Genomic DNA, 72,089 nt, shown 5'->3' on the forward strand with positions numbered 1-72,089 from the left:
TAGAATCCCTGTTCTTCTGCCTTTTTTTTTCTGCCTCTGAGGACAGTCAAGCTGTCAGAAGAGCTGCAGAGGAGGGTAGGTGTCTGGGCATTTGCCTCCCTCAGGAGTGATCGTGGTTGTGTGCTTGGTCAGTGCTGCGTTTGTGTGCCCTCGCTGCAGAATGGTCTCAGCCCCAGCTAACTGAACCCCTTCCTGCCTTCTGCTTGCTGTCTGCCATCTACTTCCACCCACGTGTTTGGTGTACCAGCTACTCTGGATGAAGTAGTCCCTTTTTGCAGAAACCTGTTGTATCCTTTATTGTGTGAACTCTGCACCCTGTGTTTTAATGTCAAGTTGGCTCTGTCCCCTGCCATTTCACTTGCCATTTGTGCTCAGCTCCTGACTGCTTGAAAAAACCTTAATGCTGACCTGTATTTACTGATGATTGAGCTTTTCATGGCTTTGTGAAGAAGTGCTTGCTGCTTTTGATCATGGAGGGAATTAACGGAGAAAACTGGCACAAGCTGCCTACCTTTTTGAAATCTTAAGCATGAATCTTTCTTTTCATTTAACGTCTCATTGGGGGTGATTTTCAAAAGTTATAGAAAAGCTCTTATCGTACAGCATACATCTTGAAAAGGCTTTTTAAGAATCAGTGTAATTCTTAGGAGTTGTGGTGTGTGTGTGTGTTTTTTTTTTTTTTCTTTCAGAAAAACTTTATCCAATGCTGTTTTTAAACTTATGGTAAGCTGTGATGAAGTACAGAAAATCACAGAGAATGAATTACCATCTTCCAGTCATCAGAAGCTCACAGGTTTTTCCTCTGACCATACCTGTTTTTTACACGTACAGGAGATCAGACCAGAGGGAAAGAATGAACAGAAATAGCTTGTGTACTTAGGAAGGAAGGATGGCATGAACCTCGTTGAAAATGATGAGCTACCGTATGTTGTTAAAGGCAATCACAACGTGAAGCACAAAACCATCATCGCCCCCAAATGTCTCTGTTTGGAGGGCCCGGGGAACTTTGTACTCAAGGTGTGAAATGAAAATTTGAAGGACTTGGCTGGCAATGTAACTCAGCTTGCTAGTTCTGTGGGTAGCTCTTGGAACTGATGAGGGTTGTCTGGATCGCTACTGCAGGCTGCCCAGGCTCTGAGTGGGAGCAGTGAGTGCAGCTCTTAGTGGGTTCCCTGATCCTTAGTGCTGTGTTCTTAGTCCTCAACTGCACGTAACAAGCAGTCTGGGCAATATGGTGTAAAGCACTTTTCTTATGTTCTTATTCTGAGAAGGCAGTTTAGTAACTTACCAATAAGAGGCCGTAGTGGCTTCCTGGGGGAATCTAGGCAACAATAATTGAGCATATCTGCATGCTGAGTCTCTTGGGGATATGCTTTTGAAACCTTGAAGTTTTCACAAAAATCACACTCGTATTTAGGAAGCATTTGACTAATATTTTCTTAATATTAGTTAGCTCAGACAAAGGAAGTCAGGAAACTGAAATTAAAGAAAACTCTGAGCATAAAATGTTGCATATTGCCACGCAATTTCTTGCAACAGAGGATGTGTAGCTCAGATTTTAAAATATTGCAGCCTCCAGGTTATTTTGAAAAGTGAAAATAAGAATAAATGTCAGATTCTGGGTGAAGTATTGCCAATCCACGTAAGCAGCTATCTGAATCTTAAATTTCCTAGTCCTCAGGACGTGAATTTAAAAGACACAAGGTGTCGTGTGGGGTTAGAGACTCTTGGGACTGCTCACAGAAGCCGTAGCATGGCCAAATCCTTAATGCAGCTTATTCATTGCCCAGGTCCAGCTCGGCCTTTGGGGCTGTGCTGCCCTAGAGCCTTGTTCCTGGCACCCTTCCTGAGGGCAGGCAGCTGGTGGTGGTCCCTGTCTGCCTCTGCTTCTCTTAGGCACCCCGCTGATTTGCCAGGTGTGCGGCACTTCTTACTCTAGAGGTCAGTATAATGTTAGGAATGGAACTGGTGCACGCTCAACTCATTTTCCCTGATGAGATGTTCCAGAGTGAACTCTAAATTATACTGCTTCCAATATAAGATGGAAGAGAAATTTCATACTGGGGAAATGTACTTGTAAAAGCACAACAGCCAATATGGGAAGCTCAGAGGGCGTTAAAGAAAACAATCATTGAGCCTCTTTGTTGAATGGAAGTTATGAATGCACTAGTAGTAATTTTCTGAAGCCATAGACAATAACATAATGTGAGTGGGTGATGGAAGAAATTACATAGGGTGAAATTTAGAGAGCTGACAGCAGCCTATGCATCACTTAAGACCTATTTCTGAGGGCTTAATTGCGGCTTAAATAGCACACAGGCCTCGTGCTCATCTTCTGCATAGAAACAAATTCCGTCTCGAATGAGCACCGTGAGCAGAACATGGAAAATGTAATCTGATCAGCTGTAAAACTCCGGCTTTGGGGAAAGGGTGCTCTGAACTGAGAACAGATGTGGGCAATGCAGATCTGTGCTGTAGCACACACACTATAAAGGTCTAATGCTGTGTTTCGCCATCGGATGCACTGATGTTAGTCCAAAGGGATACCATGAGAATATCAATCTTTAAACAAATGGGAAAACTGAGTAACGAGCACACCCCAGGAAACTGGGGTAATTACTCCATTTGTGAGCTATGTGGCTGATAACACTAAAAGCAATCCCGCTTATGAGTGCTTCAGAGGCATTTATATTATTTTGGGCTGGCTGTCTACAAATATTCAGACTTAGAGGTAGGAAGGCTTATAAAAATAAATTTTCAGCTTGGTTGTTTTGCTGTGTAAGAGTAATCAGGACTGGACAGTCGTGTGTTTGCTACAAAATGGTTGCGTGCTAGTTCAGTAAGAGAGGAGCCAGAGCTCTGCGCACACTCCCTGAGAGAGATCAAGTTGGAAAGCCACTCTGCATAGTGCCTATTGAACACTTCTCAGGCAGTTCCCAGAATGTTTAAAAAAAGGTATGGTGGGCAGAATTAAAGCTGAACCCACTGAACTCTTCCTTATCTTTACATGCTTGGATTTCTTGTAATATTTAACTTTTTCTTTGCGTTTCCTGGACTTAGGATTCTTAGTTCTGAGACGATCAATATTCCCTTGTAATGTATTTTGACATATGTTCCCGATAAGCGTTTTCAACTTAAAGTCCTAACAAAGGTTATTTTTGTCAGGAAAGAAAAAGTAAATCAGAGTAGTCTCCTTATGGCCATTTTGAAAGCAGAAATGAAGACAAAATATTGGGACTACACTAACAGTGCTTCTCAAAACACAAAGCTCGATGAATTTAACTATTTTCTTCTTAATTGAGAGGCAACCTGCAAAGCATTGCTGTGCTCTGGAAAGAGATGTGTTATTCGGCTGCCTGTTAAATAGTCTGCGTGAATTCTGTTCCGGTTCAGGGTTTGTTCACAAACCATTCACAAATTGTCTGCTTGTATTATTCACACTGTGTGATTAGGCATGTGGTATATTTTCTGCTCTCCGACTTAATGACTGAAACATTTTGACAGGGAATAGCAAATGGTGAATGACAACCAGTAAACAACATACAACTTGGGGCGCTTGCAAACACTTTCAAGAGTATTAACAATCAGAAGAACAATGATTCACGTCTCCATCACTCAGCTACAGGTGTATTTAAGTTCAGATGTATTTGTCCAGCTCTGGGAAGCTTGCAAGTAAAATTTGCAATGAATGATGTCTCTTTGACTCGATCCAAGCCTTACATTACTTGTAAGTAGTCTAATTCTGAAAGTTGCCCACAAAGGAGCAAATTCTGATTTCCATATCAGAATGATTAACTAAAGGAACACGTCTGTCCTCCAGCAGGACTGTTGACATGGATAGGTGCCATACTCTTGTTTGAGATATAGGCATGGTGCTAAAGTCAATTTAACAGTCTACGTTAATGGTAGAAATGCTACATCTCCAAGAGATAAGACCAAGTTACGTTTTTTTAAGGATATCCAAATACTTTTCTTCCAGTATAAAAATTAGTCTAGCTTTAGTTGATAAACTTCACTCTTGGTTTCCGTGCAAAACCTATTGCATTTCTTCACTTTTTCAGGTTGGCAATCGAAAAACAACCTTATTCCAACACAGAAGGCTTTGAAATGGTGGATTGTGTGTTTCTCACACAGAATGTGTAAATTATTTTTTTTTTAATGCCACAGCCTGAGGTCCTTGAACTGTATAAATGATTAAGATTTCATAACACTACAGGCAAAATTCTTTCCCTTGATCCATGCTGTAGACATCTTTTGCATTTTCTGCACACATGGTACTTTCATTTCCATCAATGGGAATTCCACATGCTGAATAAGGAAGAAATATTTGCATTCTGGATAACTGCCTTATTTGGGCACTTCTTAATACTTTCTCGGGCAAAGCTCCTGCTGACTTTGATCTTGTTGGCAAGCTGCCCCCTGGATGAGAGTCCCCGGTTTGAAGAGCTGGTAAATGGCATTTTAACGGCAAGGGTCAGCAACAATTGCCGTGCCATTTTTCTTGCTTTCCCCACCACAAAGCTATCATCTGAAGTAAGGCACTGCAGTTCTTTTTTGGAAGATTAATAGTTCCCTGCTAGTAACAGATTTTCCACTAGCCAGAAAGCAGCACCCCCCACTGATGAGTTTATCATTTGAACTTTGAATCCAGTCGGGAAGTTGAGACGTAAACTTTCCATGATGGTGATTTGTGGTATATTTCCAGTTTTCAGGGTCAGGTTATTAACCGGCGTAACAGTGATATAAGCACATGCCGTTGAGAACATGAATCAGATGAAGCATCTGACAAAGACCTCACTGTGCAGGCAGCTTTCCTAGGAGGCTGTGGAAGTCTGATGTGTGCCATGAAGCTCCAGGTGTCACGTTTGAAAATACCACAAGTATTAACAACCTGTGAGTGTATATAAAACTTGGCAACGTTTTTGGTACTTAGGGTTTTATGCAGTGGCCTAAGGAAGGATTTTCATTTTGTTCAAAGATACGCACTTCTTAGTTTTTCTGTGCTTTTCCCTATCAGTTTGAGGGAGAAAAATATTGATAATAAACCAACCCAACTGACTGAATTGGGTAGTTTATAACTCCCTACGTAGGAGGAACATTTATCACTTTGTATTTGGTAATAGTGTTCTGTGTTCCTGTTAAAAAGAAGATAATGAAAGGGTGTAATTGTGTACAAATTGCGAATGCTTGTCCTGTAAGTCTTAAAACGTGGCACTTGAAAATATATGTAATCTGGAAAAAGCTAGTGATGTAAAAATAAGTATTTATTGTTGAGCTTTGAAATGCTGGAAATCACTACCCAGAGAAAATTCTGATGTGTTTCTGTCCTGGACTGGAAGAAAAATTGAAAATCTTCATGAGTGCTGTTCTGAAGAGCAATGTAGTGTAGAAATACTTAACCTTTTGTTTAAGACCAGTCTAATGTTACTGCTGGGCACATGTTATGGAAATTGTATCTCGGGTGTCTCTTGCCTCCATTCAGCTGCAGGGATTAGATATTTTTGCCTCATGGCGTATCCCATGGTACGCCCTGTTTTATGGCTTCCACAAAATACTAAATGCAGAGAAGAAACAGGAAAGTACATCCTGTGGCAAGCTTTCAGTCTTGCAAAATCTGGTTTTGGTGTATCATTTTTCCCCATTACAAATCACTTTGAGAGAAAACTCCTAGCCCTGTGAATAATATGAAATTCAGCTTCTTATTTAACAGACACACTCAGCTGTGGTGTGGCAAGCTCTCTGCGTCTGTGCTGTAACGATCTGTTCAGACCTCCTGTCTCAGGAAAGAGACTGTCCTTTGTCTGCACTCAAAATAATGCTGCGGCCCACTTCTGTAGAGACTCCTACTCAAAAAAACTTGATGTAAACTGCAGATTCAAGTGTGATTCATATGCAGTGAAGTCACACAAGCTTTTGTGGTGTAGGTAAATAGCATGTGAGATTTAGTAGTATGTGGGGTTTGACTTGAGAGAAGACATTTCTGTTTAGATTCTAGTGACTTAAGCCATGCCTGGGGATCAAGAAGGGAAGTCTTTTAATTGCAGCTCTGCCAGTGATTTGATGAAGGTAGTTCCTGTTTGGATCTGGTGTCATATATTTACATGCCACCCACTTTTAAGCACTAGTTCTCTAAATAAGAATAAAAATGTTGCATATTTTAAAATAAGACACTTAATTCTGCATGATGAAAATGTGGAAGACTGAAGGGCTGGGAGAAGCAGCCCATCCTTGCTCCCCTGAACACTTGGCTTTAGCCGCTAGGTGATGCAGCGACTTCTGTTTGTGTTGCATGAAGTCATGGGTGGCCGTGTGGAGACAGGAGCTCGGAGTCTGGCATATAAATTAAGAATGAGTAACTGGAGAAGACCCCCACTTCTCTAGAAGCAGTATGCAGACTAGATAATAGGCCTTGGAAAACCAACAAGATGATAGGGTTTCCAACTTTATATTTTGTAATTGCGTCAAATGAAACCCCATTAGAAGCAGCTGGTCTGATTCTCAGCTGATATAAATTGTCATACATGTTCAGATTTAAATAGCAGTTGGCTGGCGTACCCCAGATGTAAACTCTGGCCTATGTTATGTGATAGCTATCAGCTTGGAATGGAAACTTTGGTGCTACTTTTACAGGCAAATTCATTTTAATGTATTATCAGGAAAATCCAGCGTATTTCCAGGTATCACGTATCTGAAAAAGCAATCACCAATACAAGACTGCTATGAAGGCAGTTAAAGCAATACATGCATGCACATCATCACTGCTCAGGGCAGCTAGATGAAGCTTCAATCCAAGCCACGAGTTGGTAACTGGTGATGTAGGGCTAGGTGCGCTGAGCCAAGGATGTCTTCAGCTTCCTGACTCCAAAGAGAGGGGCGTTATACTTCTTCAGTGGGTGCTCACACCATTATGGAATGGAAATACATTAAGATGAGTTTCATTTTACTCTTACTAAAGAGCTTTTTAAATCTGACTTAAACGATTTATTCAATGGGATATTGTGATTCTCATTTAAAAGAAAATCAACAAATCATTTGTCTTTTTTTTTTCAGTTTAGGATAGATTCTTATCTTCCTTAAATCCAGAAAAAAAATCACAACTCTGACCCGTCATATTGTCTGTTAAGTGGGGTTTAAATGAGTGTTGTGCAATCCATTGCTATAGTCCTTTCCAGCAGTGCTGTTCTATAGATTTTTGACCTATGTTGAAAGAATTCCTACTTGTGGATTCCTACGAGGGAGCTGGGTTGTAGTATCTGAAGCTGGCAGCAATGCAAAATTACAAGGAGGTGGGGGGAGTTCACTTATCTCCTGTTTCTACTTCTCCACAGTGTGTTTATTTCATAAAGTGTGTGTGTGTGTGGGGGGAACAAAGAAGTAGAGCAGAGTTAAAGTGGGATGGAGAACTATTTTCCAATAACATGAGCAAACCACTTATCTATAAAAGATACAATTTTTATAGGCAATAGGTCTACTTGTGACCTAATTTAAACTAATTTCAGAGCAGTCGATGCCAATATACATTGCTTTAAAAGAAAGATTCCAAATGAGCTCACTCTGGGAATGAAACATCACTGGAGTTTGTAGATATTTGCAGCTGTGGGACTCATTTTAGAGAATAAATTGTCTGAAAGAATTGGATTCCAGATTACTTTCCAAATTAATGACAACTTTCCTGTATGTTTGCAGTTTTACGGAATTCCATAATCAAGCAATGTAGAACCACGTGAGTAATTAAGGGTTATAAACCTAAAGCCCTGTAGTACAGACATCAATATAAATATACTCAGCAATAAAGGATTATTATGTTAATCTGTATATATTGATCCTTACAAAAATATGAAAAGGGCCCTCTTCAAAATCACAAGATTGATAATGGGACATTAATCAATTAAAATCGTCACATCACAGAGGACGTATCTGTTCTCTGATGAAACTGCAAGTCAACAAAACAAAGGAGAACACTGCAATGGATTTGTCTTGTTACTTGCTCGCACTTCTTTCAATGTAGATTGTGTACATTACTATTCACCTTATTGCTATTTGCATATTATTTCCAATCATCCATTTCATGTTAGCCTTGCCACAGTTCAGTGTTTGAATTACATCCGTGGCTAGGGACTATTTTGTCCCAGCTGTTTCTGTTTGGAGTTAAAAACATATTAGGTATTTTAAAAATTGATCTTAGATCTTTTTAAAGGACTCGTTCGACCAGAATTTCAATTTGGGAATGCATTTTATTTGGCAAAGCCCTTCTGAAAAAATGAAGGCAGTATATTGGGAATCAAGCCTGGGTGGAAAAATACAAAATGGATGACTGGTTTGAAGGTTGTGTAAAGTAAAAGCCCCCTGTGAAATGTTACTTCACATTTCAATATCTTGGAATTCATGTTCTTGTGCTTTTCTGTCTAGTCTTAATGACCAAAATTTACTTTCTTCAAGTATGAAGACCAAGGATTTCACATAAAACATCCTTCCAAGAGGAGTTTTGAGAAGTCTTTAATACCATAAAACCTGTTGTAAAACTGGGTTTGTGGCCAGGTGGTGGGATAACATACTTGCATTGGTAAAATCCAACTCCAGGAAGGGAAGTAATCCAAAACTGACATCACCTGTCCATCTGTCCCAGTAAGGACATTCCAGGCTAAGTGAATCTGGAGGGGACTATCCCCCTTTCTGGACATACCTAGTGAGACTTTTTCACCTGCAGCTTATGTTATTTTATTGATGGCCACATTTCTGAACGCAGGGATGTTTAAATATCCAGAAATAACTGGTCTTGTTTGCCCTTTTTTCCCCTGCCCGAGCCCGGATATGTACCTGTCATGGATGAGAAAGACAAGTACCAAAATGTGGTAGTAAATCACCTGCGTGCTTATATGGTTGCTTCTCTCTTTCTGGATACATGTTCAGAGTAGTTGCCGAAGACGTTTATCAGGTCTGAGGAGGGAGCATTTGAATGAGGCCTCTGCTTAGAGGCAAAGATGGAGCCTTTAAATTACACACCTTGTGCTGCTCTTTAGTTTAGGACCTAAACTGGAACACACATCTCAGTATTTACTGCTTTTTATTAGGAGGAGCTGTTTGCGGTTGCTTATGGCTTTTACTCATTTTAATCACGCAAGATTTTAATCATCTAGGCTGAAATTAGGAAATGCACTCAAGATTTCAGGCGGTAAAGATCTTAGGGCTGTCCTCTCAGGTGCTATAACCAGGAAGGAAAGGATGGGATTTGCTTCTTAGTAAGCTGTAAACATCAAGCTAACGAAGACTTGCATAAATAAGCAATCCAAATGATAATGCAGAGACAACATGGCTTTACTTGTCCTCCCAGTGAGGAAAAGGGCGTTCCTCACTTGGGGAACACCAAATGGCTGCTCATTCAATCTTTCATTCATCTATCTGTTTCCTTCCTTCATGCTGAGTGAAGACCCCAGGGCACCTCCTGGGGGTGTCTTCCCCCTGTGCCTGGCACCCAACCTGAGAATACGCCAGGACCTCTGTGTACACCTCAGTCCCCACGGAGGCTGGTCCTTCGTGCATCTGATATCCAGCCTCACTGTGGTGTCAGAGGTTTTGGCAGGTCTCAAGCTGCTGAGGTCAAAGGCCGGTAAGATGCTGGGCCTTCTGCTACTAAATATCAAAAGCTCAGTTTTCAAGGCCATGTCACAACTTTGTGTGGAAAGTAATTATCTTAAAAATGTGTAGGAACAAAGGGATTTTTTTTCCCCCTTTTAATCCTCTTGCATCTCAGTTTTGCGTCTGTAAGAAGAGAACAATATACTGCTGCTCATAAAAGTGAAGCTGCATGTTGTGTTCCTCATGAATCATGCAAATGCCATGTGATGCCCCATATTCTAGTAAAGCCTACAAGGAAGCAAACAATGCTATTGTCAGAGCACAGCCACAACCAAGGCGGGAGGGAAAAGGCTGGGAGATTTTTCCAAGTGAGGAAATGCAAGTAAAGCACTGAGTAGTTGTTCTTCATGCAAATGTGCTTCCCCCCCTCCCCTGCTTTCAGTGAATGAAGCAGGGGATCCTGAGGAAATATGGTTTATGAGAAGTACAAGACTTAAATTCCCATGCATAGCAGGATGGAATTAAAGCAGCGATAATCACGGTGTTTCTGCACTTGGAGTACTAATTAAAACAAGATCTGCAGGTATCTTTCCTGCTGACTTCAAGCCTCAGGGTAGGCCTGGATAAAATGGCATGGTGAGATAGGTATTAGTGGTATCTGGGCATCCTCTTGGTAATACAGGTGACTTATAAATTCCCTTTTTTTTGACAGCCCACTCATGGCTGAGTCTGTGCTCGCAGCCTGTTTCTCAGGTCCCTGGTGCTGGCAGAGGCCGAATGGCCCTTCAAATCCTGCTGGGATTTGGGGGCATCAGAGGGAAGAGATGCACAGCAGAAGGGAGAGCTCCAACGTGACTCTTTTAGCCTCCCAATGAGCTCAAGTACAGGGTTTCAGGGTAGGAAGGGCTCCTCTGGTTTGTCCATTTTGGTCCTGTCCTCTCCCAGATTTCCCCATCACGTAACCAGTTCCATAAATGCTCATAAACTTGGGATGCTCGGCAGTTGAGTTCCCAGGCACATTGCTTGTTTGATGCTGAAATATTTTAATTTGATCTCCCTCTCGAATATTCTGCTCGCACAATGGAAAGTTTTGACAGTCGTTATCCTTGAGGCTGCTCAAGTGAGGATGTTGCCATTGTGCTGCCGTGAAGGCTGCCGATGAGAAGAGGTGGGATGACTCAGGCTTATTAGAAGGTATTAAACCACTTCATCTTCTATGCCTACAAGCAAAACCTGGGGAAGGCTGTGGGTGGCTGTAATGTTGGTGTCTTTTTTTTTTTTTTTTCTTTGTATTTCTGTTGCTCAATCAACATTAATGCACCATAGGACAGTTGGAGATTTTTTTTTTTATCTGGAGCTGTAAAAGTGTTAGTTCCCCTCAAATCTCATCTTTTTTTTTTTTTCTTTTTTCTTTTTTTTTTTTTTTCTCCTTTGTACCACCACTGACTGGCATCATCTGCTCAGCTCTTGGAGGGTTTTGAACCCAATTATGACAACTGTCTCTTGCTGCCTTTGTTTTCTGTGCACAATTCTGATATTCCCACTGGTTTAGATTAAATTAGCCTAAATCCAATATCTAGCCTTAGCAAATCTAAGCCTCGATATGGGTAAAAACATTCCTACTTTTTAATATGGGAATTGTCTTGCTGACTTAGGAACTTTGTGGGCTTTTGCAAGCAGTCATCTTGTTTTCTGTATGACCTCTGAAGATGTTCTTGCACTTTCTGCTCTTCTCTCACGTTCTTCTTTGCCCAAGATGTGTAGTTCACGGTTTAGCACCTTGGTTTCACGGTTCATTAAAAAATTGGCTCGTCCTTACTGTTTTTACTTGAGCAACTTTTTTTTTTTTTTTTACACTTAACCTAAATTAGGACCAGGCCCTAAAACATCAGGGTCTTATGACTGCAGAACAGAACTGCTTTTCTCCTTTCCACCCAAACCCTCCAAAATTAATACTGCGTGAAATTAAACTTTGGTCCAAAATGCAGAAGGGAAAGATTTCTTTTTATGAAGATTTTCTGTTAGAATATCTTCTCATGCCAAGTGCAAAAGAAATATTTTTGAAACAACTTAGGGAGATCAGACTTGTTGTTTCAAACCAGGAGATTTAAATACGTACATAATATTTTTAAGCTTGTCTTCCTTCTTTTATTAATCCTCCGAGGCAATTCTGTGATTTGATCTGGATTTACAAATAACTTCAGTTGAGAAAAGAAGTTGTTTTTCAGAGAAATATTTTATTCATAAAAAGGCTCACTTGGCTCTCACAAGGTAGCATATGGGCCTGTGTAATTCCTTTCCGTGGGATGCGTTTAACCCTGGGTGATGAGCACGCTGTCAACGCTTAATAATTCAGTGGAGAATGTGTCTGGAATGATGTTGTTGGGATCTCAGTGTATTTTGTACTTATCTGCAACAGACCCTTCCCTGAGGAAGCTGGGCTGCCTTGGGAGCTGGCTCCCTGCTGCAGGTTTCTCTTGTTGCCCAAAGTCCCTTTTTGTGCTCTCCGGTTGACAGCCCACAAAAAACACCTGCCAAGGAGCCCTGTATAGCAGAAACAATCTTCAAACCTCAGGCTACCATAAACTGAGCAATAAGCGTGCTCTTCGTTGCTGAACCAGGCTTCCTTTAAAATTCCTTACTGCCTCCTTATTGCTTATTACCCTCCCATAGAGATCAGGAGGTGGGGGAATGATATAATTTTTGGTAGTAAACTGGAGAAATGATGACCACGGGGTTCCCCATCCCTTAAGAACGTCTTGCTGTGCTGTGTTGGAAGCTACGCTAACCCATAGGCCTGGCCAGCTGTACTTCAGAGCATGCAATTATATTAATTTTAATGACTGAAGAAATGAAGGATACTTGGACAGCTGAAGTTCTAATACAATACGTAAGACTGAATGAAAAAAAATTAATTTTAAATGGTTTGCAGACATACAAAAGGTTCATTCGTTGCGTATAACATGCTCAGTAAAATAATATCCTTTAATGTGCTGAACTGTTCATGCTTTTCATGAGGCTGCATCTAATTGTGCTGCTCAGAGTTGACTAATTCTGCACTGCTTTCCTTTGAGAGAAATAGCATTTCCAGACATGACTAACACTCTAAGTAGACATTAATTCTTAATTAATTCCGAATGAAAATTAAACTTCTGTACCGTATATATCAAGCTGAATAGCATAGAGAATATATACACTCAGGTCATTTATTTTGAAATTAATGTTAAACGTTAGGGGGAAAAAAAAAAACACCTTAAAACGATAGCAGCAGCCAAACCATTTACTAATATAAATATTGGGTTTCTGGTCATCTACGTGTTAATGTTTTATAATAAGACTTTGTTTTTATTTATACTGCATGATAAAACCCAGCTTTTAGGAACATTTTGCATCTGAACATTAAGAATGAGCTCACAATCGTACCAATGTGAATGATCTTCTGCTATTTATGTTTGCCAAGAATATGTAACCTAACAGCCTTTGGTTTTGGTTCACCTTAATTAAAGGAGGTCGGGAACTTGTTCTCCACATAGGCGTTTCCAGGGGAGCTGAATTAGAGCTTTCTGGGGTGAAGCTGACCTTTTGCTCAAGCAGCAAGAAATCTTATTTTATGGGTTTTGTGGGCTCCTAGAGGTAACCCATCAGGCAGACTGTAGCCTGTCCTACAGCCGTGTTTTGTTGCGGTTGTGGTTACAGAATAGGCCGTAATAACCTGGGTTAGCAGACCTACATTTAGAGTGGGTCAGCTCGATACCGTATCTTCTTGTCCAAGCTGGATCTAGCTCTGTCAGCACTTGGGGCCCCAGGGACGTGGTGCATGAGAGCATCCTCCTTAGCATCAGAAGGACAGGTTTGGCAACCAGTATTTGACTGGGAGTCCTGGTCCCACTTGCCTGCTGAAAGCATTTGGTCAGCTTTAGGCCCATGCAATCTTTCAGCAGTAATTATGTGCTTATGGTCACTAAGAGGCAGTTAAACACTGTACAAGTATATTGGTACCTTTCTGAAGATAAAATTTCAAGTCAATAAATTCACTCTGTTTTCATTCAGAACAATGACTATAAAGAGCAGAAATACCAAGAACACTTGGTGAATATTAATAGGAAAATATATGTGTGTCTCATTAGGATATACCCCACAATGCGTGTGCCAAAACAATTGGTGGGACATCTTGATGTCTACTTCTGAGGAAAATCCAGCTTTATCAGCCCTGCGTGCCTTTGATCCTTGCATCAGAAGTGATAAGTAATGAATGCTGGAAGAGGCTCTGTGGGCATTTTACATACAGCAGAATATGAAAGGAAGCAGTGTCTTTGAAGGAAGGCACGGGTTCAATACAAATTGTTTGTTAACATAAGAAGGGGGTAAATTAGTTTAATTCAATATGTAATATAGTGAGAAATGCCGTGAAAACCAAATGAAAATTGCTGTGACAAATTATGCGTATTGATGGTGTGGAAAGTGCCAGAAAAGGTGGAGCATGGGATCTTCAGGAAGGGGCTATCTTCTCTAGAAGGTGAGAATAAAGAAACCATTCAGAGAATAGGCTAATAAGACGTTCAAAGACCCTGCAAAGACATTCTCAGAAATATTCCTTTTGAAGATCTGGAACTGAACGCAAATCCTACTGGGACGTTTTAGTGTGCAGGAGATTGAATTCATCATAAAGTTCATCCGTTTGCAGCTTTTGAGCATCAGACTGAGCAGCTGTTTTTCTCTTTAGTCTTTCTTTCTTTTTTATTATTTTTTCTTTTATTGGAGGCTGGGACCTGGCATTATGTATCTCCTGGGCAGCAGTCACTGGACGTAGGTTTACCTGATCCCATGTGGTAACTAGAGATGAGTGATGTCCTCAAATGAAACCTAATGAAGAGCTCAGGAGGGGAACCTGGCCTGCTCAAAGGCCTTCCCACCTATTCCTTAAACACGGAACTACACAGAATTCAGCAGCTGTCTGCCTGCCAGCCTGGAGACAATACAATTCTTTCCAAGCCCCTGACCAATTTCTTGTTCGTCTCTGGAATTGGTTGTTCCTGCCTCTCGCATTCAGTCTGTTAGAATAAAGACAGATGAATTTAAAACTATAATTTCGATGCAGCTCTAGCTTCTCGGCTGGTAATCAGGACACAATGTACTGCTGAGGATGCACGCTGCATTATGCAACTCGTTCAGCCTGTAATTATCCCCGACTCCCCCCTCTCGTAGCAGAAGAGCTACAGACACTGACGTGGCCGTTCCAGGTTGTGCAGCTCCTGCTGCTTGCTAACGGCCGAGGTAACAAACTGTATTGGTGGTGGCGAGCTGGGGTTCAGGGATACAAAGGTTGTTAAAATCCAAGTTAGTTTATTTTCAGGGTTCTTGTGAACATGTCAAAAATCTAATGTTTACAGCTCAGGAGCAGGATTCGTGCAGTCAGGCTCTTATAATGTTCCTGGGAGTGAGTGCTAAAATGCTTTAAACCTTCCCTTTCCTCCTGGCTCTTTGGCCAAAGTTGACCTAAGAGGTTGCTTGAAACATTAAATGGTTCCAATACCCATTTGATACAGGGTTGTTCAAGGTCAGCTGAGTGATGGATTAAAGGAAAGAGGGGAAGAAAGTTTTATGGGCTGCTAGTGGCAGTATGGAAAAGTGAGTGTATTTAGCAGGTATAGCCAGAAGAAAGTATTTGACTTCCAGGAGGAGATCCCAACCCCCAGCCACTGGGGCTGTTCCTGTAGCTGGGGGCAAACCATCAGAGCTGCCATAGTGCGACCTGCTTTGTCCTCCTGCCCATACCTGCTGCAGTTATCCTATCCATTGCTGTCCTGCTGGATTTCATGCTGTCAATGTGCTAAGTTCATCAGCCTGCTGCTTGGGAAAAAATTCCTCCTTTCAACCCCAAACATGGGTGCTGATGTTGGTGGAAGACGTATATAACATGTCCTAGGGACCAGGAGGTAACTTACTGTCCTTGAGAAGTTTTTGGATCAGGTAGTGATGATGGGTGTGGGGCTTCCTGCAACTTCTTAAATAAGCAAAATTAGTGCAGCCTTCCCCTGCACATAGTACTAATATGGGTAATCACATTTCTGTGTAATTTAGGCTCCACTAAATTCAGTTTGTTTTTCAAGACTCTGAAATATTCAACATTATTGATTTCCATTTTCTCCTACTGTATTTCCAAACTGTAAACCAGGAGCTGTTGCCAAATTCTGTTCCTTCAGTCAGTACTGCTACGAGGACTCACTCTTGTTTCCTTAGCGCACGATGTCCGAGAATGCTGTTCACCGGGCGGGAGGATCCTAGGAGCCAGGAGGTCACTGCTTTATGGCAAAAGGCATTTTCCCATTGCCATCAGGTGGCAATTTTTATTTTAAAAGTGGATGGTCTGTGTGTGTTTGGATCTAGGCTTCCCCCCCACCCCATGGATTAAACAAAATATATGACAACTCTAGCATGTGATGCAAGGTTTCTTCTCATGGATTGTGAGCCCTGTAACCTTGGGTTAGGTTCTGCTTTCATTTACATTTATTTAGATTTTGCATAATGACAATAGCTACCAGCTAATTCTCTGCTGAATGCAATCGAAGTTGCACGAGTCAGGATGTTCTCAATGAGCCTTTTACCTTTCTGATACTGAATCAATTTGGCATTGTGAATGTCAAAAGCATTGATTAGCATGGCATTAGCTATGGTATTATAAGTAAATGAAACATGAAATTTTTACCTTAATTTGTGTTTAAAAAAAAATAAAAATACCCGAAGCACAGTACTATTAGACAATTAAGCTTAGTGAGAGACTTAAAACTTAAAGTGTGGACTTTTACTCTGTTTTTATAACTAAAATGTGTCAAGGCTAGAAGGGAAAAAAGCAGTGTAACAGGATTTTTTTTTAATGCAGTGAAGGTTCATTGAAACATAAACGTTATTAGCAGTGGTTATTAACCAGAACATACCTGCTTTGATGGAGAAATAATTATTTTCAGGTAACCAAATATTAAGCAAATGATCACTCCATTAAATTATGATAAACATCAATAAAATATCACTTTGAAATTGTTAAGTGACAGGAGGAAACAAAGCATTGCAACCTCCTGAAAGAGGTACGCTTCTCTGTTCTAAAAATAACTGCACTTTGGGATCAGGCTTTGGGTAGGTCTTGTGAGATAAGTGTACCTGCTTTTGGGTCTCAGATGCAACCAATGCCTTTGGCACTATGGGGCTGAACTTTACACACAAACGCAGACTGATCCAAAATTTCAGAAATTCAATGGAACTGTTTCATTGATTTCCAGCAATGTCTTCACCTGAATTTAATTTGCATGTAGTTGTTGAATTGTAGCCAAGGGTACTTGAGTGGCTATAGGAAAGGTGAGTTTCTCCCTTCATCTGCATGAGGTTGCTATCTGTACACTGCCAAGAGAATTTCTAAAGTAAGTGAGACAAAAGAAGACAACTTAGAAACCTAGGCTTGGCTGTCTTGCTTTGAATATTTACAATGGCAAAAAGATAAAAGTGACTCTTAACACCCCTCCGTGGCAGGGGGGCTGGCATTAAATGATCTTTAAGGTCCCTTCCAACCCATTCCATGAATGACAGAAGCGTTGCTGTGCTGCCTTTAAAAAAATAAAATAAAAAATTACCATATAGAAACCAAACCTGCAAGGACTGTTTACCTATGAACCCTGTATGGGCTCCCCTCCATAAACTCCTCCTCTGGGTATAATTATGGTATTTGACTTTTAAATCTCTACATGTGCCAGCACGGTGATGACTGGAGTAATAATTGAAAAGTCTGATGTTACCTAGCAATGATGCAGTTTGTGCTTTACCGCTGTGTTCTGATGTTATGCTTAATAAAAGATGACAAGACTTGCTTTAAGTCTTAATCCATCAGCAGCACTATAATCTACTCAGGTGAGCTGTATTTTCCTTCTTGCACAGATAAATGGCATAAAAATTGGTTCATTTGGAGAAACTTGTTCTGGGAACAAGTATACTGGTTTGTTTTTGTCCTCTGTATCTGGCCTAGTTTCAAAAAAAAACCTTATTCAGTGAGCAATTTCAGGTTGCCATAATTAGGAAGGGTTGCTCTTTGAAGAGAGAGGGAGGTCACCTTTCTTCTTGCTGAGAGGCAAGTGCATGTCAGGGCCTAGGGGACCAGCCGCGGTTTCCATGGACAGGTTTGATCTCTGCATGGACCCATCTCCTGGGATGAGGTGCAGGGCACTTGTGGTTTTTCATCCCCATTCCTTGCTATTTTGGTGGTAAACCCTCCAGGGCAATGACTGCCCTTCCCATGTGCATGCGAGGCAAACAAGTACCAGCAGCCAGAGGTTTGTAAATGATGGTCACTTATTTCTGGCTGGTGGTGCCAAGGTACTGAGTGGAGAGCAAAGCCCATTGCTACCTGAAAAGCTGACTGCCTTCCAGCAGAGATGGCTTAAGGCTTCGTGGCAGCCCTGAACTTTGCTGCCCGAAAGCAGGTAAAGGGGAGGGAAGGGGAAAAGGGACAACATGGCAAGTAAGGGCCGATCATGGTGCTCCCTGAGGAACCCCTGCTCCTCCTCCAGCATAAGTGATGGGTTGAGATGCTCTGGTCTTGATCCACCAATGCAGCAGTAGTATGAAACTTGGTTTTGTGCACAGAAACATACCCATAGCTTGTAAATCTGATGCAGGGCATAACACCTGTCTTCCTTTCCTCCAAAAACTGTTGTGCTGGTTGGAAAACCACAAACACCTGGGGAAACCAGACAGCCTGTTACATCGGAGCTTAGCCATGGGTGGCATCACCTCTTAAAGCTATGGAGAGTAACTTCGTGTTACCAACACGGCCTAGTCATTGTCCAGCTACAGCTCCTGCTGTCGGCTTCCTGAACAAAAGATGGAATTTTAGAGATGTATATGAAAAGTGAATTATTTTTCCAAACGTTAAGCTTTTAGTATCTGTTTGTTTGACCTTCAGCTCAGTCAGAACTGGCGTGAAGTCAACCTCCTGCTAAATGAATACAGCCTATTGATTTCAGGCAGACTTACACCAGTTTGAATATGTTTAAAAGGCATTCCTTCAGCTTTCTGAAGCTTATAAATCAAAGAATTGTAAGGCTGTTGGGTGTGGGTTACCTGGACAAGATATTGCAAATAAAAGTCCTTTGTGTGGATGTTTCTTAGCAGATAATATTTTTCATGTGGTAAGGTCAGATCCTGGGTTAGAAGCCTAATCCACATGGCTGTCTGGGCTGTCAGTTAATATTTTTATTTCAGTTTTCACTTTTGTGTTTTTTTTTTTTTTTTTTTTTAGAGTAGAACCAGTCAAGACTTGTTGACTAAAAAGCAAAAATACAAAAGTTTCAAGTGCGCTTCAGTCAGTTGGATTAAAAAATAAATAAATAAAAAATCACATCTAAAAAATATAATTGAAGATTTTATTCTTGTAATTTCCTTATGGAAAAAATATTGGTTTTCTGACCTACTCTTTTGAGCATAGGATCTTTGCGTGGCATTCCACTTTCCTAGAAGTGACTGAGTTTCAGTGGCAAAAGGATATATTAAGCATTCAGGATACTCTTGAGTTGTGCCCGGTCTCATATATAGTTACCGGGGCTGGCAGGTTAGAGTAAGCTGAGTGGTATTAAGGTCAGTATGTGGTAACTGAGAACATGATCCAACAGCTGTCAAACACATCTTTTTCGTTTGGTGGGGGGAAGGGGGCTCCTGCTGAATTCAGTGAGGTTTCCAACTATGATGTGATAGCGGTAGTTACATACTTAGCCTATTTAATCTTCTTGTATTTTTAGTATAATACTTCCCCTCTTGAACGCACCCATAAAATCTACTTGTTCTCTCTACATTTCAATACATGGCTTTAATTTTTAATCTTTTCTCCAATGACTCCCTTTTAAACTGAAACCAGACATTATTGTGTGTATTTATTTCATGCCTTTGGTGATCTTTGAAGCCTCAGTAAGAATTACATTCTGTGCTTCTCTTTTCTTCTTACTTTTAATCTATCACTCTATGGTCAGTCATTCTTCACAACCATCACTACAACCCTTTCTTGTCAATTTGTCCTGAACATGAGGTGACTTATTCAATTATCCCTCTTCCGATTGAAGTTTTCTCATCCACGTAATCAAGACAAGCTGACCAGCAGATAGGAATTAGCTACCTCCACGACTTCAACACAGGCTTTTCTCTTTGTTCCTTCACTACCTGGAAGGCTGTAACTAAATGAGTGTGAAATCCTCAAAAAATTGTCCAAAAAACTGTCTGTAACTGATAACAGCTTTGTTTCCTCTTTGTCGTTTGCAAGTATTTATGTTCTCCCATGGCAACACAGATCTGCTGGTCATGAAACACCTACAGATGTCATTCTGAAACTGCCCAGCCTTTAAGATGGCTGTAAACTCCACGTTGGACAATTTTCAGCACCGTTTCCAGAATGTTCAAGTAAGTCTGCTTGATTTTTTTCTTCTTTTAATGATTCTGGTGTCTTCTAATCATTTACTCTATTTGATTTTTTCATGTCTTATAATAAAATGTGTGCTCACCATTAGAATTTAAGAACTCAAAGAAATGCTTAAATTGTGTTTAATAAGGTATTCATTGAACGGCATGTTTTCCAAATGGTACAAGATCATTTTAAAAGCTTAATGATGTTTGTTGGCCAAGTAATTAGTACATTATGCTGTGGGAGCTCAATAAAATTCGTAGCCAATGTTATTTAATATATGGCAGCCAACCACTATTTTAGTTGTATCGAACTGCTGGGATTGTGCTGCTTAGAGGCCAGCAATGGCTGCGAGGCTGGAAATGTGGCATTCATGGTTCGGTTCATTTAATGAGGCATTGAAAACATTCAGAGATGACACTGAACACCTTTCTGAAATGCAGCCGTTGGCTGGTCGGCTTGGAGAAGTGTGAATTTGTTCCAGAGTGGGACTTAAAAGTGCAAAAGATACTGTGAAAATAGTACCTCTTTATTTTGGCTGAAGAGCTCCAGTGTGGAAAAAGTAACTCTGGTCTTGATCTTCTTGGAAGAGCCTTGTAATAGTGAGGATCTGCTGGGAGCTGTGTGTCAGCTGTCTCGTTTGGAAGAAACATGATTTTGGGACACAAGTGGAAGATTAGATCACTTAATTAAACACTCTGCTGATAAGAGTAGAAATGCATTGCTCCAGTGTGTTGTAAGCTTCGAAAGCTAAGCTCTGAGCATTAATATAGAACATGTTTAAATATGAACCGTGGCCTGGCAGGATGAACAGGAGGATGTGAGTGGCATGGCTTCGGTATGGTGTTGTGTTTGGGCACAAAATGGTATTTTCCAAAACGCTACTTGGAATCCATAGCCTCTCTGTAAAAGATAATTTAAGCACATGATCTCTAAGTGTATTGACTCTTAAATGAAGCCTGACCTCTGAGTGCTTGAAGGGCAGCTTTGCAAAGGAATTCAAATGTTGATTTTTAACTTTGGGAATATGTAACTGGACAGAATGCCTACTTCTGTTGATTTCATATTATTTCCCTCTAAATTGCATTTGCTGTTCTCCTTAGATTAATATGTAGTAGACAACTTTACTATTTTGGTCAAACTTATTCTTCCCAATGTAAGGGCATGCACTTAACACAGTTGTACCCCAAAAAAGATGTGACATTTTGCTTTTCTTTCTAGAAAAGAAAGGGGTGGGGGAATCAACCACCCTTAGATTGCCTGTTTTGTACTCTTTAATCTCTGCATTTTAAGACACACAGAGAGTATCAGATTCTTAAAAGTCCTCATTACTCTGTGTTTGTCAGCTTGAACAGTCTCTGCCATTAGCTTCTAAATGATTCCAGTCTTTCTATAACTGACTGGAGTGTTCCTCATTTACTGTTCCCTAGGCTTTAACACCATCAACTTATAAGCACTTCTTAATTTGCTTCCTGTTCTAATGTTTTTGTGTTCTGGACTAGTTTTCTCCCTCTGTTCTGCTTCTTGCAATTTTGCAGGTATTTACTATTGACCTTGAATTAGTTTTTTATTTAAAACAAACAGTGTAATTCTCAATTAAAAGAACCTGGGCAGTCTTCGTGATATCATTGTACAATTAAGCGATATGTGACTGTTGCAGACATAGCACTTTCTGCCATCCTCTGCTTCCAAACTTCTGACGTGTGAGGCACAAATAAAGTAACATCGTTCCAGCACCAGCCACCCCACTCCTTGCAGCCACTGCGCTGCTGGCTTGTTTCTAGTGTTTTCACAGAATAGCCATTTAATACTGTCTACAGTAGTCCAGGCTTTCAAGAGATCAGTTATCAGCAGTCATTTGACAAGGATTTTAGGCTGATACTTAAGTTCCTGCTGGCACTGTCAGCAGTACAACAGCAAGCATAGGGATGCTGTTGAAGACCGCTTACCAAAACTAGCCTGGTGCCCCTGGTATCAAGCTGCCAAGCAGCTGCCATCGCTCCTGGACCAGGCTCATCTCGTGGTATAACAGACGCTGTTATCAAGATGGTTGATGTGGCTGCCTGTTTGTATCCCTCCTTGGGTCTTTCATAATCTCTGGGAAGGAAAGCTCTCCGTAGGTCAGCAAATCTCTACTAAACCCTGATGAGCAATATCTTCCTACACTCATGGCTGGATCCTGTTGCTGGCAGATAAGATCTTGCCAGTGCTAGAAAGATAAACGTGAGCTTCAGAAAGTGCCTCACTGAAGGATCAGTGGTTTTTATCCACCGTAAAAATGGGTGTTGAGTTTGGAATGGGGTGTATCGGGGTTAAAGAGGAAAGGACGCTGGGGACTAGAACTGCTGCTCGCCTGCATCTGGTGGGAACAGCAGAGGAGGGTGGAAATCTGCCTATGGAGGCAAGAGTTAACCTTTGACTGCTGGGTGACAGAAAGGGCTCTTCTAGCTTAAACTCCCCTAAATCTCAGCAGGCTGCAAACATGACAATGAGTTTGTTTAGCTAGTAAGCTGGGCTGGTTTTGTGTTGCTATGGTGGTACCATTAATTGCATTAGAAATAGGAGATGTTACAGAAGCTAAACAGAGAGACAAGCCCTTGTTCCACAGAGGGATGAAGGTAACAAGGGATCATGGCAGGAGAGAGGGTGGGAACTGCTGAGGACAGTACAACTGAACGGCAGAACTGTCAGCTCTTCAGCTGCATTTAGCTGCTTAATTAACCAGGTGCTGGTGATTATATCTGTTACAGCAGAAGATGTTTCCATAGTTTTCCTCTTTTCACTTGGCATAACTTTTTGGAACAGCAAACTCTGAGCCTCCCAAAACAGGGCACGTTGCATTATTTCTAATGATCATGCAACAATCAATATTATGTTGTACCAGTTTAAGGTTTTTACTTCTTGTAAAACTACACAGAAAAAAAAATACAACCAAAGAAGTCCAACAAACTTTTTCCAAACCAAAGTAAAAAAAAAAAAAAAAGTGGTGAGGATTTTTTTTTCCAAATAAGCCCTGGAACCATTTATCTGCAGGGAAGATATATAGCACACCAAGCTGCGAGTAGTGGCACTGTCCACTAATTCTTAAGTGAGCACAGTTTGTTGACAACCTTCTGATTAAACTTTCCTTCTTCCTTCCTTTCAGACCAATTTAAATCATAATATCGACAGAAACAATTTCTGTGAGGAAAGTGGAAAAGTTCATAGGGTGGTTGAAGTTGCATAGCCTTTCCCATTAATGTGCCTGGGTGTTCATTCAATTTATGTATTATTTATCTTGCCCCTGAGGTGTAACATGAATAACGTAAGGCACTCCTACTAGGCTTCTTGCATGTTGTGAAGAAGCAATATTCAAAATAGAACCAAGTTGCACACAGCAATTTACTGTGACAAGTTCACTGTTATAATTGTACACAAAATGCTGTCAAAATAAGCTTGCGCTTCTTTTATGGAAAAGCTGCTCAGAGGACAGAGTTGTGTTTCCAGCTCTAGCAAAGAGCTTTTCTTTGCCCTTAGGCTAATCACTTCAGCTATCTCTGCCTCCATTTTCACTCTCGTCTTTCTCTCCTTTAATATTTTGGCCAAACACAGCGGTGCTGGGACTCTTTGCTTGTGCTTATACCCACACCATGACCCTACTGCCTTCAGCCTTTGCTGTGACCCCTTGGCACAGCAAATGGGAACAGCCAGCACTCACACCTCTCCTTGCAGTGAGGCTGCAGGACTGCTAACAACCTGTATCCGTTGAGGTGTCAGCCTCTCTGTGACACAGAAATCAGCATCTCTGCAGGGTGAAGCGGTGCCCCCACATGTTATCACCTCCAGGCCAGGGTGTGTAAAGCAGGTACGCAGCGACACTGTGGGAATTAACTGCCCACTGGAAAAGGGCCATGAAGGGATGTGCCTTCATGCTCTCGTGGAGCCAGCTGATGGGAGCAGGGCTGCATAAGATGAATTGAAAGCTGGCAGTGCCATGAGCAAAGCAATAAACATCACTGCTGATTTTGGTGGGCCTGCTTCCCTCGCTCTGACCAGTGACCCGTGCAGGAGCAGGTCCCTTTGCTGGCTCGTCCTCCGGAGGGCTCCTTGTGAGCCAGTGCCAGAGGAAAGTATTGCACAGCACTGACATCACAGCTGGAAAAGGGAAAATGCTGCTTTTTGTGAACAAGCCAAGGATTTGAAAGAGACAGGGCAAGGACATGCAGTAAGCTGAACACTGCAATTTCTCCTTGCTGGTAACCAGAGGTATGACACAATCCCTGGGCTGAGTAGTGCTCCCGGTCATGCACAAGTTTCTCTACCAGAAGAAACGAGGTTACTGCAGATTTATGCCAGTGTTCCCAGGAGATTACTGTGTTTTGAAAAAAATCTTTGGAAACCATCACTGCAATGCCAGTGAGCTCATAAAAAGGATAAAATGTAAATATTATTGAGGACTAACGTAGCACAGACATCAGGATGATATTAAAGGAGTTTTTATCAGTAGCCTATCCAAAGATTTATATCCGTTGATCAATGTCTTTGCTAAATTAAATACATAAAATCTTTACTTGAGACATAACAAAAAGTCACGAACAATATCAGCATTCAGGCAGCCTCCGTGGCATTCAGCATGACAAACTGCGTAGGAAGCTCGTTGTCAGAGCCCTGTGATAGTGGAGATGGCTCCCTTCACAGCACAGAGATATTACTTATCTTTCTTAAAGGCTGAAAGGCTGCTAAAAAGAACAATCCCGTATATATTTTGTATTTGCATTAGAGGCACCAGCACGGCAGTTAAGTGCCTGAGGTTTTGTGTCTATTGCTCCTCCTAGGCTACGTGGGAGCGCTGCAACCTCCCCCCTCCAAGACACGAACAGAAACCTGAGCGAGTGTCACTGTTTAACGTGATGCCATGCACAAAAGGCTAGGGAACATTTTCTAAACCAGCTAAGTTCAGGATCTGTCCTAGGTTTACTACAAATGGCTAAATTTAACCCATGGAAGCATGCTTTGTCCAGAAGCCCAGACCTGAATGTGTGCCTCTCTTCTATCCCACACCAGCTGATGAAAAGGGGAAACCTGGTCACTTTGGGATGATGTATCAGAGAAGCAACAGACCCCCAAATGTTTATTGTGTTTATTTTGTTTACTTTGTATGCTTGGAGATTAGAAAGCTTCTAAAAGCACAGGGATCAATGTAATAATTTATGAAAATAATTGAGATGTTTGTTCTACTGATTTTACTGGGAAACCAATACCTTTGTGTCTATATGCATAGGGACGGGTGCTGCAAGATGTGCGCCTCGCTAAGCAAGTGCTGTGGCTGTGTGGGGCAGGCATGTACCTGAGAGTGCTTGGAGAAGCCAGGTACGTGACCAGCAGCGTTTGGCACATCCTTGGCAGGCCCTGCACTCAGCGTGGGCCTGGACTCTTCTGAAGAGCCTTGGTGTATCGGTGACTGGACACCCGAGACCAGTGGGGTTAAGTCTGAGCATAACAAGCTGAGGGGCCTGTTCGCCATATGAACCTGGAGGCTATCTCCACACCAGAGTTAGTGCAGGAGAAGATATCAGTACGAGCATTATTCTGAGTTGTGATTCAGGAGCATTACTCAAAGCTGCAACGTGGAACGTGCCTGGAACCAGACTCCTGCAGTCCCTCCGGGTTGTCAGCATCATCAGGGCTGTTACTTCATATTTATCCAGTGTCGTTGCTCAAGGTCTGTGGAGTGTACCCATTGGATCAGAAAGATAGTGGCAGAAGAGAATAACAGGGGAAAGAGCACCGTGTGCTCTGCCAACCTGCAGCTGTGACCTTCCTGCTTACTATATATATATATATTTTTACATTTGTTAGAGGAATGAAGTAGCAAATCACCAACAATAACAGAAAAATCAATACCCGCCTCTGCTTCTTTTGTGAGATCTGGAACACGGCCTCAATCTGTCAGACTGAATTACAGGGGCTGTGGGTGTCAGCGAGGGCTCAAGCAAGCTGGCGTGCCGCGCTGCTCATTGATAAAAGGCTGAGGTCTGTACGAGTGCCACCAGCACCGCCGCCTCCAGGAGGTGTGGAGGGACCACTGACCTTTCAGATGAAAGGCGGGTCGTGCAGCAATGGATGTGCTTGCTTGCATTTTGCATGTAAGATTGCACTAATCTCTGGAATAAAAAGGGTAAACAGTTTGACAAATACAAGGCTCTGGGGCATTACCTTGCTAATGGATATTAAATCAGATGGCTGTATTTGAATGGAAGGTGATATATCAACACAGGAATGTCATCCTAAAATAGGCCATTGATCCACTAGCTGAGAATCCAGTCTTTGACAAAGGTCAGTGCATCAGAGAGAGGAGCAACCTCTTCCAAACTCATCATTTTCCAAGGCAACAATAAAAGGCTGTATCAGTATAAAGAAGAAAGCTTCTTCTTGACTCCAGATGGTAATTAGTTTATACCCTGGAGCATGAAGATTAACATCCCTTATCGCTTTTAATTTTGCCAGTGGACCATAGGCTACTGCAATGAGCTTTTGAATCTTGGAGTAATATACCCTGTGATTTTTTTGGCTTACAGAAAGGAGCTGGTGCAGAAGTCCAGCATGGTCTTTGTGTTGTGCCACTGCTATTTCTGCAAAGAGACCAGGCAGGACAGCAGCTTATGCCAGTGGAGGAAGAGGGTTGTGACCAGCAGTGTTGTCAAGGGAGCAGAGTGGAGCTTGGGCTCTGTGCCTAGCAAACATTGGCCCTGCTTCCAGAGCCACCTGGCTGTGTCCTGGCAGGCAGGGGCTCAGCACCCAGCTTCCCTGTCCCCTTTGCCCAGGCTGGGGCAGGCAGTGCCAGCTCAGTGCCTCTTGGGCTGTTGTTGCTGATGTGCCCCTGCTCAGCAAGGCACTGCTGACTCGCCCCAGATATCATTCCTGTTGTGGGATAGAGCTGCCCATCCTATTCCAGAAATCCCCTCAGACTTCTGAAGGTCTTCAGCTGCTTGACTGTGCAACTCACTCCTCCTTCTTTGGCCTCTCCCTCTTTGTCAGTAGCTTTCTTGTTTCCATCTACTTCTCAAGGATCCTTTTCTAAGCCTCCTTTTATGAGCGTTGTTAAGCCTAATCCGGACAGAAAACAACCAACAGCTCCCATAAGAGCCATGTATAGACCAATACCTCCTGTTTCATCTTCTGCTTTCAACTAAAATGTTCCCTTACTACTTTATTTCAAAATGTGCTTTGAGGGCATGAATGCGGCAGGATTCCACACTTTTACAAAAAAAAAAAAAAAAAAAGTCATTCTTCCTGAGCTCTGAGTAGGCACCAGTTAATTTCACAGGCTGGTTATAAACTATGTTCAATAGGAAAAGTCCTTCCTTTAATCCGTATCAGACTTTGCAGCCTTTCTAATTTCACGAAATGTCTCCTTATTCTTGTCCTGTTCTGTAGGTAGAATAGGAAAATCCAAGGGACTTTCATTGCCTTGTTCATTATTTCGTATGCCTTTGTCATTCTACATCTATGCAGCAATGAAATATCATTAATAAGGGAGCAGAAGCCTTTTGTTGAGAAGTGGAGCCGATCGCAATAGACACGTAACTAATAATATGTGGTTAAGATGGATAGTGATTTGGACCAGCGCTAGCTCCTGAGCAAGCAGCGAGGAGCATACTGTTTTTCCTGATGAAAAGAGCCAATGCCATAAAGGGAGTGAAATAAAGATGAACATCCATCCACCAAGAGGAAAAATGTCCCCCTTTTTGAGATTGTATTCACTTCTATGCCCAGTATGCCCAGTACACTCCTTTATTTTTTTTTTTCCTTTCTTGTTTCAATTCTCAGTGTAGCTGCGAATGTCGTGTGAAGGCTTATTCTTGCAGTATCCTCATTTTCAAGACTCTTACAGTGGCAAAGTGCAAAAGCCTTGATGATTTCACATAGTCAATGGATCTAGACACGTCTCTGAACTTTTCTGTCTGAACCAGACCTAAATTTGCAACCTTCATTACTGACCTCATTCAGCTTCCCATGAAGTCAGCTGGAATCCTGCCATTTAAGTCAGCGTGACCACGCAGAGGCTCATAGACCTGTCATAGACCTGCGTAGGTTTGTACTGACTTGCTTTTTGGGTAGCATCATTAGAAAGGTTTCCTCACAGCCCCAGAGAGGCAATGACAAGCAATAGGTATTTACAGTAATACTTTACAAAAGAGATCATACATCCTGTGAGTGTTTGGATTTTCACAGAGGGCTATGGTTAAAAGCCAAGAGCTGTACTTCAGGAAATATGAATTTATAGTTTCTACCCCAAGATCTCAAAATCATGGCACAGCTGGGGCTGAAGTTGGAAGTTAGACTACACTGCTGTCTGAAACCCAATATGAGAAGTCTTCAGTCAGAGGGAGATACAGGTGTCTACAGATGTTATCCCATGGATATATGGGCATCTACAGCAAACAAGGAACTCTCAAATCTAGATAGAACTGAAATTCCTATTTGAAACCTGCATTTCTGGGGGGAGAGTCAGAAAACTGGCTGCTATGAAGTGTTGGGGAAACTCCTGCATAACCAGAGGCGAGGTAGCACTCAGTGCCTGGGACCTACTGCCTGAGTTGTGGAGAAATGAAGGAAAATGGGATTTGGGAAGGTGGGGCTCCAGACTGGTGGGCAGTCAGCCTGGCAGGTGGGTTGCTAGCACCTTGTACACAAGATATTCAGTACGTTTCCATGATACAGTTTCCTGATTTGGCTTGTTTCTGCAATCAATGTCTTTCTGCAAAATGACTTTGTTCATTGAGCCAGTACTCTTTGTAGGTACAATATTTTTTTCCAGCTCTGTTTCAGAGGTTGCTGCAGCGCAGCTTTTAGGTGGTGAAGTTTTCTGCTAAGGTTACATGAGACGCAACTGGAGGTCTATTTCAGGCACAGCTAAGGATGCTTCATGGAGGCAAAAGCTGTTTTGCTTGATCATTCCCTGCTACTAATTTGCCAATGTCTTATCAGCCATTATAATGTCAGCAGACAGCCAGGCATGTACACGGCCTGTCAACTCAGAAATGTACTAAGGATCAGCTTTGGAAAAGGATTATGCTGAATTTTCTTTTCATCTGTATTTATGAGTTTTTTGGCCTGGTTACGCACTGTGCCAATCTTGTGCTGCCCAGAGGGAATATGAACCACAGCGTTCTTCTTGCCAGCTATTTCCTGAATACCTGTGGTAACAGTTTCCAAAGGGCTGTGCAACTTATTTTTTCATCTAAATGGAAAAGTATTGCAGCAGCAGTGCTCACAGAAAACTGTAGGGAATTGAAGAAGAGTGAAGTTGCTGCAAATCGAAGAAGTAGGAAAAAATGACTTACCCCTGCCTGGAAAATAAGCCACAGCAGACTCTTTTAAATGAAGCATACAAATATGCAAATGCCAGTGTGGCTGCATGCCTTTTGCAATTGTTTGTGAGCATGGTTTCCTTTGGCAAAGACATTCACATGGCATGAGCCACAACCAGTCAGTTTTATAAGAGTGTGCAGCTTTGCACAGTGATGGTGAGGCACACTTGTGCAGCAGGCATATCTGCTGGACGTATCTATTGCTGTTTCCTACACAGCATCCATGTAGCATCTCAGTAGCTCAAGAATAGTGACTACAATTCACATTCACCATGTACTGCATGCTGAATAATTCACAATCCAAACTATTTGTCCTGCACATCAGGTAAGCTGGTAAATACAAATAGAAGCACCCTATGTAGCAGAGAGAACCAGCTGACAGGGATGCATCAGGGGTGTGTGAGTTACACCAGGACTGTCATGCGTAGCAAAAGGAAGGTAAAAAGGGTTGCCTCTCATTCACCCATATGGGCTTTTGAAGTCAAGCTGTGGTTGGCGGCTCCAGGAACAAATCTGTGGCACAGAGCTTGGGAGGGCTGTGGTTTTACTCATGCCTCTACTTCATTTTTAAAGAGGTCACTTTGTCTGTTTATTTCCTTTTCCACCTTTTGTAGTTCAAATAGGAAGCCTCTGTACACTGGATGTCATCCCAGTGACCATAAGGGCTGCAGACACCCAGAGGAGGTGCTGGGTGCCGAAGACGTGCCAGGTGCCTGCAGAGAGGGAAGCAGGGCCATGGGAAGAGCTCGCTCTGATTGAGATGGGCAGGATGCCGTCGCCTCACAGCAGCCTGCTGTGTGGAGTTGTAGGAAGCCACAGGTCGCTGCTGTTGGGCCAGTTTAGGGCAGCAGGCTCTCCTCACTGCATTTTCACTGGCATGGAAGTGGATTGCCTGCGATGCCAAATCTGGAAACCTACAGTTCATGTAGCTATAGGAACATATGTCCGTACTGGCATACTGGTCCCTTTTTTTTTTTTTTTTTTTTTTTTTTTTTTTTTTTTTCTGAAAGCAGGTAGCTAGAGTAAATATAAGACAAGCAGAGAGCAAATGCATGTACAAAAAATAAAATAAAGCAGAAGATATTCCAGCGAGTACTTTGTCATCTCTGGGAGGCGCATGGTGCAGCTGTGAGTGGTTTGAGGTGGAGCAGAGACTGCCATTTCCTTGGGCTGACTCAGACCTCCCTGCACCACAGCTGAAAACCATGGTAGTTCACATTTTCTTTGAAAAAAAGCTTTCTTTATTTTGGTGTCAGAACCCCCTTCAGGAAATGCCATCTGTACTGCACCTAGCAAAGTGAGCCTGTTGTGTGGTGTTGAAGTGGTCTTAACTGCTACGCAATGAAATGTAAATGATGAAGAGTTCACCGATGTATGTTATTGACAAACACAAAGCACGTAAGCTGCTTTGAGAGGAGCCTGTGGTGGAGCTGTGCATAGTGTCCCTGAGAGCAGGCCCAGCTCACGCAACCCGGGCTCTACCCAAATCCTCCAGATGAAAATAGCTGGTGGTTAGAGACAGGGTTTTCAAGTGAATACCATTTACATTTTTCTCCTCTGTTTTGCAAGAAGGTTGGGGTTTCCTATGCCAATTCTAGTAGCGTTTGGGTGAAGCCTTGGGTAGAGCAGCAGGAGCTGAGGACTTCCTACCTGGTTAGCCTTGCCTTTGTGGCACTCGCTTCGTTCCTGGCTTATTTAGGGAACCAAAGTGCAGTACATTTCTCATCTGGCTTTCATGCTGAACTAAGGTTTGTTGATGGTGCTGTTTCTCCTCCTGAGGGGTGTCCTAGGACAGGATGGCAGGAGAGCCTCTGGGTCTTCCTGCGGCCACGTGAGGGGACTTCTGGTGGCTCAAAGCCGCACGAGGGACATAACATGAAAAGGCCTTTGTGATACAGTTCACACTACAGTAGTTCTGTGCGCAGCAACAGGTTGTGGCTGGGAGAAATATTGCTTCTGTCAGCCTTGCATAATGGAAACGGTAATCAGCAGCCATTAGGTCAGGATGCATTGTCAATCCACAGCGAAGCAGAAAGGACTACATCTCGGGAAACCTTTTCATTAAGCAAAGAAAACCGATACCAGAGCTTGGCTCAGCCCAGCACTTTGTTTGTGGAGCGGAGTGAGGATAATGGCTGCGTTTGTTTTCTTTTCATCCATTTCTCCATGCGTGGTTATTTTGATTAGGAAACATCCACCTTTGACTCTAGACGAACAATTCTAAAAACTTTCTTCCAGCACTTATTATCTTATGTACACAATCAATACTTGTGTAAAGAACAAAGCTAGAGCATTAGTCAGGAAAAAATATTTTGTGTGACATGATTTAAAGCCATGGAATCTCAGTTGAAAAATATTATTTTTGTGTCTGCATACTCAGCTACAATCTTTTTTCTTTATGGTTTGTCTCAAAATAGGCACAAGTGATGCTCATGAGTAATACTGAGCTTGTGATTATCTCACTGTATATGTGCATTAACAACGTAATGCTGGATGCATGGGGCCCTGCATGTGGAGGGACTGAAGGCTGAAGGGTGTAGGGCAGTGATTTGACAGAAGGGATAATAAAACCTTTGTAGCAATGTTCTGTGGGGACAACAGAGTAATTAATGCTAAGTCTGGTTCGCTAACTAGAGATCATTACTGTACACTGGCATTGCAAATACCACTACTCCATTACCATGATGGGCTGATGAGGATGAAAACCAGTTGATGGATAAGTGGTCTCCTGCATGCCGTCATCAAATCTAGTAATTGCAGAATAAGTGGGGAATCGCTGCTACTCCTGTTGCTGAAGGATTTTCTCTCTCAATACTTCTGCTGCTGCCATTAAGCTGCTCTTAGCAGAGAGAAGGATCCTTCCCAGTCTTTATAGCCCTTCAGATTCCATGCATTTATCCTGCTTGCCACAAACCTTAGTTTATAGGGATATAATTAGGAGTTGCTCTTTCTTTCATGTTTATTGCATCAATAAACCTTCTCAGCTAAAAATAATTCATTTCAGGAGACAGAAGAGAAAACATTTTACTTGTACTGCTACAGGTGGCTTTGGGAAACTTTGATATTGTGGGTAATGAAACATAAAACATGAGTTCAAAGGGTGTGAACAGCAACCCTGTACGTTAAGTGCAATATCACTTCTTTCTCTTCCCTTGTGTAGTTGAGGTGGCACAGTGGTGGCACTTCCTCTCTGCAGCAGGTCCACCAGCTCTCCCATCTCTGAACTGTCTTCTCCAAGGCTGAAGTGCTCTTTGCGCCAATGTTGCTGGGATCCTTCAGTTTTGGTGCACAGACAACCACAGTCCTGCATTGCTGTGGACGTTGCTGTCGCCTGGATCAGGCTTGATTCAATGCATATGAATACGAGGAGCGAGTATGAACAAGAATGGGCATAGGAAGGATTTGTACTGGTATCAAGTACATGATGTATCCTTAATCCCAAAGTAAGTGATTTTTGTAGCTGGAAAAAGTCATCCCAAAGTTTCCAGTGAGTAAACCCTGGGGGATCCTGATTTTTGGCTTCTTTTTCTTGCACTGCAATCCCCTGTTGTTTGTTACTCTAACTACTTCTCTGTCTCTGGATATAAATAGCTCTTTTCACCACAGTAACTGAACATCATGAATAAAATGAGATTGTAAATTCCTATAGGGGACATCTAGCCCCCATCTGAGTGCTATATAAATAATGCTCCATCTAGAATGAAGGTGCTATAGAAATATGAGGCCGTTATCATGGTTACTTCTGCAGTAGGTACACCTGATATTGGGTGTAGCTGCCACAAAAGTGTTTAACCAGTCCCTCATCGCAGAGCTCTAGAGCAATTCCTCCCCAGACTAGCTTTCTTCTCTCCTCGTGCATTTATCTCCCAGTCTTTTGGACCGCAGCTGTATGTTATGCTGTCAGCTTTATAGTTCTGTTCCACTATCACTCATAAGAAGTGTTATGCTTAGTCATAAAATTGCAGTGAAGAAAAAAAAAATAGCTTATCTAGCATTATTAGGAAGCCTTCATAATGCCAGCACCTATCTGCTCAGCATTTCCTTTGGTTCCTCGTATATGAGCTATCACAAATCTGGGTTGCTGAGGAAAGATTTCTCTGGCAGAGAAGACTTTCATCCTTATCTGATGTATTTATTTTGGGGAAGAGGTCTATTCTCTAGGTTACTTCCTCCTTTTTTACGATAGGTTTGCCCTGGGCTGAGGTGTGGAAAACTAAAGTCAGTGCTAGTAATCCCAAGAATTCCTGTGTGAAGGTAAGAACCTCACTAACACAAAGCACAGCAACAGGCACGGAACAGAGCTGAGGCAGGCGTACAGCTCTGGTGGGCAGACAGAATCAAGAGACAGAAAGTTTTCTTATACATTTAAGCCTTTTTTTCCAAAGAGGACTAATCCAAAATGGGTACAGAGTATTGCTTTGACCTAGCTCAATTTGGGACTTTTTTTTTTTAAGCTTGCAGGTTTCAATGATGTTGAGTCCCCACTTATATTCTCAGAATAATTTTGCCATTAATTTTCTAAGTTTTTTCTTTCTGGAAATGTTTCTTAACTAGATTAAAACTTCTGTCACCTTAGTTTAAATGCAAGATAGGGGGAAAAAATAATAAGTTCATTAGTCTACTTTAATATATATATTTTTTTCAATCTGAAAGTGATCATCTCAAAACCTTATTTCAATTATTTAGGAAAAAAAATAAAGCAGAATGTGAAAAAAAATATTAAAGTTTCATTTAACTGCAATTTTTAAAGTTCCGTTTTCCATTCTGGAATTAAAATAAACTCCCAAATTTATGGAGTTTTAAGCAAATGAAAGAGTTCTACCACCTCTTCAGAGATTCTTCTCTAGAAAAGCAGTTGGTATGGAAACAATATCCAATTTTAGTTAGAGATTCAAAAGGTCTCAAAGAATCTGTAGAAGAGCCAAAAGGAAGGTGAAACCCTGAAGGAGGGATCTGAACCACTGCAAAAAGATTTAGACACTTGTCTAAACTGTGAGTCCTTGCTCAAAGTTCCTTATGGGCTTCTTTTTCCCGTCATCGTGAAGCTATCTGTGCTGGAGGTGATACAATGGTCCATCTAACTTTCCTCACCTGGGGAATACTGGAAAGGGAGACACTGGCCATACAGTGAAATTTCCTTCATAGGTCAAAAAATAAAAAATAAAAATAAATAAAAAATAAGGGGAGGAAAAAAAAAAAGCAGCTTTCATGGCTGATGTTCCAGCTTTGCAATTCTGCTGGAGACAAAGCAGCTTTTTCTAAGACTGGCTTAAAAAGAGGGGGAATAGTAAAAAGAGATGTCAAAATGTATCAAATGTGGTATTTGCTGGCCACCTCAGCCTTGAAGAATATTACTTTCCCTTTGTGTTTTGGCCATTATATCATCAAACTCTGGCATGCTTTCCACTGCCCGCAGGGATAACAAATACTGACAAGCCTGTACCTGGAGGCCTGAACCTTGCTTTAACTATTTAGTGTTGTGCAGTGATTAGACCATGTCTCTAGGCCCATTTACTCCATCAGATTAACACATCAGGCAAGAACACATACTTAGAGAGAAGTATATCCTGACAGATATAATCAAACAGCATTTAAATCAAGGGAGACGACTGTGACATTAATCTACCCTGGTAAAACAGCCCATTTAAATGAGTAGGAGGAGGGAGGTGGTACGAGTGAAGATAGATGGTGTGTTTAAGTAGAGAAATGAAATCTGTAGAATGACTTCAGTGGAGATAGTTTTGATTGAAGTCAAGTAGTAAAATGAACAAGTGAGAGAGATAAATTTCTTTAAGCCAGAGACACTTCAGAGGAAAAAAAATGTGTGTATCAGGGATCTGTAACCTGCTCAGACCCACAGAGATCAATGGACTTGATGCAGATAAATTATCAACATAGAACAAAACAGCTTATATTCCTTGTGGAAGCATAAAAGTTGTTTTCCACCTTTTGCAGAACAAATCATTCAGCGTGAGTTTGAGTTAGCAGATTAAGGCCAACCAGATTATAAATAAGAGGATTTTTTTTTTTTTTCAGGCTAGAGACCAGTGTAAGTTGGCACTTGTGGAAGAAGAAAAATAAGGTAAAGCAAGTTCATAGATGAGAGAAAATTAATTGACAGTGTATTAAGAGGGTGATACCAAAAAAGCACTGCTGCTGATTAACTGGAGCAGCAACACAAAAAAATGTAATCAGTGAATGCAGACCTGCAGTGGTGTTAGCTACTTACTTGTGCAGTCTGCTGTGTTTAAAAGATGGAAGTGATCCTAGCTAGGGAAGGGGAATTTCTGGAGTACCTAACAGAGGTGTGGCTCAGTGTTTGTGCTCTGAAGGCACTGCGGGAGGCTGCAGGGAGCCACCCTCGCTGAGACAGGACTGGCAGAGAGTTGGTACAAATGCTCTCACTGGCAGGTGTATCTGTAGCTATAGTGCCTCAGCCTGGGTTTCTGCAACATCTCATTTCACTCTTCTTATTTTTGGTGTGCAGGTAGTTACTTAATTCATATAAAAAGTGGTTTTGGTTCACTGGATGACGTAAGTGGGAGATTAAGTAGTAAACAAGAGGGCAAATTAACTGTGCTTCTGCCCTTTCCCCAGAGCTAGGGCCCACCAACTTTCCTGAAACCATTATAGTTGTGTTTTTTTTTGTTTGTTTGTGTTTTTTTTTTTTTTTTTTTTTTTTTTTTTTTTATGTCTGACATACAGCTATGAGTTACTAGCTATACTTACTCAAGAGGCTTGAAATGATGTAAGCTCTTCTCCTTCCACAGCTCTGCATCTCAGATTCCAGGTAAATCAGACCTTTAGGAGAGAAATGTCACACGGAGTGTGAGTAAATCTTGAAAACTACGTAGAAAATTGGGAGAGCTCTGGTCTAACTAAATACCAGTTACTACTACAGATTACACAGAAGGAGATTAGGGTTGAAAGGTTCTTGCTGTGTTGTTTTCTAATGGCTAATTAGCTGATTCACATCCCATCCACAGTGATATTGAGGAAATCAGACCAAGAGGGTAGGTAGGGTATGAGTATTGCCTAAGTCTCTCCAGGAACACTAAGACTGGACTATAAACACTAGACAGAAATACTAAGAAGTTTTGTCACATGGAGATCTAAATAATCCTGAAACTACAACCTTCCTATTAAAACCTTTTATTTTGAAACTCAGAAATATGCCATGATGATGTGTCTATAACCAGCTATTGCACCCCCAGAATAAAAATAATTCCTTGGTCACACACAAATCAACCAAGGAAAAGTTTTTTTTAGTAAAGCACCTCCATGTATTGAATTTTGGGGGTCATTTTTTTTTTTTTTCTGCAATGATAGGGTTAACCACCACCTTCCTTTGACCCACAAGGAATCACAGAATGATTTGAGTTGGAAAGAAGTCAGGGTATGAAGAGTACAGAGCCGAGGACAGAGCGTTAATGAGCAGTAGATGAACCACATGTCTAGCCACAGTCCTCCCACCCTGTTCAACAGGATCCCTTAAAGCTGGGCTCAGCTGGGCCTTTTCTTTCTACACAGCACTTTTGTTTCTCTATTTTAGGGCAGGGGGACTGGTTTAGGAGAAAAACATCTCTCTGTAGGTAAACTCTCTTTATCCAGAGTTCTTTTGCTAAGGTTTTCACTTAGATATATGCTATACTTTTTTATTTTTTTCCTAATACAATGACTATTTTGTCATGCTGAATAAGTTTTCCTACTCTTCATCTTCCATTTGGGAATGTGGGCTAAACCTCAGAACAAAAGAGATGATAAAAGACAGGCATAGCACTTTCATTAAGAGGACGGGGAGCTTTTGAAGTACGCTCCTGAAGTCAGCAAACAAAAACTAGGCAGCAAAGTGAACTGCCTATAACAAATGTGCTGCAGAGATGAGACTAAACCCAAATGAAATATTATGCTTTTTAGTCACTGGTCCTGCTTCTGAGTGATGAAAGGGATCCGCTGACTTTCTCCTTAGTCAGAGCTTTCATTGCCCCTGAGAAAGGGAGGCATTGGTTATATAGGCAGCAATTAATTGAAATACCTCCAAGCCTGGGAAACTCCAGAGCAGAGAAACACAAGCCTTTGTAGGTGGCACACAGAAGCTATCAATCAGGAAAAATAGAACTTTTTTTCTTCTAAGCTGCAATTGTTCCTGCTAATATATTTATTTCTGAATCCTACATCCAGGCCCCGGAGGCTCAAAAATGATGTGCAATATCATTACAAAACCAAACTCTCACATTTGAAATGCACAGAACATAATGAGGAAACCCTCATCAAACTAGAGCAACCACTCTTTGCTATTTTGCCTGAAACTGTCTCTGTATCCCAGATGAGAACTCTTTCCCGTGCTCATCTTCTAAAGATGTAAGACCTACTTTAGAGAATGACATTTCCTAGTATGGAGGGCAGAGCTATGAGAAGCCCTCGGGATATTGGAGTGGCTTCAGCTTCCTCTCTGCGCAGTTTGCTCAGCCGTGCTCTATCTGCAGTCTATACGATTAATTAATGTGTGATAAATTAGGAACTCCCAAATAGGAAATCATGTTTTAGCCACAGGCTGTAGCAGAAGTGCATGGGGTCTTACTCTGACATTGCTTGCGCTGATAAAAACCTGAGAGCAATGCTGCTGAGTCTAGCAGGCTGGCAAAGTCAACACGAGGAAGATCAGATAGGGCACAGCAGCCAGCAAAGCCACCCCACCACACTAATATCTGAGTCAGCCCCTGCAGATGTACACATGTGGTATGCTTTTCCTCAATCCTTTTGTTTAATGGGATAAAAAGTAATAAGCTTCCAGGGAAAGGCATAACGAAAGAGGAGTGAACTGTTCTTTCAAGTGATATTCCACAACTGGGGAAAAATACATTCATGTGGTGTCTACCCTTGGTTTTCAGCAGCTCTTGGGAGCTGGAACCATGGCACGGGGCCCCGTGGGACCTCAGCCCTGGATGGAGGGGTGCAGGTGTTACTCGTGAGGACTCAGTTTTAACTTTTCCAAGCAGTGCAATATTCAGCTGTCTTGTTTATGTATTTTCCAATAAAGGGCAGGTAGTAGCACCACCTTTCCTTAGAAAATTTGTCTCTGTTGCTGTTGCCCCAACCTTTGCCATACAAAAGGGCTGGAGGTGCCCCAGCTGGCGGATCTCCTCCGATGGGCAGGGGTAGCCTCGCTCATGCCCTATGCTGCTAGAAACTCCCGATAGCTACCTCTTAAAGCTCTTCTCTCTAGGTTGTTAAATAAGACAAGTTATGATGAGGACCAAAGAAAGCATAATTACTGTAGCGAAAGGAGGAGTTGTGTTCGTTACGCATAAATATTAGTGTTTTGCTAAAAATCTCAGGAAAAAGCAACCCAAATTGCAAATCCGCTCTCAATTAGTGTCCCATAAACGCAAAAGAATTGTGGGTGAGCAATTGCTTAAGATGCATCTGTAAGTGCTGTGCTTAACGCAAGTGCTCCTATCACAGGAGGTCTGTTTGTACCAAATCTGGAAGTTGGAAGGAAACACAGTATGTTTTTCTCAGGTGAGGGTTTTCAATAAAAGGTCATCTCGAACTACACCAGTATTATGCCTGTGCTGCAGACCACAGGCAGCTCTAATTTTGTCTTCCAGAGTAAAAAAAGGTTTGGGTTTCTACACACCCAGTATAGAAGTGACATGTCTACCAGAGGGTGGAAACACCCTGTTTTCAGTGGGGTACCAACAGGCTTGTCTGTACACATGTGGCTTTGTTCTATTCATCTTTGTACAATCCTCAGAATTTACAGCAGCTCTTTATTAGCGAAAGCCCCATGTGTCCATGTGTCATTTTTTCCTCTGTCTAGATCTCACCTCATTAATCTGGTTTGTGAAGATTTCATCTGGTCGCACTAACACAACCCTGCAGAAGTGACAGTGCCTTCAGCAGCATTTTGCTCACAGACCACCCAGCCATGCTCGCTGGCACCCTCCCTGCTCAGAGCTGGTGCCCTGGAGGAAAAGCTCCTCACTAGAGAAGTGGCATAGCCAACCCAACAGCGTGTGCTTACGGTACCTAATGGTGCTGTGTTTCCCTTTGCCTGGATCATGCGTTCTTCTCTTCTGTTTCCTTTTGTCATTTTTTCCTTTATGCTTGTGTGAAGTCAGCTGCAGAGGATCTCTCTCCACCCAGCGCTGTAGCACGCCAGGGCTCCTTGCTGCACGGCGCCTCTTCAACGTTCACTTTCCGTAAATGTTCCTCGGGATTCTTCGGCAACCTGTGCAGTCTACAAACAATTATGCCAGCAAACCTGTTTTGGGAATAGCTGTAGAAATTTGCATTCTGTCCCAGTTTCTGTCACAGGCTTCCTGTCTAGGGATGGAAAATTGCTCAGTTCTTATCTGTCTCAATTCTCCTACTCTAAGGTGGGAATAATAACGTTTCCTTTCCCCAGTGCTTTCTTTGTATATTTAGATTAGAGGCACAAAGGGGACAATGGCTGTTTGATTGTGTCCTAGGATAGCTGCTAACACACAGCATTCCTTACCCTGGTTATTACTAACATATTCAAAAACAGCGCTCTCAAATACGAAGGAAAACTAGTTTAAAATTTGAACCAATATTGATTTTTGGTATTTTCCAAAGTCTATTTAGTACCAAATGAGGAGAGTTGTTCCTCTGCCATGTCTGTATGGCTGCAGTGCCCGGCTGTGCCATGTTAGTGCTGGTGCTGAACCACAGAGCGCGTCCTGCAGGCACCCAGAGGTTCTCTTGGGCTGTGCCCAGCGTGGTGCAATGCTGCTACAGCCCTCCATCCTGCAAATGAACGAGACCTTTCTGGTTTGTCAGCACATCTTTTAAATCTTATGGCTATTTAGAAAGAAGGTCTCGCTGTAGCTTCCAGTTACAGCTGCCGACTAGGCCACGAGGTAGTCTCTTATTCCTCGAGAGTATTTCCATACTGCTCATGTTTCTGTTTTGCTTTGATATTTATGTATTCTGAGTGGTGAGAACAGCTGGTTGGGAGGCTATGTTTCCTCCTGGCAGGAAAAAACAACAACAGCAACAAAAACCCAAATGATAGCTTTAAAAAAATTCTTCATCAGGGTGTTCTCTGAACAACTTTTTAGTCTTTACATTCAGAAAAGGTATTGGTCATCTGGAACTGACCTTTCAACTTAAATGTGCATTTTTGTGGAAAAGGCCTTTCTGCTAAAGAAGTCCTTTTCCTTCAGGAACACGGTGTGAGCAGCTCTGTAACGCTGAACACAGACATAATTGTGTTTGTCACACATCCGTAACGGTGCTAGCGCAGGCAGCAAGCTGGGCTGCTGAGAATTGCTGTGCTGCCAAATCCCGAGTATACGCTGAGTGCAGGCTGTGTGAACATCCAGTTCTCAGGGAGTTTTCAAATACTTTCCTGTCTCAAGCTATATATGAGGTGTTGGTAAGTCTAAAATTGGTCAGTAGGCCTCTTAGCCCAAGATTCATACAGTTAGTTGCTCTATTACTGGGAGAAGTGTTTTGTGTCTGAAGCAGTTCAGAAGAGCACTAAATTCTCTTCTGTTTTTGAAAGTGTGACTAGCGGCCACTTAATCTCCTTTATTCCTGCTAACTGTCTGCAGTATATCTAATTTGCTGGGGTTTCTAAGATACTTGCTTTGTTTTTAACAAGCTTTGAGGTGTAGGTTAACTGATGTCTTTATAGAATATCTGACTACAGTCTCCTGAGCTAAAATTTGTGGTTCAGCTGTCTCTTTTTTCTTCATATCATAAGTAATTCACCATTTTTATGATTTTACCCCTACCCTGACCCTGGGGAAAAAAAGTTCATAGATCACCTTGCAGTCTGAGCCTTCTGCCTCACATGGTACTCTTTGTGCTAATTACCAGAGCTGTTAATTGTGTTGTCAGGTTTGACAGTTGAGAGATAGTGGCTATAAATGTCCGTTTCCTACTGTCAGACCAAAGAGTTAAGAGCAGGATTATGAAAGGATGAAAACCAATTCCAAAAGCATTTCCTGCTCTTCTCACTGCAAGATGACAACAATTCTCCAAGGTTCGTTTCTGAAGGAGGGATTGGCTCCTACGTAGCACAAGTATCCCTGCACAGAAAGCAGCCTGCATGGTGAGGGGCTTGCTGAGGTTTTGACAGGTTACTTACTGAAATATTACCTCTGAAATTCTGCACAATGACTTACAATGTGTGTAACAACCCAGCAACTCCTTGCATGGTTATCTCATGGCAATACTACTACTTTATCTTGGAGTAATGTGACAAATAACTTTAGGCAGCAGCGCAAGTGGTGAATTTAATCCAGGCTACCTTCATGCTAGGCATTCAGTTCCAGGCTTGTCTAAAATATACTTGGCCCCTCAGAATGCTCAGCAGAAATGTGAACGTCATCTTGGTATCCAGATATTCTGCTAGGAGTCAGTGGTGTGAACACAGCCTTCTTCTCCTGCTACACTCCCTTTTGTACTCCGAGCCCCTTACCAAATCTAGCATCAATATTTTACTTTACATGCTATTCACAAGAAGAGGTATGAGCACATCACGTTTAAAGAGTAAGTAGAACTGTGTGTCATATATATCAATTTAATTAAAAATAAAATAAAATAAAATAAAAAAGTTCTCTTAGCTCAGCGCACTGAGATTTTGGAAGAGGTAAAGAAGTTTGTAACCAGAGTTGGGACACTGAAACTGTGTCCCTGGAGTGCTGTAGGAACACTAACAGCAATCTCTACTCTTTTATAAGAAAACAAAATATTAACGTGTACACAAGTATATTTCCTGCAAGCACTCTGTGCTGGGAAGCTGTTGGATTTTTGACTTACTCAGGTCTTGACATTGCTTTGGATGTGCTCTACCAAGTCCGAGGACATCCACTGGTTTCCCATTTGGGCAAGGCACTGCCTGCACTCTTCTGTTCTGTGCACATTATAACTTACAGACGTGGCTGCTGCACTTCAGTTCCCAGGTCAGCACAGGTATACATCAAAGTCTTTCTGATTATGTTTAGATTTTTTAAAAAACAAATTACTTCTTTCACTGCCCCTCAAGCGCACCAGTCTTTGAAGTTAAAAGTCCTCTCAAGCACAGTTAGAGAGCTTACTTCAAGCGTAGCGCTGATCTGGCTCTTGATCATCAAAAAGCCTCTGAAAAGCTTAATTTAGCCTTTCCTAAGGAATCTGGACATCTTCAAATACTTTAAAGTATCTGAAGTATTTATTTGGGGTTTGGTGGTTAAGTTGTTTGGTTTGGATTTATTTTTTTTCCAGGCAGAAAAAGTGGTGATGGTATGAATTTTTGGAAGCTTATGGCTATGGCTTTTAGTGTTTAACTGCAAAGTTTGGAACATTTTGCCGAGGTCTGCTTCCACTTCTTTGGGGCAGATGTTCTCTCCACAGGTTAGTTTCTACTGATAACTTACTGTGCTCTGAATATCTTTGCTTTAACTTTCAGCAGACAGCACACTGTTAACAGAGCAGAGGGATACAAACAAGTTAATCTTGATAATGCTGTCAGTAGGGCTGGAGCCTGATTTTTTTAACTTCAGAATTTTGCAAGTGACTGGAGCTTCCTGTGCACATGGGACAAGTATTTATGGGGAAAAAAAAATTCTCCTCTCATTTGATTATTTTTGTTTGCACAAGGCTAGATGAGGTTATTATGGAAAAGCACAGACTCTGACCTTCAGAATGGGAATTTCACATGGAAATGTTTACTTTTCCTTGTGAAAATGCTTTAAGAAAGAATTTATTTATTTATTTTGATTTTTCAGTTTCCCTTTGCGATCCTCTGCTAACCCCTGCTCTGAAGGGTCTACATGACCACTGCTGACCATGACAGCTCTGCCTCTGCTCATTTCTCACCTTCAGTACCTTGTCTATCACCAGGAGTCACTTTTCTGGGGAGTGGAATGTCACTTGCTCTTCAAAGCAGTCTCTTCTGAGACTTGAAAGAGTTGTTATAACAGAAAATGGTACTATTGTGTGGATTTTCTCAAACCTGTGAGGGATTTTTGCTTTTTCAAGAAAAAAAAAAAAAAAAAAAAGAAGAGAGAATGAAAAAGCTTGATATTTTCCCCCCAGTGATCTTTCCATTTTGAACATGTATTTATCTGAATATTGATTCAAAAGCAGAGTGCAGTATCTCTAAATCAAGTTATTCCAAACAGCTCGGAGTGAAACACTCGGAGCTAAATCCATGGCGTTTCTCTCAACCTTGCCACAGAGGATGAGGAACCCTCTTACACTCCTCACGCTGCCTTTGGACATAGCAGCATTTTGCCTTAGCTGTTGGCTTATCTTTGAGAAACAAAGATTCTGCAGATATTTTTCTTCTCTAAAAATTAAGGGTGTTCATTTATTTAATTCTGTCTCCCTATTGATAACTGGGATAACAAAGCCTGATGATGTTACCTCAATATATATTTTAATACATTTAGCCTCCTTGTCACATTCTTGGCATCACAGCCTATGTGCTTTAAGGAGACTGCTTTGGGAAGGAGCTAATGACACATGCAGGGGATTTGCCTGGATACCAGTGGACTGGTACAAGTGCATGGCACGAGGGCTTTAGGAATGTAGAGGGTAACCCTGTGCTCTATTGCTTTAAATGTACATCGCAGCAGGGCTGGCCCTATTTAAAAATCCCCAGAGGTCTTGCTAGTTAACTTCCCTTTCATGTAACAGAAAAAAAGGTTGAATGAGTCATGTGAAGCCAGCCATGAGATTAATATAGACAAAGATGTCATATCCTCATGCATGCAGCTGTGAATGGCATATCTACTTTGCCATCTGCAGATTAAATGGACATAGTGTCTCAGTGGCTGCTGCAGGGCTTGGTATAACTCAGTTATCATCAGGCAGATTTCCTGTTGCCTAATACCCAAACACAATAGTTGTTTAGTGTCAGACTTTGCTTTCTGGAGTAGTTTCAAAACCCGCCAGCCACAGTATGTAGTTTTATAACAACAGCACCGTTAACTAATTGCACATACTCACAGAATTATGAAACCCAGGAGGATAATTTAGTGCATCATGAGTATATCTTTGTGAATTTTTCATAGGCAGTTTATATTTTAGCTGATACTTAAAATGAGAATGTTTTCCTGCAGATCTGTTTGCTCTGATTTCTTTCCTCCTGGTAATTTGGGGCTTTCTTTTCTAACAATTACAAAAACAGCATTCTGTTTAATTACAATATTTACAGAAACTGCCTTTTTTTTTTTTTTTTCCGTATTGCAAGTTTTAACTCCATGTGTCCCTGAGATGTTAATTAACCTCTATATTTGCAGAGACACATCTGTCTTGACCTTTAAGTACCATTCATTCCATTTGCAAATTGAAGAATTGAATGCGAGAGCTTGATTTATAAAAAGCATTTAAGGACATGCATTTTTTTTAAGCACGCAATTAATCTTGATAGGAAAATACTGTAACTCAAACCATTCCAGTATTCTGGTCATGGCTGATAGCACGGAGTGAGTTTATCTCTATCTGGATTCTTCATCGGAGCTTGCTCATGAGTTCATTCCTGACGGCCGAGGCCAGGAGAAAATCTGTGCTCTTCAGTGCTGAAGTCTTTGATGCAGTCACGTAGTTCCCATTTACTTCAGTGAGTCACCCATGTGCACAGAGATGAGAATTCTCCCTTGTTAGGGCTTTAAATATTTCCATGGGAGTTTGCTTCCTTGAATATTTTATTTTCAGCTTTGTTATGGTAAGATGATTTTTCTGACATTTCGCTGATCACAAAGCAGCTGGCCCCATAAAAAATAAAGCACACACACAAAGAAACAAATGACTGGGTGTCTGGGGGAAAATGTGAGTTCTGTGTCTGAGCTGCAACAGATTGTCATCATTAAAACAAAGCATCAGCAAATGCTGGAATGATGGGCATTAAAGAATTGAAGCATTTTCTCAGGTTGAAAGACAAAAGAAAGGTGGTGCTTTAATTAGACTGTTGTTCATTTTGCATGTATCAGCTGGATCTGATCATTGTTAAAAGTAAAAAATAACGGTGTTAAATACAAAAGAGAAAATAGCGAATAGAAACGCTGTAAGGTACAGTTGGTTTAATTGTAAAAATCACACCCTAACTTACGGGGCAGAGTCCTGCACCTGGGGAGGAACAACCCCAGGCACCACTGCATGCTGGTGGCTACCCAGATGGGAAGCAGCTCTGCAGAAAAGGACTGAGGTGTCCTCGTGAACACCAAGTTGACCATGAGTCAGCAACGTGCCCTTGCTGCTGAAAAGGCTAATGGTATTCTTGGCTGCATTAGGCAAGGCATCACCAGGAGATCAAGGGAGGTGATCCTTCTGCTCACAGAGGTTGTGGAGTATCCCTCCTTGGAGATCTTCAACTGCCACCTAGACGTGGTCCTGGGCACCCTGGGCTTAGTGTCACTGCTTGAGCTGGGGATTGAACCAGGTGTCCTCCAGAGGCCCATGCTATCCTCAACCATTCTGTGATCGCAGATCTAAACATACTGCTGAACAGACCTGTCGAGGTTTGAGCACCATAAAATACAAAAATAGAGATGCCTGTCCATCTCAGGGGCTCTCTAGCAGAGAAGTGAAACTCAAATTGAAACTGCAATTAAAAAAAGAAAACAAAAACAACAACAAAAAAACCTGCACAAACCAAAAAATAAATTAAAAAAAAAACACACACGCAAAAAAAAAAACAAAAACAAAAACAAACAAAACAAACCAACCCCAGAAATAGTTTCTACTATGATCTCTCTTTTATCTCTGAGATATATTAATAGTAGAAGATGCTCTTACTTCTTGTTCTGTAGCCCTGCAGTACCCCTACCAGGGTCTTTACTTCAAAGAGATCAGGCAGGTGGGTGATGGAGTGGGCTGCAGCTGGGTGCTGGAAGGAGACCTGGACCTGGGAAAGGTCCTGGAAAAACTGGGTGTTGGAATGAGACACAAGAAGGGCCTGTGCTCCTTGTTGCCCTATCACTGTCACTGGTGGAAGAGACGGATCTCCACCAGCTCCAAGGAATAAACACCCCAAAGACTTTTCATGTCACGGAAAAGACCTGTAGCAAAGGAAATAGTCCATAAATATCAAAAACCAGCTAGTGGTAATTAGCAGAGTAGTCCATTCCCTCTGCCCTTCTCTGCAAGTTTTTTTTTTTTTTTTTAAATAAATGCTTTCTCTTCTGAGTGTTTTCCATTTGTTTCTGTATCTATTTAATTTCTTGATTTATTTGTTTCTGCTTATCTATATTACATGAGTCATCATCCTGTTAAAGTCCTTTGTTAAGGAAAACGAATACTCCTTAAAGTAACTTACGTGTGTCTCTGTTCCCTTCACTTGTTATTTTCTCCTTGGTTATTGGGAAATAAAGGCCAGAAAAGTGGGTTTGGCATAGAGTTTTCTTAGATTTTTTTTTTTGAGCTTTTCCCTTAAAAGCTTTTTAATCAAAAGCTGGAACTGAAGCCCAAATCACTTCTCCGTTTTCAAAAGGAATAGGTCAGCACTCTGGGTTTATATCAAAAGTTGCATTTTCAGAAACAAAGAATTGTAACCTCAAGTTGAATAAAAATGTTCTTAGGCAGACAGCATCCTGGCTGCTGGCCCAGGCAGCTGTATTGTTTCTCCTGGGGCTGGGTTTCTGGTCAGTCAGAAGTGATGCAGAGTATGGAAACCATGGCTTCAGAGCAGAACAATGATGGAACTGAAAGTGCTGTCGTGCAGTGATGATTTCCCTAGTTCTTTTTCAACAGCTTTCCTGCACTTGCTTTCATTACAAGCCCCTCCTTCCCATTCACTTTTCTTTCACTATACTTCCCTCACCTCTCACCGCTCCGTTCCCTGTCCTCTTCTCACCTTGTTGCCTTCACCATTCTTGTGTCCTTCTCCTTACAGTGATACACGAACGTGGCCCAATACTAGAAACACTTTGAAGGGACACATTTCCTGCAGAAAGTCAAGATGGGTTTCGAGCGAGGCTGAAAACATTATTTCTTCTGCACAACCAGAGTTGGGTCCATACCACAAAATATGCTGCTTCTTTCATCATGTGGTCGGTTAGCTGGTGGCTCACAAAGCCAGTATGAATTTTAAGTCAGCTGTTCTATTGCAGGGGCCTTTCAAAGCTTGCCCCTTCATCTATAGCCTTTTTTTTTTTTTTTCTTTTTTCTTTTAAGGTTTTGGTGACTACTCAATGTTTTCATTATCAGCTGAGGGGAAGAGATGTGAAGTATAAGTCTGATGGAGTACTTAGACTTCTAATACTAGCACCTCACAGAATGCATAAACCATAATTTATATCTGTTTGTTGCACTTCTGCTGGAAGTATCCTGCTAATCTACCTAATATATGTAAGAAAATGCAGACATACTACGATTTTTTTATTATGACTATCAATCTTCACTACAATATTATGAAGCAACAAGGAATGGACTTTCCCAGGAACTAGGTGTCCTATTTATTAGAGGCAATGCTTTGAATTATCTGTCAGAGCCCTGTATGCTGCACTGGGCAACCTTTTGTGAAGAAGCTCAAATGGGTGATGTAGTTCTGCAGGCTTTAGGTTCAAGATTTTGTCACTTTTCTATATGAGGTTATATTAAATCCTATACTTGTGCATTACGGTCCTGTGGCTGATGCCCTGAACAAAAGATTTATAATCCCAAAGTTGATGAATGTTTTTCCTGAATGCTACTCTTGGGTTAAAAAAAGTATCTTCATGCCACATTACTTTTCTCTGGAGGCGTTTCTTCATACTTTTTATCTTTAGGTGGATGTGGTTTAGCCCTGTCTCTTCCTGTAATGCTTTCAGATGTGTTATTACAGTGGCATTAGCAAGACATATTTTCATGTTAGTGGACATGGGTCTTCACAGTAAAAAACTTTAGAAAATGAAGCCTAGCTTATTTTTTTTTCACTCTGAATATTATCCTGTTCACCTCTTTGTGACCAGGGTTCAGTGGAACGAGAATTACATTTGTGTTGAAAAGCTTCTCACCCTTGATCTGCAAGCATTTTTTTTTACAGTGGCAAGGCACATTCTGTTTCTAAACACTTGCTTTTGCCATTGAATATTATCATCAGTTGTAGTGAAGTTTAATGTTCATTATTGTTTGTGGTAAGAGGGAATTCTATCAAAAGCTAAATCCTAAGACCTTCACATGGCTGGGACTTAGTGTTTTACGTGCTGCAATGGAAATGCAGCGTAGGTCAGTGTGCAGTGCACAGAGTGAGTGAGTGAAAAGACTGGTACTGGACTCGAATGCCCCTTTCACCTGAGAGAGAAACAAAAATATCTTAGAGACAGTACAAACTCATTTCTTTGTGTGTAGGATAACCTTTGTGGGGTGTGATCATTGGGTGGCATGGAGGCAGCCCAGCAGTGGGGCTCGCACCCCGCACTTCTAACTGACAGCTGTCCCATGCTCACAGCCATGGCACAAATCGGTGTGCAGGCAGAAATGGAAATGTAAATGGGCCCCAAAGTCAAGGAGATAGTCAATAACCAGTGCTGGACTGGCTGAAGTCTGCTCCATGTTCTTAAGTTAACTGCATGCCTTGCACTTGGCGTCAGTATGCAAGATCAACAAATAAACACTATTAATACTTTAATTGGAATGAGACTTTCACATGTGAGTGGCTGAGAAGCCGTAAGCACCCAGGTTTGCCCAGAATTACCCTTGGCATAAACAATGCAGACAACAAGAATATCAAGTGAGTTCATTTAAATTAATGTTGTTAAAACAAATGGAAAATTGATTTGCGGTAATAGAGGGCTTGATTTTTACCCTAGCTTAACTCCATTGACTTTGGTACGTTTGGTCCTGCTTCACTTTGGTGTCAGTCAGGGGAATACCAAGCCCGGGAAGTGTAAATGCTAAGCCCAAGTGAAACGTTTGCTACTTCATACCTTATTGCACTCAAAGTAGCAGAAAATGGGTTTCTTCTGATTTATTCTACTGTACTGCAGACAGTGGCCAGGAACAACAGAAATAATGATTCGCTGCTTATTGCACTGTGTGGCCTCAGTAACTAATATCACACTAATACAAACATGATCACGGGTTCAAAGGGAGCTTGTATTTTAGATATTCCTCAAGCAGCGAGCAGAACTCAGGCCTCGGTGATCCCCAGCTTGGGTTCAGAGCCCCAAGCCCTGCCGGGTGTGAGGCCATAAAGCTGCCCATGGGCCCAGCTGCAGTCCCTCCTCCCACTTCTTTTAATGTGCCTTCTTACTGCTTCTCAAGTGAAAAATTAATGGACCTTCCTTCGTTTGCTTTTGTGACGAGAAGGAAGCGCTTCCATTAATGACGCTCAGAATAGGATTTACTGTAACTTGGCCTCAGATGGTATTTGCGGTTCCCACACATCCTGTAACAATATGCTTTCTAAACTTCAGCGGATATTGCCACATTGGCTGTTACAAAAAAGCAGAAGGAAGATGATGAAGCAGCTCCTCCAAGCTAATATTACTTTTTTTTCATTATTTTTTTTTTCTGAGGCAAATTTATTGGGCTCATGTTTGTCACCTTGGCAAGGTAAAAATAAAAATAAGTCCCGATATGAAAAGAAGACAGGCTGTGAGTGTGTTTTACCAGCGTGTCTGCAGGGAAGTGATTTCCTGCACTTAATTACTGATCGGAGAGGGAAAGTAGAAAACCAGACTTTTATAGCTGGATTCTCTCTCGCGTGGTTGTATTTTCTGACGAGGGCACAAACACCACATTCAGCCTTTCCCAGCCCCACCTCCCCGCCACCTCTCCTCTCTCCATCCCCCCGACCAAGAGCTCTGCACACACAGCCCCCGGCTGATGAGCCGGCACCGGCTGACGATCAGCTGCTCCACTCCCTGACCTCCTGCCCGAGGCTGCCTGTCGTCCTGTCAATCATGGGAATATTTTTTGTGAAGTCAACTCTTTAAGCAATTAGGGATCTCTGTGTAGGCAGCCAGAGCATCCTGCACAGTGCTAGGGCCAGCTAAACCTTCTCTTATCCATTACCAGCTTCTGAGTAAGCCAGTCCTGCACGGCGTAGATAAATACCAACCATCTATCATCCCCCATATGCCTTAGGAGTGTAATTTCATGAGCTGCCTGTGTGGGAGAGAAGTGTGAGAAGATGCTGCGTCAGTGCGTGGGCTGCACAAGGGACAGAGAGGTGACTTAAAATTTACACTGGAAATAAAGAGTGAGTAATAGCGTGCCCACCGAGGACCTTTCTTCAGAAGAAATATGCAAATGAAAAAATGATTTGAATGATAGGTGTAACGACCAACTGGAGACCAAACTGGGAAGCTGAGGTGTGAGCCAGCCCTCAGGCAAGGTGCAGAGGCAGACGCACGTGCACCATAGCAGTGTGCGCACGTGTGTATGTATACTGGTGTGTTTGGGGGGCAAGTTGTGTGCCTTGGAGCTTGGAAAGAGAAGGCTGTACACAGAAAGACTGTGTACCTGCTAGTTTTTCATTTCTTACTTCTTTCTCTTCTCCATGGTGCTTTCCCATAATTGATGGAATCACCAGGGGACTGAAGCGATGGGATACTCTAGGCCTGAAGTCTGAGTCCTGGGGCTTTGTAAGATGAACCCAGATCAGAATATCGTGTCCATGGGGAAAGGGATCAGCGTGTGCCTGGGACCGTAGAGACAGATGGATATGAAGCAGACCACCAGATCAGACCTCTCAGATTTTGGAATCTGTTGTATATAAGTGTGTATATGTATATAAGGCATTGTCATATCCAATCAGCACCTCATTGCATTTGCTCAAGCAAAAACGGCTTCACGTGCATGCATGAAGTGGACAATAAGCTATTAGTAAAACACACAGACTGTGTTTGGGCTGATGGGAAGATCTGTCCTGATGTGGTATTTGTCAGCTGTGGTCTCCTGAAGTCACCTGTGCAATTCTCAGGCATTCATCTGTCAGGCTGAAACAGGCCTTTTAGCAATAAGGAGACTTCAAAGAAAGGCTCTCTTCATGCAAATAAGCTGGAGAGAGCATTCTTTTATTTTTCTTCTGCCGTTTGTGGTGAATAGGATCTAATCTTTTCTCTCCCAACCATTCTAATGCATCTTCCTGCTTGGATTCTTACAAGTGCAAAGTCAGTTTGGTGAAAAACATCACTCTCCCATCCCTTTCCTTCGTTTCCTAAGAAAACAGATACTTTGAAAGGCATGAAATATAATACCAAGTGCTGCCTTCCTAAAGAATGTCTAAAATTCCTGCGAGACAATGCATTGTTTCAAAACAAAGCTATTTCAGGCAATTCTATCCTTGTATGTGCAAAGCTATTCATCTGAGAGACTTCTTTCCAGCACAAATATTCTTGCTCTGGGGTTTTATCTTTTGAAAGAAAAAAAGAAAGTGTTTTGGAAGATCAGTTTCATATTGTTACAATTTAAAATAAAACAAACAAAACCAGATCCTGCAGCAGTTGAAACCAACTGACATTGCGCTGTCCGTGTCTAGCCGAAGCCAGCACAATCCCTCTGGAACATCTTTTACAAACTTTATTTATTTAACAGTCAGCCTCTGGTGGTTTTTGTCAAATGTTTCCACGAACTGTGTGTCGTACTTAGCTTTTAAAGGAAGAGAATTTGGGTTTATGTGCTGTAGGTCCTATATGGCCTGCGGTGTGGGGGGAACTGCCCCCAAAGCTGCTGAGCACCTTCGTGTCCCTGTCTCCGTGCCAGCCTTCCCGGGGGGTTGAACTGCCTTCATTGCTCCTTGGTGCAGCTGGCAGGAGAGGGAATCAGCGTGCCGGCCTGGTGCAAGCCATTTTCTATCAGCCAGGATGTGGCTGGTAGATTTTTATGAACCTCAGTTCACAGAAATGCAGAGCTGGAAGGCTGTGAGCTCTGTAAAGGGGTTGCTGTTTCCAAAGGAAATGTTTTCTGGAAGGCTGGTGGGTTTTGGCCAAGCAGAGGAGCTCAGTTGTTGTTTTAGGTACTCTCCCCGTGCATGAATTCATCGTGGGCTTGAACCAGGAAATCCTGGTTAATGCAGCTTTGGGACTATGGCCTCAGTAAAAGATAAAATGAGCTCAGAAGTTAGGGCAGAGCAATGATGTCCTCATTTCTTTCACTTATTTTGCAGAAAACATGGCCTCAGACCATTACCTCTGCCTGTTCCTAGCACCAGCCCTGCTCAGTGCAATTAGAGCTAAATACTCTTCCTACAGCCCCTGCATCTTGACTCCACTCCAAGGCACTGGTTTTGTTATTACAGCAGGAGATGGACATTCCCAGAGCAAAGGCAGGACACTACTGCACTGAAACGTGTAGCACAGTCTCTGGGAAGTAAATTGCAGGTGTCCTGCTAGATAAAGATCTCGAGGTGTCTCTTTTCACTTCAGTGCTGCTGGTAATGTGGAGGAAGCTGGGTTTAGCAGCCTTTGGTAAATAGACAATTTGCGGTGTTATCAGCAATGTGTGCCTTTTTTTCAACAACAACAAAACCAGAAACAAACAGCAAAACACCATCCTTTCTTCAGAAATATCTGTTAAACAAAATCAAAAAGCGGAAAAAGAAAATTAGCAGCTGCTCTCGCACTAAACTTTAACGCACAGATCCTGCTTTCTGAGAGCTATCATTAGAGCCAAATTAAAATATAGCCGAGATTTTTCCGAATAAAACTGTCAATGAAGATAAAAAGTTTTTTATGTTGACAGTAAAGCAAATGATTTTTTCCACTCTGCTGAGGTTTTGTAATGGTGCAGTATGTCTGGCTGACTTATGGCACGCTAATGACAGATTAACAGCTGCAGGAGAGACGGCTGCGCTGAGAATCGCTCGAGTGAATGAGCTGAGTGTGGGCAGGGGCTGGGTCTGGAGCCGTAAGCGGGTGGAGGATTTACACCAGGGTGCACGGGGAGCAGGATAAGGAAAACGCTTATGGGTGGGAGAAGCGGGGTTCCTGGGGTGGGGACAGCCCTACACCGGAGCTCACAGCTCGGCCCTGCAGGAGCTGAGAGGTGGCAGCCAAGTGATGGAGCCCAGGGATTTTCTGTAGGTGAGGGCTGAGGAGCACCTGCAGCAGTAACAGCTACTGCTGGGGACAGTAAGTAGGTTAACCAAGAATTAATGATCTAGAGCTGGATAAAGTCTTTTTTCCATATGCTCACTGACAGCAGTTATCGTGTTGGCTGTTTGGATTCTCCAGACCTTGCCAGAGGAAAGAATTTGCTTTTTGGTTTATTTTTTGAAGCAGGTGGAAGGGGGAAAAGCAAGAGTCTGTAGTGGCCAGCTCCCAAGCCGCAGCTGAGTGGTGCCGAGGTGGAAATCGCTGGTTCTCCATCAAAAGCCAGGGGTGAGCAGAGAGGAGGCAGAGCCTGGTGCATCCCTGTGGCAGAAAGGCACAGGGCACAGCTTTTCCACAGCCCCATGCAGAGAGCTGGCCAGGCACAGGCTGCAGCCTGGGCTCACTGGGGTGGACAACCTCCTTACCTCATCTAGGAACACAGTTTAATAAAAGCAGGCCCTAGGTAGCGAGCATCCAGGTCTTGGGGAGCCCCATGCTGTTGAGGGAGCCTGAGATGTGTGTGGCAGGGAGCAGAGCGGCCCCGGGTGCAGCCAGCGCACAGCTCCTGCTCAGGCAGGGTTTGATTTCTCATGTCCACAGGCTGCAGTGCTTTAATGCATTGCGAGCATGTTCAGCCACCGCAAATGTCCCAGGAACCAGCCTGAAACAGTTATTTCTTTGGGTGTTTCCCTGAGAAATTCACATGGGAAGAAAAGGTCACACTGGAGGAATTTCTTTTTCACCACATAAAACTGGGAGACCAGTAAAGGCTGGCCTGCCCTGCTGGGGGTTGCCACATTTCCTGCTGGGGAGATGTGAAACGAAGACAAGGCTTTGGAAAGCTGCTTTCTTGGTGCAAGCACCTGTTGGCTTAAAAACCCACTCTAAAGAGCTCATTAATCTACTGCTGTTTATCTGAAACCGTGCTTGGTAGTTTTAGTTGGCGTTTGTGTTATTTGTGGAAAATAAGGCAACAGGAGGGCTTTGATGATCAGGTCATTCTCAAGCATCCAGACGTGCTGGAGTGGCACCCCTCGCCGTACAGCACCCGGTTACAACCTCGTCCAAGGACAAGGACTGCTGGCGGCAGTGCCAGGTCTCTCAGCCCTCAGTTCCTGGCTCCTTATTCTCAACACTTTTAGCAAGGAACATGCATTTAGCCCTTCAACACTACCGAAACTTGGAGATCTTCAGATGCCTCCAAAACCCCTGGCTGTGATAACCTGAATTCACTCGGAGATACCATCAACATTTAATTAGTTATTTTGGCAGGGAGGAAAAAAAAAAAAAAAAAAGCAGAATGCTAGAAAAGATCTGCTTTTCCCTGGATTGTGACATCTGAATAATTTAAAGAGGTTTTGAGAACTATGCTTTATTTTAATTAGTTTCTGAATCAGTTTCTGCTTTGCCCAGTCTTCCCCCTCCCCCCCATACCGTTTATTTTGATGACATCTGCAATCCTAAAAAAAAAAAAAAAAAAAGGAAAAGGAAGCAAATTAACTTGGTTCAAGCCACATCAGCACATCCCTTGGAAGATCACAGCAGTCAGCTGTAAAAAATGGGCTTATGCTGGAAGAAAATGAGGAGCTCAGAGGGCTGAAAATGTACTTACCTATTTATTAACTACATCTATCTTTATTATTTTTGTATGACACCAAAAAGTGTTCTTGGCAGATCACAGATGTGCACAAAAGATGTGAGGTGGACTGCTGTGACACTATTTTATTAAGACAACTCTCCATGTACATCTGCCAAACCCAGAACAAAGTCCATCTAATGACAAACTCACCATAAAGAGGCACAGTCCGGGAGAACAACAGGGGAAGAACAGAGCCACGAGGCTGTGATTTACTCTGCGCCTGAGGAACATCTCATTAGTCCCAGAAAAGCCTTTTTGCTCCTTGTAGGCTGCTGTTCTGCTCTGTTTTTTGACCAGAGACCTCGTGTCCTGCTCCCAGCAACCAGTGGCTGAAGGGCAACTGAAAGCTCAAGGAAAGAGATCTGATAAATCAGTTGCTCTTGGCCATGGTGTCATTTAGCTATGGTTATACGTCTTTTCAAGTAGGACCAGCTGGCCCCTTCAGACATGAGCGCTGCTTTTTGCAAACCAAGTTGTCCATGCAAAGAGCTACTGTCTTTGGACATGAGGAAAAGAGCTATGGCTCCATTCTTCATGATCTGGGGGCTACAGAAGTTGGCGGAAGGATATACATATTTTTTGCTTATCATTGCCAGTCCACTTTCAACATCCTATGTATGTCCTAGAAAGATAAGATGGCTATGAAGTAAAGGAGCATGAAATACAGTTGTAACTTTTGGAGGATTTTGGATGAAAAATGAAAAATTGCCTTTACAGATATATTTTTGCATATTAATATATTCCTTAGCTAATATTTCAGTAAGAAAGAAAAGCACCAAGCAACCTGTCACAAAAAAAGACAGCATGACTGAAATGTTTCATTTCAATATTTGTCAAACAATAGTTTTGAATTTTTTATTTGAAATTGGGGTTTTGAAACGTACACCCTCCCTCGTTCTTCTTTTCAGAGAGCTCAAAGTGAATCACGCAGCTTTTCATCCCCAAACCGTGTTTATTTTCAACCTTTTCTAAATGCCAACAGGATGGAAAAAAATAATAATATTGTGCAAGCATATGAGAGACGTGGTTTGTGAACAGGCCGTGTTGTGACGAGGCCCTGCACACTGACTCACTGCTTCTGACCTGAGCTCAGTTAGCTGAAGGTGTGAGGTAGGTGACAGAGGTAATTCTGTTACCGTCTCGTTCTGTCTTGCCAAGCCTCCTGGAGCATTATCAACTAATGCACGGCAGTTATAAAGTGGATTATGGGCCAGCCTGTCTGATGTGACTAAGCTGAATCCATCAATCGTATATCACTCGGAATCGCAAATCGGACTTGAGCCTTGGGCTGTGAAGTTGCAGATAAGTAATTTGTCACGTTTTGCTAACACCTTCCTCCTGTTTGGTGTGTCCCTTGTGGTACCGTATTGCAATTCAGCATGCTCACTTCAGCTGTGTTTTCAGGATGTAATATGAAAATTACTAGGCATTAGGAAAAGGTCAGCTCTGTTAGACTGGCGGAGTAAGTAGGAGGAATGCCGTTGCTCTTAAGATATTCATCATCTGTCATTATGTCTTATTAATCATCCCAAACAATCTCCAATGGCAGATCATTAGAGAGCACATGTCCTACAGCTGTCAGCGATAGGTGCCATTTCCACCGTGTCTCCTCTTTCTGACTTTCTCATCGTGTTGCTAATTGAGATTCTTACTGCGGCATTTTGATTACTGCAAGCATGAAAGGCACGCAAACTTCTTGAGGGAAGCCGAGAAGAGGAAAGCTTTGTTGAAGAGCGGGAGCTCTCTGGCAAGATCCAGGAGATCCAAAGCATTGTCAGTAGGAGAGCAATACACCGTGTCACAAATGTTTGACATGCCTGGTCTGAAGGAGGCACTGGACGGCATAATAATAGAAGTATTTAACTCCCAGCACAGCCTGGTATGCTGCTAACAGCGGAGAGCAGCTTTTGTGAGAGCTTTCCCTGAAAGATGTGCAAACGCCAACACGGGCTTCTGAGCAGGCAGGCTGGGTGGCGTGCATCCTTCCAGGCTTTGATCTCAGTCGTGTTCCTTCTTTCGGGGCTTCAGAGGCAAGGCTGAAATAACAATGTGGAGGGGGAAGGAGTATACGCAACTGAAATATTTAGCTGCTCAACTTGCTCCTGTGGAGCTGAAGAGCAAACACGCACTTCAACACTTCAAAACACCCCGTCAGAAGGAACAGAGGCGGCCTAGCACTTCAGGAAGGCATTGGGTCTCAAATAGGCCTGGGGGGTGGATGTGCGCTCTGAAATAGCCGGTGTTCAGGAGTTATCCTCTCACTGATCTGTAGATTAGAAAACATGCGTGGTGCCTTCATATTTGTCTTCACATCCCAGATATGAAGGTTAAATAGTTTTTTGTTGTTGTTTTGTGATTTTTGGTAGGTTGAGTAGAGGGGAATAGAGGTGCAAGCTTCTCTGAGAATGCATTTTCCCTTGCTGCCCCTGTAAGCAGGAGCAATGGACCAAGTTCTCCACTGGTGGAAACAACCACAGTGCTGCTGAATGTAGCTGCTATCACTGGGTGACCCAGGGAAAGTGACTTCTGGAGCTGTGTTATGTTGTTTCTGTGGCAGCAATTGACTGGCTTTGTAGAGAACATGCGAACCTGAATTCCAGTGTTTTTTTACCTGGCCCCTCAGAATGATGAAAAAAAGCAATAAGCTGTTCCAAAGCAGGTGCTGACTGCTTTTTTCAAGCCGTAGGACCAGGCTCCTTCTTGTGCAAACAGGCAGAGAGGTGTGTGAGATACCGGGAGTTGCACAATTCCCAGCTCCACAGACTGATTGCGTGGCTGACTTCTGCTAGGAGAGCGCAGCTGGTGTTGAAATACCAGGAAAGACGAGGAGGCAGACAGGTTGGCCTCCGAGCTGAAGTACAGCTCAGCTTGCACAACACGATGGTCACCTTATGCAAAGTGCTCTGCTGACACCCACCAAGCTTCCTCGTACAGCTTTGCCGTCATGCCGCCCTACTCCAGCTGCCCTCCTGCCCACGTGCTAGGGATTTCCGTGAGGGAAAGCCAAGTGGTGCAAAGAGAAGGGCTCCGCTGCTGCCCATCCACCAGCTCCTCTCTTCCATGTGGCTCTGTAAGGTCACGGGCATGGAGAAATACATCCCAGCTCACAGCACCTCTCCTTGCAGGGGCTGTAAGCGTTACAGCGGGAAGCAATTCGTTCCCTTACACAAAGCAAGAACATTTGTTGGAGCTTTGTTCTTTGGGAAGCTGAATCCAGCTGGTGTAGGCTTTGCAGATCCAGACCATGATCTGACACCACGTCGCCTCTTTGGCCGGGGGGGGCAAAATCTGGGGGCTCTGTGGAGTCAGCTTCACCTGGCGGTTTGCTTCGAGAGAGTGGGGTTTGTTGCATTGGGACTAAGGAACACCAAAGAACAAAGGAATCTTTAGTTTTGTGTAAGTTCTCCCCTTATATTATGTGCAAGAAACAGGAGAAAGGCATCTGGCTGTGCAAAGCGAGGTAGCCTCAGGGTAGGTAGGACAGCTACGCTAGCTGGTCTGCAGCAAGCGGTGTCACAGCCTTCAGCTCGCTGACACGGGCTGGCACACACCTTTTCCTCTGTGTGTGTAGAGCTCCTAGCACAGTGCAGTATGCTTTCTGAAACCCCCACAGTACAAGTGAGAAATGGGTAAAATAGTATTTTGCTTCCTTCTTCTCCTGGAGAGTTTGGTCTATTTTTATAAGGTGAGGCACACAGATACATTTTCAGCTCTCTCTCTGTAACACTGCTGCGAGATTGGTACATGGCAAAAAGTTCATAACTTGGTCTTTTTTTCCCTCATTTCAAGTATTTGTTTACAGAGATCAAACCTGTCACTGCAGATTAGAAGGCTGTGACCAAATGACTTTACGATTACTATGGAGCTCAGTTGTTCTGGGGGTAAAAGGTGGGTGTTGCACTATTGTGTTTGCTTTTGGATAACCTTTAAATAAATGAGTAGTTGTAGAGAGCAGATTTGTTTCACAGGAGCTTCAAGAACAGCATGTTACAAGTTGCTTGGGTATTCGATGTATGTGAAAAATAGGACGCCTTGCAGTGCTGTGGGTGGCAGGAGCAGGAGATGCCCTGGTGTCCTGGCCTGTAAATGGGCAGTCGCTGCTCTCGGCTGGGCTTTATCAGTTCTTTTGGATGGGCACCATCAGTCTCTTTGTCAGCCATCCCTAGAGGGTGACGAATAGCCACAGGGAAGGTTGTTGCCATAACTTTGTCATGAGGCACTCTGTTGTGAGTCTTCATCATCAAACTACATGGCCACGTTGTCACAGGGCTCTTTGGCAGGGCTCTTCTGCACTTCTCTGCAGACTGATGGCAGGGAAACTGTGGAGCTGTATGCAGGAGGTGAACAGCAAAGACTCGTTTGCTGCTTCCCCTAATGCAGAAACTGGAGAGCATCAAATGCAGTCAGAGCAGTCTGTGCAGTTGAAATGCGGAACTCCTTGTACAGGGCTCTTTGATGCTAACGCTTCATGTGTGACCTCCAGAAAGTGCTTGTGTTGCAAGCTTCTGGAAGGGAGGAATATCTCTTGAGGCAAACAAGCTTTCCCCGTACTTTTGTTTTTTCCTGGGCTGTGGCAAGACGCTGGGTTTTGAGCTGGAATGACCTTTGGTCTGACATGGTATGATAATTGTTGTGTTGGGATGCATTGTAATGGCCCCAAACATAACGTTTTGGAAAAAGAAATGTTTTTGTTTGGTATGATTGACACAGACATGAGGGCTTTGCAGCGGCATAACCACATGCAGTGCAGTTCCTTCAGTCACAAAAAGGAGGTGATGTCTGCCAGAATGTACAGAAATGCAACATGAAGCCAACCCCATCACTTAGGTCACCAGCTGACCTTTTAATTAAGCAGAGAACAAAATATAACAGCTTTTTATTTCCCGAGGACAACAACAACAGCTCTAAGCGAAGTACCCTCCTTTGTATTAATACAATTTTAATTAATAGTTGTAGCAAAAGCTTTATGTTGGAAATGAGAAGAGGGTTTCTACCCACCAGACCAGTTAGCACAAACAAGGACAAAATTATCAGGGATGCAGGGAGAGTGATACGATGTGGAGACTTGTGAGAGCAGGGGACAGGACTTGTGCTCATGTACCAGCCATGAAAAACCTGAAAATCCACTGCCACCATAAAATTATTCAAATGCATATTTTAAGGGTTACTATATTAGATAACTAGGATTGAAGGACAACTTCTTTTTATGTGGAAAAGCAAAGGTAGGACCTGGAATTTGAAGTCAGGAATTGCTAAGGAAAATGCCACCCAGACACGGCTGCTTTGTCAGCAACATCGACACATCTATGTTGTTTTTGGGAAGGCTGCAGAGATGTTTACGATACAATTATATGTTATGGAGCTATTGTTGCAGACAGAATGTGAGAGGGGGAGATGTTTGGCAGGAGGCACAGAAATAAAAATAAGAAAAATATAAAAAAGAATTAAAACCATCGGGACAGCCAAGCTGAATAATACCAGCTGAGGACCTGACTCATTCTGTGATGTCTGTGGCACATCAGATGCGTGCACAAGTATTGTGCTTTCAGCCCTGTGGGAGTAGCTGAAAGAAAGAAAAAAAGACATTTCTAGAACAATACTGGCATAAGGCATGTATTTTAATACTAACCCCCCTGATGTGTTAAGGTTTTAGATTAATTGTGTGGGCGTTTGGTGTTTGAAGGAGAAAGGAGAGATACTGCAATGAATCACCTCTTCTTCCCCTCCTGGCATTTGCACCTTGGGCATGGCTCGAGGTACATCAAAGCCTTTTCTCGCTGAGCCACACAGACACACATTAACCTTTTAATGTCTTTTAAGGTCACACGGGACCATTTTGCTTCACTTGGTTTAACCCAGTCCTGCAAATGCTGCCCGGCCGTGGGTGCCCTGACTGCCCATCCCTGTTGGGCTCCTGCAGGATGCCCAAGATGTCCCTCTTCCCCCTGACTCCCCCTCTGCTCCCTGCCCATTGACTCTGATGTTCTTCTTCTCCAGTCTTTTGGGGTTTCTGTCCTGTGCAAGGATAAAAGAGCAGCCCACTTACTGCCAACTGTGCAAGAGTTAAGCTTGCACTGTCTGCATTTCTCTGTTGGGTGGTAGGACACAGGTGCATGTTTTTATTTATTTAATTTTTATTTTTTTGAGTGATGTCTCCTTGGAGGTGTAATCTGGAGCTGAAATTTTGGGCAAGGAGAAAGTCAAGGGAAGGTTTCCATTAAGTCTAATAAGGCGAAAGCCTGAGCTGGTGAGGCAAACACGTAAATGATGTATTCCATTTCTGCTCTACATGATTAATATGGGGAACCAAATGTCTGTATCAAATTCAGCGTCTGTTGCAGTTATGCCAAGTTTCAGGGCTCAGACAGCTGGCAACCGGTGAGGCATTTCTTTGGAAACACAAACCACTTGCAAACGGCCCTAATTCTTTTACTACCTTTTTCCTTTTCTTAGCTATTTTTACCCCTCCTTTTCATTCCTATTATGTTTGCAATGGATTTTTCACGGTCATTTTGAGCCCCGTTGGTTTGTACTGCGGAGAAGATAAAGCCTGGCTCGGCTGAGCCAGCTGGTCCCACCGAGGAGCTGCCGGGGCTCCCGCTGCACCTCGCTGCCTGTGCTCTTCAAAGGGAAGCTCTGATGCAAGGTTTCTGCGGCCAGAAAGCAGAACGAGTCCCATGGGAACAGCTTCGCTTCCTTTGATGTTTGGTGGATTTGGCTGTGCAGCATCACTTGATTCACCAGCCTGGCAGAGAGCCGGGCTGTCTGCAAAGCAGGTCAAGGCTGTCAGAATTTCTCTGTGGAACAAACCCATTTTCGGATGCTGTTTCATAACAGCAGCCCAGCATTTCCCTGGGCCCGCAAGGGGGTGAAACCCTGGCTCAGCACTTTCTGGTCCCTGGTCCCATCGTGGCTCCTGCACACACTGCATCCAAATCTGAATCCTTGTTGTGGTGGCAGGAGTGGAAAAACACACACACCGTGCCCTCCTGCTGCTGGAATAGCTTCGTTTGGCTGCGTGTAGTGTCCAGACAGCCTGCCTGTGGTATGCGTAGATGTACATTTGTGTATGTACGTATGTACATGTAGACCTTGTTTTGGAAGCCTGAATACTAGTTCTGTATGGAAAATCTCTGAACCCATGCCAGGCTTTTACATCTTTAAAACGCCCTGATATTTCCTAAATCTGCCTTGGCTGCGCGCTCCCACCTCTCCAAACAATTCTGGTGATGAAAACCGATCAAACGCCGAGCTGCAGATTCTGCTGAGCTTAGGTGGAAAGCAGTTGTGCTTGCTTAATTCTGCGGAATGGATCATTGCCACAGGGCTTGTTTGGGCTGAAGTAACCCAGATATGCAACATCGGTTGTCAGGAGAGGGGATTTAGGGCTCACGTGAGCGTTGCATTAACAGCAGCGCTCAGCAGGGGCGGATACGGTGGTGCCTGGGTCTGTAGGAGCTCGGCCAGCTCGTGGAGAGGCTGCTGTGTGTAGGGTGAGGCTGCAGTCTGTAGGGTGAGGCTACTGAAGGGGCAGTGTTGGTGCCCCAGCTGAGCTCAGGTGTCCCCTGTCACCAGCTGCAGTGACAGCTCTTGTTCCTGCTCCCCTCCCTGCCAGACGTGGTTAGTTGGGCTGGGTTGGAGGCTCCTCTAGGAGCAAAACGTAAGCGTGCCGTACATGGAAAATAATCATAAAAAGGGTTAATTATCTTTAACATTGGGGCTGTCGGAGTTGAATGAAAGGAGATAGCAGCTCAGTGTGCCTGCCTGCCTGCGTGGGAGGAAGGTGTGGAGGCTGTTTGTTTACAGCTCTTCCCTCCCAGAGAGCTGGTACGAGCCAGTGCTCCCTGACCCTGCTCAGAAATCAGAGCGAATCCTCCTTGGGTTTGATTTTTGTTGTTGTTGTTTCACTTAACCTTTAACCTTTACCTGTTGGGCAAGCCAGGAATCAGCAAACCAAAATGGTTTGGATGTGTCTGAATGAACGCCAAAGCCCTGAACTTCGCTTTGGTGTACATTTCTCTGGAGTACTGCCTGGTTTTGGTGCTGGGAGGTTTGCAGCAAGGTTTGCAGCATGAGGTCCCTGCTTGCTGTGCCTGCTGAGGCACCCCGCGTTGCTGCAGCATCCCCAGGCAGCCCCCACTGATGGTTTGCATAAGTTTTTTTTGCCCTGTCACTTCTGGCTTGCCTGTGTTCTGCTCAGGGTGGCAGGAAGGGGAGAAATAAGCTGTGATCCTGCTGTGTTGGTGGTGGTGGTGGTGGTGTTTTTTCCATTTTGCCTGGCAGTGCTGCTGGCCCTCCCCCCCCAAAGGTGGTTTGTCTGGGGCTCCACCATGATGTCTCTGTGTTTTTTTTCCCCAAAAACGTCATTGAAATGGCTTCACAGGACTCTCTGTGACCAGGAGGTTGCAGAAACACCTAAACAAGCACCATGCCTACAATTAGGAGCAGGGCCTGTGACTGCACAGCAGCTCAAACCGCCCGGAGCCAGCTGTGAGCAGACTGTAAGCCCTCAGTGACTGGCTTGGCATCGTAATGCTGGAGTGAAAGATTTGCTGGGTGGAGGGACTTAAGCAAGCTGTAGAAATCCGTGACTCGAGCCTTTGTTCTGAGATAGGTAATTCCCTTTGAATGAGGTTCTGGGGCTGGATTGCCTTTTCTGAGAGCTGGGCTTGGTCTGAATTCCTCCAAACATCCGTGTCACCAGAGTGGATGTGGAACAAAACCTCAGGCTCGCTCTCTGCTGGGTGGCACGAGCCAGGAGGAACATGGTGGGGGGGTCAGGTCACTGTACCTTGGGGACAATGAGCACCAGATGGACGATGACTTCTTGCTAAGAATAATATCCCAATGCTTGCAAGCACGTATCTGTTACGCCAGGTGAGCTTTTGCTGTGCAATGCTCTGAGCTCCTCGTCTCAAGAGACAGGAACGGGAGCGAGGATGGGCAGAGAGGAGCGGGCGATGCAACTCAGTGGGGAGCCCGTAGCTGCAAGTGAAAAAATGTTCTGCTCAAGAGAAATTTGTGCCCTCCTGCCTAGTAATTTATCCAATTTTCACCTATTTTTAAACTGCAAGCTTTACTGCATACATTTTCAGGGCAAAGGATTGTGCTTACAGCTTCTGTGCTGTGAAACTCCAAAAACTTCAAGGTTAAAAATGTTACTCTGGGGAAAAAAAGAAAAAAAAAAGATGAAAGAAAAAAAGGAGGTGTCAGCAACACCTGTATCTGTGGAATTAGGTGTTCGAATGAAGAGCAGCTCATGTTAGCTCACGCGGGGGGAAGCCAAATGAGGAGTGCTACCAGCTTCAATAACTTGCTGAGGTTATGTAACAGAGCTGGGGGTGCAGTCGTTTCTTTGCAGAGAACGCATTAAAAATGGGTATTTTGGCTTGCACCACAATGCTTCATAATGACAGTGGTAAGCTGCGTGCCAGCAATTCAATGGGCTGCTCCTTTCTTTGGATCACGTATCTGTTATCTCTCGAGACAATGAGTATCTGATACAAAATAAAAGTGATGGATGCCAAGTGAACCAGTGAGTGGGGAGAAGATACTGTGCTTCATTGACTAACCAAATTACTTTGGGGGTATTTAAATGCATCTCTAGCTTTTTATTCTGCATGGGCTATTATAGATGAATTCTGTGATGATTCAGCCTTGGAAAAATTAACCTGTTCTGCTCCTTGTGGGATGCTGGTGGTGGCACAGATGTGATGCTGTGGCAAGGGACAGTAATGCAGCGTCCAGGATGTAAAGGTGCTAGGTATGGACACAGGGAGAAATTATTTCAACATTTATCTGCATTTCGCTTAATTTTAGAAGAGGAGTGTAACTGTTTGCATTTACAGACTGCTAAAACTGGCTGTTGGTTAGAAATACGGGACTGTGTAGCTTCAGGCAGCAAATAATCTGCCTACAGTAATGCGTTCGCTTGACTTTATCCTCCATCTCACTTCTGGGCTTTCCCTTCCACCACGACAGAAACTGAGGTGGATTTATGAGTTTGCCACAGAAACAGCAAAACAGCTGTCAACTGAAGCGGGGAAAATCCCTCAACAAGTTATCTGGGAATAAGGAAATGAAACCCTGGGTTGGCTTTGCTGGTGTTTGCACCCATCTTGAATTTGTTCTGAAGGATTGTAACAGACTGGTGTGTTCACAAAGGAGTTCACATAGGCAGGGAATCAGAGGTTGATGGCAGAGAATGTTTAGGAAGATGTTTTTGGCTTTAGAGCATAAATATGCAGACTGGAAACTTTTTCAGTAAGAGGGGCCAAAATAACATGCTACCATCTATGCATCTTGTCCAGATTAACGAACAAAGCCCATGGTTCCAGTATCAGCTACCAAATTCCTTCTGAGCAGCTCCAACTGTCATGAAAAATATTCAGACAGATGGTAAGTCAGTTTGGAAAATCTGATGCTGCTTTTGGACAATTCATAGCCAGAAGAGACCTTATTCTGTCCGCTCGATCAGCTCGACTTCTATTTCAAGCTTAGAGAAAATAGAAGCCCTCTGGTTACCAGGAAAATGCCATAATCCACTAGTATATAAGAATATCTGAAGAAAAATGTATTTTAAAGGAAACGTTTTTGTTAGGCTATGAGGTGCACAGGCCAGGGCAGCACAGGGGCTCTCCTGGGGCACTCAGGGGTCTTTCTGAAGGGTGTTTGTGGCTGGATTTTGCTGCAGACAGGCAGTCGCTGTGCAAAGACTCGGACCTGGGGTGCTTGGTGTCACCTGGGGTGGGTTTCTGACCATGAATACATCATGATGTTCTGCTAAAACCCGTAAACTAGTTAACCTGGAAGTTGCTGTGTCTTTCTCTGCAGCTGTCGAATGAAGATAACAGCAAAATAAAGTTGAACTTAAAGACAGCTGGGATGCTGAGGAGCTGAAAGCTATCAACATGGAGAATTATTTTTGCAGATAAGCATATATAAGCTGGCAAGTAAAGCCTTCACTTTGAATATGTGCTGGCAGTGAGGGGTAGTCAAATAATTATTGAAATCCACGGAGTGGGAGAATTTATAGGAAAACAGGAATATTGGTTGGGAGGCTACAGGGGACGATCGGAGCCTTCCCTACCTGTGGCCATCACCTGCCGCTGCCACAAGCCCAAATTGCTGCCTGTGGGGCTGTGAAGCATTAGGCATTCCATTTAATTAACACTTCATAATTGATCTTGGTGGTGTGGGAGCTCCTGGAGAAAACAAAATGAACTCACAACAAAGCCACTGTTTGCACGGGGGTGGAAACCAACAAAATTGTCCGGGAATTGTCAAAATACCTCCTTGGCATGGGCGGTAGAGCCAGAGAGCAGTGGGCTGAGCATGTGGAGCAGCTGGATGTAGAGGGTGCTGGCCCCACATCTCCACTGCTAGATGACATTGGAAAGGGTTTTAATGTGCTAGGAGTAGGAGGATTTCTGTGTGTAGTTATTGCCTGGTGAGCAGTGTGAGACAAAAGCCTTTCAGAACTTGAATGTTATGAAAGAATGGAAGAGATTTTCTGTGGACCATGTAGAGCCTCCATCACTGGAGGCATGTGGGGACATCTGGCTAGAAGTATGGAGGTGGGGTTGGGGCTGCTTTGGGAGGGAGGATGGACTAAGTAATTTCTTGATTTTCTTTCCAGTCCTATTTCTGATGACTACTGCTACTCTTGCCAAAGATACCCAGTAAAAGCAAAAGTCCAGATTATTTTTACACAAACAGCTCGTTCCTCTTCTTTCATGGGGAAATAATCATTTCAGTAGTTCTGTGTGCAAAATAAATTCCACGCAGGCCCGTACCAGCTATAGGTGCAGGGAGTGCAGTGGGTTGGCATTGCTGGGGCAGGCAGGGTTGCGTGCTGCCCTGCTGTATCAGGAACATCTTTCACATGGGACCTGGGAGCCGTCCCGCCTCCCAGCAGCGTGAACCAGCAGCTCCTTGCTCAAGTCTCAGCTTGGGTTCCTGCTCGTGTTTCACAACACGCCGTATCTCGGTGTCCTTTGGCAGGGTTCCTGCCCTGCTTGTGCTTCTCACAGTATGGAATTTGCTGGGCCCACTGGTGCTTACCATAACCCACAGGGGCAGTTCAGGATGCTTTTTTTTTTTTTTTTTTTTTCATTCACTTATTTATTTATCGAGGGAAATATTTCTCCAGCAGTAAAACCAGGGCTTCAGCTACCCTGGAAGGAGTTGGCAGAGGGTTCCCAGTGCTATGGCAAGTAAAAGCTTTAGTAGGGTGGGGGAAGGTGCAGCTTCATCCACACCACAGCAACGATCAGCCCAAATCCCCCAGCCCCATACAGCCCCCATGGCATTTCACCACCCCAAATGCAGCGGGGAGGTCAGGTCCTCACATGAAATCAGCTGGCGTGCAGCTGACGTGTTGCGGGGCTGCGCGGGGACCCCGTGTTGTGCTCAACATATCAGCCGAGTCACTCTCGCCACATGCATCACGTGCACTCCTGGTGAAGCAAATCAGAAATACAGAAAATCCTTGCCGTAACCATGGGAACACGGTTTTGCTTAAGCAGTGTTGGCTTGTGAGGCTCCAGTTCATAATGAGCCGGGGTGATCGGGGCGGGTGCGTGGGGGAGAGAGCGAGAGCGTTTGGCTTCGCTTTCCTCTGCCCCCGCTCTAATCAGATGCAAGAAAATTGTGTAAATGCAAGTCTGTAATTTCCCTTCACCTCCACGCCTTTTCTCAGGCGTTCTCTCTCTGGATGTCACTCCTGCATTAGGCGCAGCACCGCGGGGCTTGTTTTTGACATCACATTTTTTAGATAGGCACATTGGTGAGATGCTCAGCACCCTGGGAGACCAAGGCGGCACCAGGAAAGCCCCCAGGAGGCAGGGTCATGGCAGCCTCGTGTTCCTTGGGACCCTGGGAAGAGCACCAAGAGCAAGGTGCTGGGTGCTGCTGTCAGGCAACTCCCTGTGGCCAACTCCACAGCTGCTAAAGTCATTTTTAGTTGCATTGGTGGTAGAGTGTGGGCCTTGAATGGCAATTTTGGTGCCTACCCTCCTGTGTCCTGTACCTCAGACAATGGTGACCACAGTCATGTCAGAAATCCAGCCACCACAATGTTCCCACAAATTGGTGAATCTCTCTCGAAACTCCAAAGTGAGACCAAATGACAGAGGGACCACCCAACAGGCTCCCCCGATGCACGTCTGTGGGAGCTTCAGCAGGTCGCAGCCGTAACCGCTGTGTGCTCAGTAACACAGAGGACAAAGGGCACCTTATCCCAGGTGCTTCCCCTGTTTTCTTCTAGGTTTTCCTATAAAAAGTCACCCTAAGATGGAGCTCAGCTGCACTTGGACTTGTCTGAAGTTTTCGCTCCCCCTCCAGCCAACACTCCCTGCAACTGTAGGATCCAAATGCTTCCAGCATTTTGTCCCTAATCATGGCACGTTTAGGGACATGCTCAATTACACCTGAACCAACATGCTCCAGTGCCACCCCGAGGAGAGGCTTCCCTAAGCCAGCTGTCACTGCCCTGGGCTGGGAGCTGCAGAAAAAGTGTTTTTTCCAAAACGTTAAGGCAATGAAACATTCCTCCCCCTCATGCCTCTCACTCCCTTCCTTTTGTGTGAATAGATATTTTTAAATTTTCAGTCTTCTGCGTGCATGACTTAAGGCTGAACCACAGCCACTTGAGCTGGCAGGTCCATCCCCAGAGCTGGGTGAGCTTTGGGCAAGCACCCACCCCGTGCACTGGGACTGGCTCTGTGCTGAGAGGTGCCCGGCCATGCTCAGAAGTGAGCATTTGGGGTATCAAATGGCAGAGGATACTGGATCGATGTCTTGCTTTCATCCCCTCCAGAACAATTGCTATTTTCTCCTTATTTTCTCTATTTCACTTTTTGTCTGTTCTGTATTATTGTTTTCTGCAAACAGTGAAAAAAATCCATCTAAAGCAAGGAGTGTGCACCAGCTACTGCCTGCCCCCTCAGGAGAACCCAGTTGGGAGCACTGTAATGTGTATGGAGAGAAATTGCTATAGCTATTAAGCAGCGAACGGAGACAAAACCGAACTTGTGTCCTTGTTTAGCTGCTCAACGTGGCAGTGTGGTAACTGCAAGGATAAATGTGTTGGAGTGAAGAGAGGACAGGGTTTAGGAAGGGGGGGTGCATTGTTTTCCACATGCGTGGTGCTCCGTTTGCCACAGTGTTCTGTCAGGGTGCCGTGGGCAGGGGGAAGCAGCGTGTTTCCACCAGTGCATGAGCAAGTCAGGTGTGAATCTGCAGCAAAACTCTGTGAGGAGCATGGAGCCACCCCCAAACCTCACCTCTCCGCCGCCGCGCCATGGGGGGAGTTAAAAGACTGAGCCATTGCAGCAGCCTGCTGCTCCCCTGGCGATGGCTGAGTCTGGGCAGGGTTCCCGAGCACTAAACTTCATCACCTAACCTAGGGTTTGTGAGCCACTCCGGCAACTCTCCCCAGCTTCTCACTCACACCACCCCGCCCTCCATAAATAACACTTGCGGAGAGAGCCGAATCGTGCTTCCTTTGGGGAGTGTTGTTTTGCTTTCGCAGCTACACCCAGTGTGGGACTGGAACCAAAACCTCCAAGCCACAGACTTCCCATCCTCTGGGGAGGTTGAACGTGTGTCCGGCTGGGGGAACTTGGGCGTCCTACCCGTCCCCCAGGCCTGTCCCAGTGAGAAGTGGGCAGCCCTGGGCACGCAGCTCCCTGCCCTCCTTGTGTGCCTGCTGGGGGGCACAGAGTGCCTCCCACTGCTCTCCTCTGCGGTGCTGGGGCTGAGCCCAAGCAGAGCATCCAGAAAGCAACCATGGACTGAGAAAGACCAGAAGAAAAACTCTTGTGGGGCTTCGGGGTGTGGGGCATTGACCTCCGGGCAGCTGGTGGCAGTCAGGTGCTCCAGCTCCATAAGGAAATACAGGGAAGGGAATGTGACGCGTGGTGGTAATACCCCTTTTGCTTTCATTCAAGGATCTCAAGGAGGATATAGTGTGTTATTTTTACCTTACTTTTGTTTTTGTGCCTGTCAGTGACAGCAGCAGAGTGCAGTTTCGCGCAGCTCCCCCCACCCTCCATCTCTGTTCGCACAAGTCTTTTGGGAGCAATGAAAATGTGAGCAAACTGAGTGCGAAATGTGAGCAAAATGAGTGCGAAAGGAAGCTTACAAGATGTGGTTTTGTTGTTTCGCAAGCTCTTTACTAGTACCAGTAGTGTCCTCATAGGATAACAAGCTGGACACCTTCAGTGGGTACATCTGAACCTCCAGGGGCAAGTGGCACTGCAACACCCTCCTGAGAAGGGGATGGAGAGTGCACGACTTCACGTGCCCTGGTGAGCTGTAGCTCTCTCCTCTCCTTCCCACCCACAGGACAGAGGAGGGAAGAGACAGTGAAAGGCTTGGTTTGCATTCAGAGTCGTTGTCACGCTCTGGGACGGTGCTTTCCAACCTTTGTGAGCAGGCCTGAATCCGCCTGACATCCCTGCTGCAGTGTCCTGCGCCCTGCTGCTCACAGAGCATCGCTGCAACACGTGCGGGATCCTGCGCATGAAAAAATCACAGCATGTATCCTCCGGAGGTGTAGACCCTGAAGGCAGTGGGAGGAACGGCTGGTGGCGGAGCTGGCCCTTGCTCTAGCTGCAGAAGAGCACGTGCAGCATGAATTATGCAGTCTGAATCCTAATCGAGCCTTGTTTGCATCACTTTGCCATTCCGGCTCAGCCTCTGGGCTGGATTTTCGTCTTGCTTTCAGGGCTGAAATCAGGCGTGGGAAGTGTTCAGGTGGGCTGAGAAGACAGGGAGGTTCCTCCATCCGACCAGGGCTTCAGGCACATGCTAGAGGAAGCAGAGGGTCTGGCAGATCTGGGATTCAGGATCCACTCCTTCCTGAGGAGCGGGGCTGGCTCATGTTGGAGTTTTCCCTGGGCATCCCATTCCATGTTTGTGAGCTGGGGCTCTTGCAGCCCATGAGTACTGGTGAGATGGAGGCAGGTGGTCACCAGGCACAAAACTGAGTGTCAACATGATGATGCCTCTCCTGCATCATGTCATGAAGACATAAGGTGATTTTTTTCCCCTTCCCTGGTTTTTAACAGTAGGAGTTTACCTTATAAAACCAAACCAAGCCTGTTGGTTTCAAGATAGATTCAGAGAGCAGGCTCACTCCCTTTTTGCTGGCTCATTGAGTGATTTTGGCCAAGTCTCTTGGCCTTCTGCATCTTCATGTCTTTGCTTGTAAAGCAGAGGCAGAAGGACTGTGCTCAGCAGAGAGGAGCCTTTTCTATTCAGTCTACAGCACACAGAGTGAAGGGCAAGCAAGGAACAGCCAGCTAAGTCAGAGAGCAAAGCAAAGTAAAAGACACCAGCCTTGGTACCGATACACAACAATTGGAGGCACCAGATGGCAGGATTCTAGACCAAAATTCCTTTTGTTCTGCAAATCAAACCATAGCATCTTTTACAAATGTCAGTCAGGTGGGGTGCGGACCTTCCTAAATGCCAAGGGTGTTGTTGTGTCACCCCGAGGGATCCAGCTGCAGGAGGACGGGGAGACAAGAATAATGGGCAGAAGGTTGTCGCTGGGCATGGCGGTAGTGGGAGGGCAGCAGGCTTTGGAAACAGCTTGCACAGAGCAGGGGAGAGTGGTCCTTTTCCAGGATTTCCACCAAGGTGGGGTGTTCTTCTGGAAGAGATGCTGCAGCCCAAGCAGGGTCCTGCTTGGGAGTGCTCTGGCTGTGAGATGGGGCTGTGAGGGCAGCTATTGCTGACGTCTGCTCACCCTCCCTTATCCACAAACCTGGAGGCTGACAGCTGTTGACCTCCAGAGCCATTTTATTAGGTGCCAATAAACCAATTTGCATTTTCCAATTAGTGGTGCAGGCAGCATTATTTTATTTTTTGTTGTCTGTAGGATGTAACAGTGCCCAGGTCATCGTGGTGTTTCGTAAGGGGCAGGAAGAAATGGATGGGACTTCTGTGGGATGTCTCTGCTAGCAGCTTGCTTCCTTTTTAACAGCAGACACCAAAAGAGATCACAGAGATCTGACAGGAGAGACTGAACGAGTAGCACCGGGATAAATAAGGCACACAGTCCCTTGGATTTAAGGACATCCCTTTGTTTTTGCTCAGTAAAGTCC

The sequence above is a fragment of the Netta rufina genome (assembly GCF_964035555.1).
Source record: "Netta rufina genome assembly, chromosome: 9".
NCBI classification, from domain to species: Eukaryota; Metazoa; Chordata; class Aves; order Anseriformes; family Anatidae; genus Netta; species Netta rufina.